Source organism: Narcine bancroftii, chromosome 11 (genome assembly GCF_036971445.1).
Source record: "Narcine bancroftii isolate sNarBan1 chromosome 11, sNarBan1.hap1, whole genome shotgun sequence".
Taxonomy (NCBI): Eukaryota; Metazoa; Chordata; class Chondrichthyes; order Torpediniformes; family Narcinidae; genus Narcine; species Narcine bancroftii.
Window position 1 is genome coordinate 49,547,741 of NC_091479.1, and position 72,089 is coordinate 49,619,829.

General features: G+C 46.6%; 1 long non-coding RNA gene across 1 annotated transcript; it reads left to right on the forward strand.

Moving 5' to 3' along the window:
• The first annotated feature begins 19,506 nt into the window (after positions 1-19,506).
• LOC138745359 (uncharacterized) lies at positions 19,507-46,180 on the forward strand. Its single transcript, XR_011346213.1, has 4 exons — positions 19,507-19,589; positions 36,959-37,099; positions 43,274-43,433; positions 44,969-46,180. It is a non-coding gene; the product is annotated as an uncharacterized lncRNA (long non-coding RNA).
• The last annotated feature ends 25,909 nt before the right edge of the window (positions 46,181-72,089 follow it).

Genomic DNA, 72,089 nt, shown 5'->3' on the forward strand with positions numbered 1-72,089 from the left:
GGAGATTTTATAGACATCAAATATAATATGGGGAAAAGGATTTATATAAATCGAAACAAAGGTGGAAAGAAGATTGAAATATACAAATTCAAGAAGAAATAGGGTCAAGATTGTTTCAAGAGTGTTACAAATATGATTTATGTCAGTTATAAAAGTACAATTGTCTACATCAATTCTGCTATACTCCATATAAATTAAATGGACTTATCTCCAATTATTCCGAGAAATGTTTTCAATGTAATCAGGTGATCGGGATTTTTTTTTTCCTTTCGGTTTGGATCTGTGTAAAAATGGAAGAATTTTGGAAGGATTTCAATATATTATTAGGACAAGTTATGAAGATAAAAAATCAAAAAGATGCAAGAATATTTGTGCTTGGTCAACTTTATGAAGCAGATACAAAACTGAAGTTGGATAAATATCAAACAAACTTTCTGAGTCTAGCAATAGCAGCAGTGAAGAAATGTGCAACACTAACGTGGAGAGCAGAGAGTTTTGTAACGAGGGATGGGACATTGAAATGCAAAACTGTGTCACCATGTAACCACATAACCATTTACAGAGCAGAAACAGGCCATGTCAGCCTTTCAAGTTCGCACCGGTTCACTAGAAAAACTCCACTAGCTCAATCCTCCCACTTTCCGCCAATATCCCACCAACCCCCTCACCTCCATGTACACATCCAACCTTCTCGTAAATAACAGAAGGGACCCTGCTGCAACTATCTCATTCAGAAGAACATTCCATTCTGCCACCACTCTCTGAGTGAAGAAGCATCCTCTAATATTTCTCCTAAAGTTTTGCCCTCTTACCCTTAACTCATGGCCTCTTGTTCCAACCTTCCCTCTCCTCAGGGGAATGAGTCTGTTTATGTCTAGTCTATCCATTCCTTTCATAATTTTAAATACCTCCATCAAGTCCCCTCTCAGTCGTCGACATTCCAATGAATAAAGTCCCAGTCTCTTAATCTCTCCCTGTAATCCAGATGCTGTAAACCAGGCAACATCCTTGTAAATCTTCTCTGCACACTCTCACCTTATCTATATCCTTCCTATAGTTTGGAGACTAGAACTGAGCACAATACTCCAAACCTGGACTCACCAATGCCTTTAACAGCTGCAGCATCACCTCCCAGCTCTTGCACTCTTTCTTTGGCTTGGCTTTGCGGACGAAGATTTATGGAGGGGTAATGTCCACGTCAGCTGCAGGCTCGTTTGTGGCTGACAAGTCCGATGCGGGACAGGCAGACATGGTTGCAGCGGTTGCAAGGGAAAATTGTTTGGTTGGGGTTGGGTGTTGGGTTTTTCCTACTTTGTCTTTTGTCAGTGAGGTGGGCTCTGCGGTCTACTTCAAAGGAGGTTGCTGCCCGCCGAACTGTGAGGCGCCAAGATGCACGGTTTGAGGCGATATCAGCCCACTGGTGGTGATCAATGTGGCAGGCACCAAGAGATTTCTTTAGGCAGTCCTTGTACCTCTTCTTTGGTGCACCTCTGTCTCGGTGGCCAGTGGAGAGCTCGCCATATAACACGATCTTAGGAAGGCGATGGCCCTCCTTTCTGGAGACATGACCTACCCAGTACAGTTGGATCTTCAACAGCGTGGATTCGATGCTGTCGGCCTCTGCCATCTCGAGTACTTTGATGTTGGAGATGAAGTTGCTCCAATGAATGTTGAGGATGGAGCAGGGACAACGCTGGTGGATGCGTTCTAGGAACCATAAGTGATGTCGGTAGAGGACCCATGATTCGGAGCCGAACAGAAGTGTGGGTATGACAACAGCTCTGTATACGCTAATCTTTGTGAGGTTTTTCAGTTGGTTGTTTTTCCAGACTCTTTTGTGTAGTCTTCCAAAGCCGCTATTTGCCTTGGCGAGTCTGTTGTCTATCTCGTTGTCTATCCTTGCATCCGATGAAATGGTGTAGCCGAGATAGGTAAACGAGTTGACCGTTTTGAGTTTTGTGTAGCCGATCGAGATGTGGGGGGGGGCTGGTAGTCATGGTGGGGAGTTGGCTGATGGAGGACATCAGTTTTCTTCAGGCTGACTTCCAGGCCAAACATTTTGGCAGTTTCCGCAAAACAGGACGTCAAGCGCTGAAGAGCTGGCTCTGAATGGGCAACTAAAGCGGCATCGTCTGCAAAGAGTGGTTCACGGACAAGTTGCTCTTGTGTCTTGGTGTGAGCTTACAGTACTCCAAATCTGGCCTTACCAATGCCTTTAACAGCTGAAGCATCACCTCCCAGCTCCTGCACTCTACACTATGATTTATGAAGGCCAGCAGACCATATGTCTTCTTAATCACCATGTCTACCAGGGAATCCACCTTCAGTGAACTTTGTACCATAACTCCAAGATCCCTGTTCCTCTGCATTCCTCGACCCCCTCCCCTTAACTGCATAGGTCCTATTTTGGTTATTTTTTCCGGAATGCAGCACCTCAAACTTGTCAACATTAAATTCCATCTGCCATCTTTCAGTTCACTTTTCAAAACAAACCAAATCCTGTAATCCAAGAAAATCTTCCTCACCATCCACCACCCCCCCTATTTTTGTATCGTCTGCATATTTGCTTTCCCAGTTAACCACACCATCATCCAAATCATGAATATAAATGATAAACAACAGGGGACCCAACACTGATCCCTGAGGCACACCGCTAGTCACAGGCTTCCATCCTGACATATAGTTGTCCACCATGACTCTCTGCTGTCTATCTCCCAGCCAACTCTGAACTCATCTCACTATCTATTAATCCCTAGTGATGAACCTTCCTAACTAACCTTACATGCAGTACGTTATCAAAAGCTTTACTAAAATTTAAATAGATCTCGTCAACCGTCCTACCTTCATCCAGTTTTCTTGTCACCTATTCAAAAAACTCAACAAGATTCATCAAACATGACTTTCCCTTCACTAACCCATGCTGGGTGCCCCTGATCAATCACTGCCTATCCAGATTTTGTACATACTATCTCGAAGAATACGCTCCATAACCATCCCCACCACCTAAGTCAAACTTACTGGCCAATAATGACTTGGCCTCCACCTACTGTCTTTTTTGAACAACAGAACTACATTTGCAACCCACCAATCCCGCGTCACCACACCCTCCTCCCGTGATCTTTGAAAAATCACTGTCAGTTCCCCCGCTATTTGTTCCCTGACCTCCCTTAAAGTCCGGCGAAAAATCCCATCAGGACCAGGAGACTTATCCACCTTAATTGACCCCAGAAGCTCCAAAACTCTCGCTTTACTAATCCCTATCCTTTTCATAACTAAACCATTTGCCTCTCTTATCTTGTATAGCCCAATGTCCGTTTCCCTCGTGAATACAGATGAGAAAATATTGTTCAATATTTCTCCCATCTCATACGGTTCCTGACATAGTTCACTGGTCCCATCATCCAGTCGACCTATTCTATGTTTAACCCTCCTTTTACTGTTCCCATATCTGAACAAACCCTGAGGATTCACCTTTGCCTTATTAGCTATAGACACATCCCTTTTTATCTATCTCCTCAATCCCTTGTTTTTTATATTTGGTGTAGGTCTCCCTCTTGTCCCGTACCAACTTCTTAATTTCACCAGAAAAACATGGCTCCCTTGAACCTTTAGTCTTCCCCTTTGGCCTGACTGGAACATAAAGATCCTGTTCTCTCAAAATCTCACCACTAAATGTACCCCAAATTTTCTCTACATCCTTTCCAGGAAAAAGTTCAGCCCACCCAACTCTCTGCAAATCCCTTCTCATTTCTCCAAATCTGGCCTTCCCCCACTCGAAGACCTTCAACCTCGGACCCGACCTATCCCTTTCCATTATTAAGCTAAAGCTAATGGACCCATGATCACTGGATCCGCAGTTCTCCCTAACGCTCACCTCTGTCACCTGCCTCATTGCATTCCTAAACAACAGATCGAACACTGCTCCCCCTCTAATTGGCGTCTCAACATATTGCTGCAGAAAGCAATCCTGAACTCAATGCTGAGCCATCCTGCCCTTTTACTGACTGCATTTCCCAATTGATGTTTGGAAAATTGAAATCCCCAACCAACACCACCCTATTTCACTTGCATATCTCACCTATTTGCACATTTGCTCTCCTAGCTCCCTTTCCCCATTTGGAGGCCTATAATATACCCCCATAATAGTAACTTCACCCTTCTTAAATTTCAGCTCTACCCACACTGCCTCTCTTGACGAGCCCTCCAGTCTATCTTGCCTCAGCATTGCTGTAATAGCCTCCCTGACATTTAATGCCACACCTCCCCCTCTTAATCCACCAACTCTGTCACATCTCAAGCAGTGAAATCCTGGAACATTCAACTGCCAGTCACAACCTTCTTTCAACCATGTCTCGCTAATGGCCACAACATCATAATGCCACATGTCAATCCACACCTTTAGCTCATCCAGCTTCCTTACTACGCTCCTCACATTAAAATAAATACAACTCAGGGATCTCCTACATCCTACCTTCTGCATATCCTCCTTTCTACTATTCTCACAATTTTCACTGCAACATCTGTTTACGTATCTTTTCCTCCCTCAAATTATTTAAACTTGTCCCTTTCCTTATCCTACTAACCCTCACCCTATAACTCTTGCCCTTTTTCTTTTATCCCTACAGAGGTTGACACCACACTTCTGCCCACCATGGTCTGACTATCCCCCTCCTCATTATTCAAGGTGGAGTACTGATTTCTGAAAATTACAGACTCGGGTGCTTGCATATGAATTTGACCCCTTCCTTTCCTCCTCCTAACGGTAACCCACTGCCCCTCGTCCCGTGAGCCCCTGTGCCACCACCTGCCTGTAGCTCTTGTCTACAATAGCCTCATTCTCCCTAACTAGAGTAATGTCATCGAGCTGCAGCTCATGTTCCTTGACCTGGTCCTTCAGGCCACACTCCTTGTCCATGATGGCCTCACTCTCCCTAACCAGAGGGAGGTCTGGTTGTCTTTCTCTGGATTCTCTGCTCAGAGGATCACCCCGCATTATCCTTCAAGTCCTGGTCTCTCTGTGTCAGCAGGAATTCCGTGCTGACCACTACCTGATGGCTTTGTGGTCAAAAATGTTTGTCTATGAAAACTTTTCCACAAAGGTGATGTGGCAAAGTCCAGCTGAGTGGAACATTGCACCAATCTTTCAGAACACATGAGACAGGTAGATCCTTGGTTCATAGCGGCACTTGGTGCCCTTGTACTTAGTTTCCATGCTCAGTCTGATACAACCTCATACGATGAGGGCCACATTGGTTACGCCCTTAACCCCATTGTCACGGAATATATATTTGGGAGAATCTGGTAAAATTAGAATAGGTTAAATACATACACACATTTTAAAACAGATCTTATTTGAAATACTGAAGAATTCATATTCAGTAACATCACAGAAACTATGGAGAATGCTATGCACATTTCACAAGTAGCTGCTAATTGAAATGAGGTCATGAAATAAATAACCATTGTTTTGGTTTGGAGACAGGCTGGCTGGTTGAATATCTACAAAGTGCTGACAGAAAGGTCACCCCTGGGTTTTGTTTAGCTAAGACAACAGCTTGACAAAGAAGGATAACTTCTGTTGTTTTCTGAAAAAGGTGGGGGGGGGGATGGTTTTCAAGTGAGAGAGTCACATGTAGTCTCAGTTGGAGTGAGAGAGAGAGAATGGGGTGAAACAAGCTCTCTCAGCCAGAGTGTGCATGGCACTGAAAGCAGTTGAACAGTGCAAGCCAGGAGAATATTGTAGGAAACAGAAATCTCAAGAGTGGCGGATGGCTGGAAGTGCTATCTGTCTGATGTTTCTCTCGGAATAAGTGCAACAGGAAGGAACACTGTGGTAGCCTGAAAGAAAGAGGTTATCATTTGGAAAACCCTGATGGGCCAAGTTTTATCAGCGACACATTGAGCTGACTAATGGTGGTAGCTCAGTTGTGGAAATCCTGGAACAACAAATCCCTCTCTGCAAACCCTATGGAACTTTCTTGAGTGGCAAAGCCTGATGAACTTTATACATGTTCAATTCTGTGCACAGTATCAGAATTGCCTACAACCAGTGAACTTGGAAGAATGAGAAGTAAGATTGAACTGTGAACCAAATAATGTTTCTTCAATTTACACACACATCATACACGTGCACTTAGACTTAGAAGGGGATTAAGGTTAGTTAAGTTAATAGAGATAAGTTAAAGTTTGATTCTGTTTTCATGTTTAAAGATAATTAAAAACAACTTATCTTTATATAACTACTTGTCCTGGTGAATGTCTATTGCTGCTGGGTTTTGGGGTCCTTTGGGCTCATAACACCATAGTCTGGCGACGTACATGGACCTCCTTCCCACTCCATCCATTTTGGACCCCCACATGAAGAGGGAAACTGCTCTGGTAATAGCCAGGGCAGAGGTGTGTGGGATGGGCCACGCCTGCATCACACGCAGCAGTACCGAGAGCACCTTGCACCTGATGACCAGGTTCTTCCCCATTACTGAGAGGGAATGTCATTCCCACAGACCCAATTTCTGGTGAACCTTTACAATCGGCTCCGACCAATTCTTGTTGCCTGACTCGGCCCCTCCAAGCCAGTTCCCCGACACCTTCAGGTAGTCAGATCTGACTGTGAAGAGGACAGCGGACTGATTTACCAAAGTGCATTCCTTGCTTTTGTTCCAGTTTACCCTAGAACATAGATTTGTATACTTCCGGGCCCAGCCACTTCTAGACTTGTGTACAACTCAGCCGGTCTCCCAGAACTGAGGGGTCTCTGTGCTGCTCCCTGTCTCCTGGAGCTGGGGGTCTCTGCAATGTTTCCCATCTCACAGAGCTGGGGGGTCTCTCCACTGTCCCTGTCTCCTGATATTGGCGCTTTGTTCTCTACCAGTCCCACAATACAACGCTGATCCCTGGACGGAATGTTGAGGTACAGAGGGATCAGTGAAAATATGGGTAGTTTTGCCAGGGTGGGGTCCATACAGGAGCCTGAAAACAGCAGGGAACCCGTGGAAGGGGATGGAGGGCATTCGATGGTGCACCAGCAGGACACTGCTGAGGGTGCGGATTCCCTCGGGCACTCGAGGGTAGAAGGCGCAGGTTATTCCAATGGTTTAGGTGAGGCCAGGGTCCAAATTAGAGCTGGCGCAGGTCATCAAGGGTCGACATAACAGGTGCCTGGAACTGTCATGAGGATACTAAGGGCTGGTAGAGGTAGGTAAGGAGGGGGTAGTTGTGTTCTGATGAGGGATTGCTGAGTGAGAAGCCACATGGATGGGACTTTGAGACAAGGGGCCTCTGATTGTCCAGGGATGGGACCTGTAAATAGACCCGCAGACATCCAGCACACAGCATCTTTGACCCACTATCATCAGGAAGGAGATATGGAGGAACAAAATCAGGCTGCCAGGCAGGGAAATAACTTCTTCCCACAGGCCGTGAGATTGACAATGTAATGTGAGTTGAATGGGTCCGTGGAATGAAAAGGTTGAGAGGGATATGGACTGTTTGCAAGCAACTTGGCCATCAGAAAAGACGGGCTGAAAGGACTGTTTCGGAGTTGTTTATCTGGACCAGTCTTTTGAATTGAATCTTTAAATAATTCATGGCAGGATGGACTATCATTTTAGATGGAGATTTTAGATTGACACATGCAGCCTCTGAGCCTCAACCACTCAATTACACCAATGACCTACAACCTCCGGTACATTTTAAATGGTGGAAGGACCAGGAGCAACTGGTGGAAATGCACGCAGACACAGGAAGAATGTACAACTCCCCAGAGACAGTGTCAAATTTGAACCCGGCTCGCTGGCCCCTTAACAGCTTTGTTCTAACCGTAACGCTAACCTTGCCACTCTCAATGATTCCCAGGGTTCTACCTCCTACTTTCCATGAGCTGTGATTGCTTCCAATTCCAGTGCCCTTGTTTCCCTGAGGCTCTGACCCCTCCCCAGTGACTCTGTCCCCAATGCCTCTCACTGGCCGGATGATCATTACTCTCTTTCCTGGCTCTCACCCAAACTTTCTCACCCCAATTCCACCACCTACAACTCCCTTGTCATGTACCACCCACTTACCCACAGGACCAAGTGTTACGAGGTGGGGGCAGGTCCAGGCTGTAGTCACATAGCTTGTAGAAGGACAAGTGAGAGCAGGAGTCCTGAGGCAAGAGGTGAAGAGCAGTGTGTACTGTAGCAGCCAGCTGTAGAGGGGCACACTCTCCAGGGTGTGGGGAGAGAGAGAGGACTGGCTCAAATGGGACAGATGTCCCGGTGCAAAGGGTCAGGGATCTCCCCAGCTCAGTGAAGGTCTGGGATGCTCCCACCGGCAAGGAGATTGGACCACTGCCCTCTCCACATCTCCACCGTTCTGGGGTCCCAGGAGCAGTACAGGTTCCAAGGGCTGTCGGAGGGGGAAGGGGGAGGTTCAGGAACTGTGGTGAGGCAGTTCTGATGTTTGATCGAGTTGAGGTGGGCCAAGTGAGAGTATCGGTGCAGTAGGAGGACAGACATGATGGGGAATGGGCTTTTGGGACAGGCCCAGGTGAGGGCTGGGGCTTCAGGACGAGTCTTGTGGGGAGACGGGGGCTTTGGGGACCAGCCAGTGAGGGACAATGGCTTTGGGAATGGACCTGGCGGGGGTCAGGGGCTTTGGGGCGGGACAAGTGGGGAATAGCGTTTGTGGGAGGACCTGTTGGACAAAAGAATTAGTGACAGACCAAGTTGGGAATGGTATTGTGGATGAACTCGGCGGGAGATTGGATTTTGTATAGACCCGGTGGTGATGCAATTGGGAACGGATCCAATGGGGGATGGTATTGGGGACTGATCCGGCGGTGGAGGGTATTGGGGTTGGACCCAGTGGGGGAAGAGATTAGGGATGGATGCAGCGGGGGAATCGATTGGCGACGGACTTGTCGGGTGACGGGATTTTGGATGGACCCAGCGGGGACTGGATTGGGGATGGACCCGGCAGGGAACGGTATTTGGGACAGATCCGGCGGGGGACGGTATTGGGGTTGGACCCAGTGCAGACATGATTGGGGATGGTCCCAGTGATGGATAATATTGGGGATCGACCTGGTGGAGGAGAGTTTTGGAGATGGACCCGGAGGGGGATGGACCCGGCAGGGGACTGTATTGACTCCATCTTCAATGCCTGACACAATCTTTACCAGATGATCACAGCCGGCTGATCACCGCACCCTTTTCCAGGTTTCACCCAAACTTTCTTACCCAATTCCATGACCTACAACCCCCTCGTCATGTCCCACCCACTCACCCACAGGGCCAAGGGTAAGGAGGAGGGGGCAGCTCCTGGCTGTCGTCACACAGCTCATTGAAGGACAAGTGGGAGCAGGAGTCCTGGGACAAGAGGTGAAGGGCAGTGTGTACTGTAGCAGCCAACTGAACTGGGCAACATTCTCCAGGGTGGGGGGAGAGAGAGGCCTGGCTCAGATGGGTCAATTGACCCAGTGCCAAGGGTCAGGGGATTCCCCAATTTGGTGAAGGTATGGAATGCTGCCACCAGGAAGGAGATGGACCACTGCCCTCCCCACATCTCCACTGTCTGGGTGTCCCAGGAGCAGCTCAGATTCCAAGGCCTGTCGGTGGGGAAGGGGGAGGGTCAAGAACTGGGGTGGGGTAGTTGTGATGGGTGATCGATTGGAGAGGGTTCCAGTGAGGGAACCGGTCTGGTGGGAGGACAGACCTGATGGGGGATTGGCCTTCGGTTGCAGACCAATTGGGGTGGGGGTGCGGGGACGGGCTGGGCATGTTGGGTGACAGTGGCTTGTTTAAGGCCCTGGTGGGAGACAGGAGCTCTGGGGACAGTCCATGCAATGGGCAGAGCATTGGGGACAGGCCCAGTGGGGGACAGAGGCTTTGGGGACAGGACCGATTGGGGATAGGGACTTTATTGACAGGACCGCTGGTGAACAGGGTTTGGGGGACGATCTCAGCAGGGGGAGGGGTTTGGGGACAGGCCTGGTGGGAGATGGGGGCTTTGGGGATGGGCCTGGTGGGTGTCAGGGGACAGTGTTGGGGATAGACCCATAGGACAGAGACCACCCCTGGATCTCCGGTTCACCATCGGGTCACTCACCTTGGCCCACGGACCTGCTTTGATCTGCGGGAACCTGAATTCGATGCAGTTGAGGTTCATCTCCCAGATCTACTCCCTGGCTGAGAAACCACCTTCACCTCTGGCTCGGGGTGGGGGCAGCAGGAAAGTGACAAGGGGAGGGGATACAGTGTATGCCTACCAGGTCAGGGACATAGGACGAGCCCAAGAACTGGGGTGGTGGTGAAGGCTGAAACCTTCGGGGCATTCAAGAGTCTCTGAGTCACAAGGATGAAAGAGGAATGGAGGGTTATGAGGGAGGAAGGGGTTAGTTATTTTTATTTTGGTTGGAATACATCGATCGGCACAACATCGAGGGCCGAAGTGCTTGTACTGTGCTCTCGTGTTCTATGTTAAACCTGTCGGTCTTTCAGCAAGCGGAGATGTTGGGGAGGGAATGCTGCCGACTGGCACATTCCAGGCTGCAGGAGTACATGCTGAGGGATGGATGGAGGCTTGGCACAGCCAAAACGAAGGCACTATGGGGATGGATCATAACCCTCTCATTACCGGGCATTGAGAGGCTGAGTCCAAGTGGAACTCCTCCAACAGCAGAGGGGGGCAGTAACCACACGGTATCAAAGTGGTGGCAATGAAGGTAAACAGAGACGTACGCAGCAATGTGCAGTGAAGGGAATATCTGGATACAACAGGAGGAGGAGAAAAGACTTGGAATGGTCTTCCTCTTTGGAAATAATTTGTGAATAAAGTCAATTTCGCTGAGTGGTGGAGGGGGGCGGGTGGTAGTGGGATGAGAAAAGCCCTACTCAGTCAACTTTACTTCATGAGATACTTTCTCCGATCCAGGAAATCTCTTCTGCACCCACTCCAAAGTACAAGGTCAAATTTATTACCCTTGGATAGCACAAGAACGACCTGATGAAACAGCGTTCTTGGGGTAAACACATGTAAACACACAACCAAGCCCTCATACAACAGACAAATTATACATGTGCAGCACGTCCAGAAAAATAACTCACTATAGTTGAATAAATAGCAGAGTGGAGGAGTATTTGTATGAGCAGCTCATCAATCGTTCCACGTTCTCCCTGCCTGGAGGAAGAGGCTGTTCCTGGGCCTGGTGGTACCGGCTCTGAAAGTCCTGGATCTCTTTCCCGATGGGAATAGCTGGATGATGCTGTTGGCCAGGTGAAGGGGTCCTCGATGATTTAGTCAATGATCGTAGTGGATCACATTGATATTTGGGGTGGGTGGGTGGGGGGCAGGAGGGTGACCCCAGTGTTGCTCTAGGCCACTTTAGGTCCCATGGAATGACCTCTGATCATTTAAAAAAAAATATTTATAAATCCACAAAGAATTCACACAATTAATAATAATACAAATCAAATATAAATACATGTTAAAAGAAAGAATAAAGAAATGCCCCCCCCATAAACCACCCCATCCCCCCTCTATCCCCGTGCCAAAAGAAAAAAGAAAAAAAATGAGGACAAGGGACCCCCCAAACAGGAGCGCCGATTACTTTAATGTTCCTTTTCATAAACTGAGGCCTTAAGGAGAAAGGGAATGTCAGAGTTTCATTTAAATATTCACACCCACCCTTTGTAAATATGGGCTCCATATTCTTCCACAATATATGGTTGTTGCGGATCACAAACACGGTGACTGAGCAGATCCCTCGAGAACCAACAACCATCATCCCAGGTGACATCCTGCACGGCGGGAAGCAAAGAGCAATGGCAGGAACACCCACCAATCCGAGGCTGGCTCTGCCGTCTCAAAAGATCTGTCCTCAGCAGTGGGAGAGTATATAAGCAGAGCTGCCAGTTCAACAAACCAGTCTTCGACTTCAACTTCTTGGGTGTGTATCGTTCATTCCACACTTCACGGTAAGTGTGCTGGATATTGTTGCGAAGCAAGAGACTTTAACCATTGACCACCTCAAGCCAGCAAATTGGTCTCCACTCAGCCCCCACGACGCAGATATAGGCGATCAAAAGCAGCGAACAGCGCTCCAATCACTGGTTCTGGGGAGGTGGGGGATCATGCTAACTGGGATCCCCCCTGTACACAAGATGACTGACGAACCTGATGACCACGCAGAGTCAACAGGGACCAACAACTTTCGACCCAGGGGACAACCCGCACAACAGTAATCAACAAGGACAGGAATACTGACTAATTGGAGGTTGGCGCTGATTTGACATAATTCCAGTCGACAGCAGCAGGGAGAGAATAGAAGCAGAGCTGCCAGTGTAATAAAGGAGTCTTTAACTTTGATTTCTTGAGTGTGTGTCCTTCTTTCCACCCTTCACAGTAGCGCGCACACTCCAATTTCACATCGAATGGTCTTGCTCATCTTACATCGGGAGTCATGTGTCCAGTTTCCTTATCTGAAGAATGAGAAGTGCACAAATATTATCAGATTTGTTTCTGGGATGTTTTAACCGAGTGATAGAAGGAAAGTTTGAATATGGATCTCTTTCTCATTGGAAAAAAGGAAGATGGCATTACAACATTATGAGGGGACATAGCAGCACGGATCAAGGGAGGATAATGCAAAGGAGCTGAACACCAAGTGTCACAATTTCCCAATAACCGATCAGCTGCTTGGTCTTTAAGAAATGTCTTAAATGTGATGAGTTTATTGTCATACACATTCATAGAGGGATCAGATGCATCGAACTGGTGTGCAGACATGCAATAAGCCACCATTTTAAGGCAGGGTCCATAAGATGCAGGCTTGTAAAACCCCCAGATTATCGTAAAATCTCAAAATTGGAATGGCAACAATTGGGCGTAGCCCACAGATCTGACAGCTGCTGGGCTTCAAGGTTGTAAATGGTTCTGAAAAAAACTAGGGATTGGCGGCTTTGCAGAGATATTCGTCCCCTGAACAATTCCACCGTGCCTGACTGATACAATATTCCAAATTTACAAGACTTCTCAGCAAACCTCCACGGCAAATATGCATTTGCTAAAATAGATCTAGAACGTGCTTACTATTAGATTCCATTTGAGTCTCCGGATGTCACGAAGACAGCAGTATGCTCCCATTCGGCATGTTTGAGTTTCTGAGAATACCATTCGGTCTATGGAATGCAGCTCAGACATTCCAGTGGTTCATGGACCACGAGCTCACGGGCCTTGGGTTTTTTTTGGTGCTTGTGTTGATCGAGGAGATTCTGGTTGTAAGTGTGGATGAAGTGGAGCACAAGAGCCACCTTATCTCATTGTTTTTAAGGCTTGAGGAATGTGGTACCGTGATCAATCCCTGGAAAGTGTTTCTGGTGTTTCTGATCTTGTATTTTTGGGAGCTAGAGTTATGCAACATGGTATTTTGCCTGATGAATGGAAAGTGCGTGAAATTTGAGAATTTCCTCCCTCTGTTAAGTTTGGCCAGTTGTGATGGTTTTTAGGTACGAGGAATTTTATTGTTGTTCCCTGGTGAGTACCGCAGCATCTCTATTACCTCTTGCTGAATGACTCAAAGGATATGATGTCTGCTTCAAAAAGACATTAACTTTGGGAGATGATGCTGTGTTAGCTTTCCATGATGTGAACACTGTTCTTACAAATGCTACTAAGCTTGTACATCAAATGCCCAAGGCCTTGCTCTCTTACCACAGATGCATCTGTCAGTGCTGTGGGACCAGTGTTCGAACAATGAGTCTGTGGGCAATTCGAACCTCTGTACATAAAAGTGGGAAGAGAGAAAAAGTATAAAAGATAAAAAATACAGATCTAGGTGCAAAGCTCCTGTGATAACTATTCCATCCCAAAATGAAAGGCAGGATATTAATAAAATAGTAGAATTAAATCAACAAGATAAGGTTCAACCATTAAGATTAATGAAAAGTGATGGTGGGGTGGAGAAGTGAAAACATTAGATATCCAAACCCATATCTAAATATGGTTTACATATTTTGAATTATGTAACATACCCATTTTCTAATATTATTAGTCACCTTTGTTAAGGGAATACAATTTTGCATTTCCCCACGATCAATTTTAAGATGGGATTCAGATTTCCATGGAATTGCTATACAACTCCAGGGCATTTCCAATGCAACTTATAAAAATAATTAATGTTTTGTTTTTTAAGAACTTGAATTCGGCTTCCAAATCATATACATTTCCCAAAAGTAAAAGCTCAGGTGTTAATGATAAACATTATTATAATTTGCTCCTAAAATTTGGCCACATCTTTCTAAAATGATGTCACCTTCAGACATCTCCAGGGACAATGTATAAATGTACCAATTTCTGTGCCACATCTAAAACATGAATTTGAAAAATTAGGAATAAATTAATTGATGTTGCATTAAATATAATTGATGAATAAATTTGTAATTAACTAATCTATCGAAAACATTAATTACTGTCCCAACAAATGTCAGACAAGCAAAAAGGGTCAATTTAAGTTCCCAAATCCAATTCCCATCTTTCTTTTGATTTATTCAAGTCTGGGTTTGGAGATTCCTCTTGAAATAGAAGATACAATTTTGAAATAAATTTCTTTGTAATTCTCTCATGAATCCCAAATTCCAATCCGATATTTCATCTTTTTATTGGAAGGTCATTGTTTGACCATTTGTACAGACCACCAGCCTCTTCTGCATACTGCAAGTAGAAGCACACATCTCGACTTGCCCAGAGAGATTCAGCACTTGGACTTCATCCTACAATTTTCATCAGACACACAGCACATCTGAGGAAAAGTGAATGCTGTGGCTGGTGCCCTATCCAGGCACGACATTACATACAACTATTGCCATCGATTTCAGTACCATGGCTCATGCACGGCACACTGATCCCAATTTCATCCGGTGAAACCAGATCAACTCTTGTCTCCATCTTCAAGATGTGATGCTGGATGAATCAGGTGAAAAGTTGGTCTGTGATGTTTTTCCCCCAACAGGAAGGACTCGGCCGTTTGTGTGGTGGCTATGAGGCAGGAGATTTTCTCTTCACAATCTATGTCTTCACAATCTATCTCTTCACAATCTATCTCTTCCTGGTAGAAGAGCATCAATCAAATTGGTTAAGGAACATTTTACCTGGTTTCATGTTAAACATAATGTTGGATTATCGGCAAGGACTCGCTTGCTGGGTCAACACCCTAAAGTCTCCAGGCACATAAAATTCAAGCTGGGGGATTTTGTTGTTTTGGATTCCCATTTCCAGCACATGCACCCTGTGGCTTGCAAGGTCCACTTCCGCCATCTGGGCAATGTACAAATCTGCTCACATGTGAGGACTGGACTGCCAGGTGGCAGGATAAAATTCCTAACATTGGCATCTCTGCAGAGACAAATGCCTGTGCTTCTGTGGATTCCATCTTTTGGTGTTCTGGGCACTATTACCACAGATCAAGGGTCTCAGTTGGAGTCAGTATTGGTCCGAGCTCTCACTGATCCTCTTGGCACGACCTGAATTATCGCTGAGCATTTCAGATGAACAGCTTCTTTGAGCGTTTCCATTGACAATCGAAAGCAGGTGGTGATGCATCTCCATGGAGCGAACGTTTGCCCATGGTTCTCCTTTGCGTGCCTACTGCTGTTAGGGCAGATCATGGATGTTTAGTGGTAGAGCTTGTCTATGGCTGTATGCTGTCCTTGCCAGGTGAGTTTGTGAATCTGAGTCCAGGCACTGTGCTCCATGAACAGGTTAATTATCTTGATTGTCTTCGAGAAAATGATTTGGCAGAGAATGATTCCAACTGAAACGATAACTTCTTGTGAACCAAAGTAGCAACACCTCGAGCTTTCGAATTAAATGAAGATGAAAAACATGTCCGACCCAATCTCTTTTCAATTTCATATGTTCTTTCTCAGACAAACGTGTTTCTTTCAAAAAAGCAAGATCAACCTTCATTTTCTTTAATATTTCCTTCCTTTCAACCGGATTATTAAGTCGTTTAACATTAAAGATCACAAAATTTAAATGAGCCATAACTTAATTTCCTCCTGAGATTGACACTTCACACAGCAATTACAACTATATATATTTAAAAAATCCCAACACCCCCCCCCCCACCTTTGAAACAATAAGAAAACACTATAAAAACATAAGAGTACAAGAGTCAGACCCCCCCCCTCTGTGAACCAGGTGCAGTTAATTCCACAAGTGGCAGATGACTTTAGAAGTAGCAGAGACGACCATCACCCCCCCAACCGAACATTAAAACCCATCAGTCATCCCAGTGATAACACCCACATTGAGTTTGAGCTTCATCTTCAACATCACTCACCGATTCTGATTCCAATTCTTTTCCCCGTTCCCTTCCCAATCTTAACCTCAGGCATTTTCCCCATCGATTCCTTCAAATCTGGGAAGGAATTCACAAAAGTTAATGCACCATAAGGACTCTCAAAACATTGAGACTGATCTGGCCCATAAATCACCTTAAATACCGATGGATACCGAAAGTAAACTTATACCCTTTCTTCCACTGCACTGCTTTGACCAGATTAAACTCTTTCCATCACTTAATAATCTCCTGACTTAAATCAACATAAAATAAAACCCTATTTCCTTGATACATCGTAGGGCTTTGATCAAGGTGAGCTTTCTGAACCACAAGCCGCAAATTCATTTCTCTAACCTGATATCGCAAACATTTTAAAAGGACCGCTCTTGATATTTGACCTGGAAAAGGTTTTCTCCTTAAAGCCCTCTGAGCCCGATCTAAAAAAATTCAACTCCCAATATCTCTGGAATCCATTTCCAAAAATAATTTTACAAGATCTGAACCTTCAATATCTTCCGGCAGACCAACTATCTTAATGTTATTACGACAACTTTGATTTTCCAACGAATCAATGTTTATAACAAATCTCTCTTCTGGACATCCCAGCCTGGAAATAAATCCTCAATATGATCCATTCTCTCCGCATAATGGTCCTCATAGTCAATAAAAACTTCTATTCTCTTAAATTGAACTTGTCCAGTGTCTACTGCTGTTAAGCTCTTATTAATATCAACTTGAATAAATGTAATTTCTTCACACAAACCAGCCATTTATTTCCTCCATAACAACAAATTGATCATTTAAAGTTTTGAAACCTTAGTTCACAGAAGACATCATCTTTTCATTTTGGTGGATCAGTTCTGTAGACATGAGGTTGACTTCCATCTCTGTTACAGAGGCCTTGAAGTCTGGGGAAGGTGTCTGTGGTGAAACAACAGCATTCATTGGAGAGGGAGATTTTCTTAAAGCCTTAGGCCTTCCTTCAGTGAGTCCAACTGCCGCAAGTAGTCATTCTTGCTCTTCTTCTTCTCGAACTTCTGAGTTGTCCTCCTCCACCTCTTCCCTTCCACATCATACCTGGCAGTCGGACTGTGGATCGAATCCAGAATTTCCTGCAAATGAGAGCATCTCCAGATGCGCCGCTGCATACAGGCAGTCCCCTTCCTGGAAACTCGTGCTCGCATTCGGGCACTCACCACCCCCCCCCCCACCACTCTTCTTCGTCAAGCCTGGCTGGTGTCGAATTCCACGCTTGCACTCCTCCTGGCCCGGCCAAAGATTTCAGCGCTATCTTGCATCTCCGGATGTGCAGAGAATGCAGACGTTTATTCCAGCTGGTCCTGACTTACATGTTGAGGCTTCGGATCCATGTCTAACTGATCCCGAGGTTCCTTCTGGGAGGTTGGCCTTGCTTCTTCTACACTTTTCACAGGTTGACAAACTAGGTTTTTTCTAAGTTTCTTGTTTTGATATGGTATTGTATGTACTGAACAGAACAGGCATGGGCTGCTTCCCCCCCCCACCCCACCCCCTGATGTCATCCTCTCCTGGACTCCTCCCCTGTGACCCAGGCCATGAAGGTCGAGCCACATCTTTCTTCCCTTCACTTCCCTCACTTGGACCCAGGTGCCTGCACTGTTGTGTTTAATAAAGCCTATCGTTCCCCTCAGTCTTTGTCTCTGTGATAATTGGGCCACCTGGTCGTGCCCAACACTGTTTTTTTTCCTTTCATCATTTCCAGAATCCTACTGTAGTAAATTACTGTTCAAAACATTGATAAAGTCAAAGAAGTCACTACAGTTCGAGTATTGAACAGTTCAGTCAGGGAAAGATGTCTTCTCATGTCTTCTTCCTACGGCATCTTGCCACAACCACCCTCCCTCCCCCCTCTCAGTTGACTCCTTGAACACCATCCAATCCACGGACACTAGGCAGTCCTGCAGCTGTCTTCCCTCACGTGACCACCTTCTGGTTGTCCTGATCTTGTAAGTGTTGTGAGCAATTTTAGGCCCCATTTCTAAGAGAGGATGTGATGGCCCAGAGGTGGTTTACAAGAATGATCCTGGGGATGAGAGGAATAATGTTTGAGGAACATTTGATGGTTCTGGGCCTGTACTCGCCCAAGTTTAGAATGATGAGGCTGGACCTCATTGACATCTGATGAATAGTGAAAGGACTGGATAGAGAGGATGTTGCCAGTAGTGGAAGAGTTTAGGACCAGTGGGCACAACCTCATAATAAAAGGATGTCTGCTTAAAACGGAGATGGAGAAACCTTTTCATCCAGAGCAGTGATTTTAAAACTCCTCCTCCACACCGCCACCCCCACCCCCGGATCATATTCCACTTAGTCCCTGTGCCAGAAGTGCTCTGTTTGTAAGGGATTACTTGAGGTGGAATCAATTGTACCTCATTGACTTGTTCTGTGCGTGGTTTCATAACTCCAGAGGAAATGGGCCAATGACAATTTTTCTCAGGCAAAACATTTCCTTCACAATTGGGTCAACTGCAGTCTTTCTCAGCCTTTTTTCCCATTCATGTGCCACTTTAAGCGATCTCTTACTCATTTTTAGAGACTCCAATTAATAAAGTCCCAACCTGTTCAACCTTTCCCTGTAGCTCAACTCCTGAAGACCTGGCAGCTTCCTAGTAAATCTTCTCTGCACTTTTTCAATCTTACTAATACCTTTCCTGTAGCTAGGTGACCAGAACTGCACACAATACTCCAAAATGGACATCACCACCATCTTATCCAACCTCACCATAACTTCCCAACTCCTATTTTCTTTTTGTTAATTAATGAAGACCAAGATGACAAAAGCTGTCTTTAGAACCCTGTCGTCCTGTGACACCACTTTCATGGAATTATGTAATTGTGTTTTATCTCTTGCTGCCGATTTCTATAACTTGGCTGTTCAATTTCATAATGTTGGCTTCTGGACTATTTTATTGTGCCCCTTGATCTAGAGAGTTCTGGCAGAACAAAGCAATTTTGTTTTCTTTTGTCAGGTCAAATTTTGTCACATTGATCCAAAAACAAATATTTTCACCATTCCTTCATTTCAGATTCTCTGCAGCTGTCGTATTGAACCTCCCAGTGACGACATCATGTTCGTCTTGTTTATCCTTTCCCCCTCCATGCAGACAGATGTGTTGATCAAAGAGTGGACTCCACTCATCCAGCACCACTGCCATTTCTGCTGCTCGGGCTTTTCATCCCACGTATTCAGTTTGTTATTTCCCCTCTTCTTTTTCTCAGCAAAGCGAATCAGGTTTGTTTGATCATCTTTTTGAATCCCAGTGAAAGGTTATCGACCTGAAGGTTTTAACTCCGATTATTTTTCCAGTAGATGACCTGCTGAGTATTTCCAGCATTGAGTTTTTATTTTATTGCCTTGATTTATTACTGAGTGCTTTGAATGGGAGAAGAAATGTGGGTTGGGTTAAGTTGAGATGTCTCGATCATGGAGTGAATTTAGAAAAATAGACGTAAAAGTGGAGGGTGCATGGAAATTGTTAATTCATCTTTTCAAATTGATTTTTTAGCTATGATTGTTTTCTGATGTACGCGCAGTGTTCAGAATTAAAAAATTATTGTGATGAACATGTCTCAAAATTTGTCATATTGTGGCAACAAAACAGGTGCAAATATTGTTCTAAATTACATTTTAAAAAAAGAAATCCATTTGTGCAAAATGAAGAGTAAGTGAGAGTGACTGTGGTTCCTTGTCCATTTGGAAATCTGATGGCAGAGGGGGAGAAGCTGTGTTTGTACCATTGGGTGTTCGTCTTCAGGCTCCTGGATCTGTTTTCCTGGTGATAGCAGTGTGAAAAAGGCCTGGCCTGGGTGGTGAGGGACCTTGAGGATAGAGGTTGTTTTCTTGAGACTCCGCCTCTTGGAGAATTCCTTGATACATGGGCCAGAAAGCGCGGGATACTCACATGGCTTAATTTAAACCTGCTTGCAGCAAACTCTTAATGATGTCCCACCTTGTCCCGTGGAGCCCGGCACACTATACCCATATGACAGTTTACAGCACGGTAGCAGGCCATATCGGCCCTTCGAGTCTGTGCCAGTTCACATGAACAACTCCACTAGTTTCCCCCTCCCACACTCTGCCCATATCCCTCCAACCCCCTCATATACATGTACACATCCAACCTTCTCTTAAGTGACAGAATGGACACTGCTGCAATTATCTCTTCTGGAAGATCTTTCCATTTTGCCACCACTCTCTTAGTGAAGAAGCATCCTCCAACATTTCTCCTAAAGCTTTACCCCCTTACCCTTAACTCATGCCCTCTTGTTCCAACCTCCCCTGCCCTCAGGGGAAAGACTCTACTCATATCTACTCTTATCTATTCCCTTCAAAATTTTAAATACCTCTTATCATAACCCCCTTCAACCATCTACATTCTAATGAATAAAGTCGCAATCTCCTTAATCTTTCTCTGTGCTCTTGATGTTGTTAGTCAGGCAACATTTTTGTAAATCTTCTCTGCACCCTCACCACCTTATCTATATCCTTCCAATAAATGGAGATCAGAACTGAACACAATTCTCCAAACCTGGTCTCACCAATGCCTTAAACAGCTATACTCTAGTCTATGCTAGGATTTATGAAGGCCAGCATGGCATATGCCTTCTTAACTACCCTGTCTACATGGGAATCCAACCTCAGTGAACCATGTACCATAACTCCAAGATCCCTCTGTTCCTCTCCATTCCTCGACGCCCTCCCCTTAACTGCATATATCATATTTTGATTATTTTTTCCGGAATGCAGCACCTCACACTTGTCAACATTAAATTCCATCTGCCATCTTTCAGTCGACTATTCCAAACAAACCAAGTCCTGTAATCCAAGAAAACCTTCCTCACTATTTTCGTATCTTCTGCATATGTTTTTTTTCTTTGGCTTGGCTTCGCGGACGAAGATTTATGGAGGGGGTAAAAAGTCCACGTCAGCTGCAGACTCGTTTGTGGCTGACAAGTCTGATGCGGGACAGGCAGACACGATTGCAGCGGTTGCAGGGGAAAATTGGTTGGTTGGGAATGGGTGTTGGGTTTTTCCTCCTTTGCCTTTTGTCAGTGAGGTAGGCTCTGCGGTCTTCATCAAAGGAGGTTGCTGCCCGCCAAACTGTGAGGCGCCAAGATGCACGGTTTGAGGCGATATCAGCCCACTGGCGGTGGTCAATGTGGCAGGCACCAAGAGATTTCTTTAGGCAGTCCTTGTACCTTTTCTTTGGTGCACCTCTGTCACGATGGCCAGTGGAGAGCTCGCCATATAACACGATCTTGGGAAGGCGATGGTCCTCCATTCTGGAGACGTGACCCATCCAGCGCAGCTGGATCTTCAGCAGCGTGGACTCGATGCTGTCGACCTCTGCCATCTCGAGTATTTCGACGTTAGGGATGTAAGTGCTCCAATGGATGTTGAGGATGGAGCGGAGACAACGCTGGTGGAAGCGTTCTAGGAGCCGTAGGTGGTGCCGGTAGAGGACCCATGATTCGGAGCCGAACAGGAGTGTGGGTATGACAACGGCTCTGTATACGCTTATCTTTGTGAGGTTTTTCAGTTGGTTGTTTTTCCAGACTCTTTTGTGTAGTCTTCCAAAGGCGCTATTTGCCTTGGCGAGTCTGTTGTCTATCTCATTGTCGATCCTTGCATCTGATGAAATGGTGCAGCCGAGATAGGTAAACTGGTTGACCGTTTTGAGTTTTGTGTGCCCGATGGAGATGTGGGGGGGCTGGTAATCATGGTGGGGAGCTGGCTGATGGAGGACCTCAGTTTTCTTCAGGCTGACTTCCAGGCCAAACATTTTGGCAGTTTCCGCAAAGCAGGACGTCAAGCGCTGAAGAGCTGGCTCTGAATGGGCAACTAAAGCGGCATCATCTGCAAAGAGTAGTTCACGGACAAGTTTCTCTTGTGTCTTGGTGTGAGCTTGCAGGCGCCTCAGATTGAAGAGACTGCCATCCGTGCGGTACCGGATGTAAACAGCGTCTTCATTGTTGGGGTCTTTCATGGCTTGGTTCAGCATCATGCTGAAGAAGATTGAAAAGAGGGTTGGTGCCAGAACACAGCCTTGCTTAACGCCATTGTTAATGGAGAAGGGTTCAGAGAGCTCATTGCTGTATCTGACCCGACCTTGTTGGTTTTCGTGCAGTTGGATAATCATGTTGAGGAACTTTGGGGGACATCCGATGCGCTCTAGTATTTGCCAAAGCCCTTTCCTGCTCACGGTGTCGAAGGCTTTGGTGAGGTCAACAAAGGTGATGTAGAGTCCTTTGTTTTGTTCTCTGCATTTTTCTTGGAGCTGTCTGAGGGCAAAGACCATGTCAGTAGTTCCTCTGTTTGCGCGAAAGCCGCACTGTGATTCTGGGAGAATATTCTCGGCGACACTAGGTATTATTCTATTTAGTAGAATCCTAGCGAAGATTTTGCCTGCAATGGAGAGCAACGTGATTCCCCTGTAGTTTGAGCAGTCTGATTTCTCGCCTTTGTTTTTGTACAGGGTGATGATGGTGGCATCACGAAGATCCTGAGGCAGTTTACCTTGGTCCCAACAAAGCTGGAAAAACTCATGCAGTTTGGCATGCAGAGTTTTGCCGCCAGCCTTCCAGACTTCTGGGGGGATTCCATCCATACCTGCTGCTTTGCCACTTTTCAGTTGTTCGATTGCCTTATATGTCTCATCCAGGGTGGGAACCTCATCCAGCTCTAGCCTTAGGGGCTGTTGAGGGAGCTGGAGCAGGGCGGAATCTTGGACTGAGCGGTTGGCACTGAAAAGAGATTGGAAGTGTTCTGACCATCGGTTGAGGATGGAGATCTTGTCGCTGAGGAGGACTTTGCCGTCTGAGCTGCGCAGCGGGCTTTGGACTTGGGGTGAGGGGCCGTACACAGCCTTTAGAGCCTCGTAGAAACCCCTGAAGTCGCCAATGTCCGCGCTGAGCTGGGTTCGTTTGGCGAGGCTAGTCCACCACTCATTTTGGATCTCCCGGAGTTTGCGCTGAAGATGGCTGCATGCGCGACGGAAGGCTTGTTTCTTCTCTGGACAGGACGGCTTTGTAAGGTGAGCCTGGTGGGCAGCTCGCTTCTTTGCCAGCAGCTCCTGGATTTCCTGGCTGTTTTCGTCAAACCAGTCCTTGTTTTTCCTGGAGGAGAAGCCCAGTACCTCTTCAGTGGATTGCCGTATGGTAGTCTTCAACTGATCCCAGAGGGTTTCAGGGGACGGGTCCGTGAGGCGGGTTGCATCGTCGAGCTTTGCTTTGAGGTTTGCCTGGAAGTTTCCTCTCGCTTCGTCTGACTGCAGGTTTCCAACATTGAACCTCTTTCTGGGGGCTTTATTGTTCCTGGGCTTTGGTTTGAAGTGAAGGTTGAGCTTGCAGCGAACCAGCCGGTGGTCAGTGTGGCATTCCGCGCTAGGCATGACCCTGGTGTGGAGCACATCTTGTTTGTCACTTTCTCGCACCAGGATGTAGTCCAGGAGGTGCCAGTGTTTGGATCGGGGATGCATCCAGGTGGTCTTAAGGCTGTCCCTCTGCTGAAAAAGGGTGTTTGTAATGTCAAGTCGCTGTTCTGCGCAGAGCTCCAACAGGAGGCGCCCATTGTCATTGCACTTGCCGACGCCATGCTTGCCCAGGATTCCTGGCCAGGTTTCTGAGTCTTTGCCGACACGAGCGTTGAAGTCGCCCAGGATGACAACCTTGTCGGCTGTAGGGGTGCGTTGGATGAGGTTGCGCAGGTCGGTGTAGAACTTGTCCTTTTCTGCTGGTTCCGCCTGGAGGGTTGGAGCATAGACACTGATGAGGGTGATGTGACGCTTGTTCTGAAGGGGGAGTCGCATGGACATGATTCGGTCCGAGAGGCCTGTCGGAAGGTTTTCGAGTTTGGAGGCAATGAAGCTCTTGACCATGAAACCTACACCAGATAGGCGTCGTTCATCCGAAGGCTTGCCAGACCAGTAGAGTGTGTAGCCCGCGCCGCGTTCTTGGAGGCTGCCTACATCTGCCAGGCGGACTTCACTGAGAGCGGCTATGTCGATGTCAAGTCTGAGGAGTTCATGTGCAATGAGGGCAGACCGACGTTCAGGTCGGTGGCTGTCAGCCTTGTCTAGCATGGTTCTGATGTTCCAGCATGCTAGCTTGAGTTTGTGAGCATATTTTGAGGGGGAAAGCGTGGAGGGAGAGGACGTGGAGGGGGAGGACGTGGAGGGGGAGGACGTGGAGGACGTGGAGGGGGAGGACGTGGAGGGGGAGGACGTGGACCCATGGTTCGTGTGCCGTGGCCAAGCAAGCTGGGACGTGGCAGCGAGGTCCTTGGGTCGTAGGTTTTATATCGGAGTGGCCTTCTCCTATGCAGGTTTCTTACCCGGGCTGGAGGGGCCTGCCTCCCCTCCTAGGTCGGTCCATACTGCCCGGACCGGGGCCGAGTCCGCCGCAGCTCACCCTGTGCCTGGACTGGGGCCGCCGCCTCCCACTCTCTGCCCGGATCGGGGCCTCCCCCTGCCCCACTCGACCGAGGCCGGGGCCGCCGTCTCCCCCTTGCTCCTGCCCGGATCGAGGCCGCCGCCGTCTACCCTTCGCCCGGACCGGGGCCGGGGCCGCTGCTGCTCTCCCTGTGCCTGGACTGGGGCCGCCGCCTCCCACTCCCTGTCTGGACCGGGGCCTCCGCCTGTCTCACTCGACCGAGGCTGGGGCCGCCGTCTCCCCCTTGCTCCTGCCCGTATCGGGGCCGCCGCCGTCTACCCTTCGCCCGGACCGGGGCCGGGGCCGCTGCTGCTCTCCCTGTGCCCGGACTGGGGCCGCCGTCTCCCCCTTGCTCCTGCCCGTATCGGGGCCGCCGCCGTCTACCCTTCGCCCGGACCGGGGCCGGGGCCGCTGCTGCTCTCCCTGTGCCCGGACTGGGGCCGCCGTCTCCCCCTTGCTCCTGCCCGGATCGGGGCCGCCGCCGTCTACCCTTCGCCCGGACCGGGGCCGGGGCCGCTGCTGCTCTCCCTGTGCCCGGACTGGGGCCGCCGTCTCCCCCTTGCTCCTGCCCGTATCGGGGCCGCCGCCGTCTACCCTTCGCCCGGACCGGGGCCGGGCCGCTGCTGCTCTCCCTGTGCCCGGACTGGGGCCGCCGTCTCCCCAGTTAACCACCCCCTCATCCAAATCATGAATATAAAGGATAAACAACAGGGGACTCAGCACCAATCCCTGAAGCACACCGCTAGACACAGGCTTCCATCCTGACAGATAGTTATCCACCATGACTCTCTGCTCTCTGTTTCACAGCCACCTCTGAACCCATCTCTCTATCTATTAATTCCTAGTGACTGAACATTCCTAACTAACTTTACATGCGGAACATTATCAAAAGCCTTACTAAAATTCAAATAGATCTCGTCACCTGATCTACTTTTCTCATCACCTCTTCAAAAAATTCAACAAGATTCATCGAACATGATTTTCCCTTCACAAACCCATGCTTGGTGCCCCTGATCCATCCCTGCCTATCCAGATATTTGTACATACTATCTCGAAGAATACCCTCCATAACTTTTGCCACCACCAAACTCAAACTTATTTGCTGATAATTATTTGGCCTACACCTTGTGCTCTTTTTAAAAGAGCGGAACTACATTTGCAACTCTCCAATCCCACAACACCACACCCTCTTCCAGTGATCTTTGTAAAATCACCGTCAGAGCCCCGGATATTTGCTCCCTGACCTCCTTTAACGTCCTGAGAAAAGTACCATCAGGACCAGGAGACTTATCCACCTCCATTGACCCTGGAAGATCCAAAACCCTCTCTTTAATAATCCGTATCCTTTCCATAACTAAAGCATTCATCTAATTTATCTCACGTAGTCCAGTGTCCCTTTCCCTCGTGAATACAGAAGAGAAAAAAATTGTTCAATATCTCCCCCATCTCATACAGCTCCTCACATACACATCGTCCACCGTTACCATTTTCCAGTGGACCTACTCTATCCTTCAACCTCCTTTTACTGTTCATGTATCTGTAAAAACCCTCAGAATTCACATTCACCTTATTAGCTATTGACACCTCATACCATCTTTTTGTCTTTCTAATTTCCCTTTTGAGGTTCTTTCTACAATCTAAGTAAGGATCAATCTTTTGCTTCTTGTATTTAGCATGGGCCTCCCTCTTATCCTGAACCATTCCTAATTTTTCTAGAAAACCACGGCTTCCTTAGAGTCTTGCCTTTCGGCCGATCTGGAACATGAAGATCCCTTACTCTCAAAATCTCACTTTTAAATACCCTCCAATTTTCTTCTACATCATTTTCAGCTGAAAGATCAGCCCACACAACTCCCTGCAAATCTCTTCTCATTTCTTTAAATCTGGCCTTCCCCCACTCGAAGATCTTCAACTTTGAACCCGACCTATCCCCTTCCATAATTAAGCTAAATCTAAAGGACCCATGATCACTGGATCTGAAGTTCTCCCTAACGCTCACCTCCGCCACCTGCCCCATTTCATTCCCTTCCCACAGATCGAACACTGACCCCATCTCGTGGGCATCTCCACATACTGCTGCAAAAAGCAGTCCTGAACACGTTATCTAAACTCTAAGCCATCCTGACCTCTCACTGACTCTGTTTCCCAATCGATGTTAGGACTTCACTTGCCTCCTTTCTGGACCCATCAACCTTGCGTATGACTTAATCAGGCTGAAACCTAGTTTTGTGTTGAGGCATAATGGCAGAGGACATGACATTCTGGTACATAGTAGGTGCATTGGACGCTGTTACAGCATCTCAAGTAAGAGAATTTGTTGCCAATCCCCTGGCGGAAAACCAGTACACCAGGTTTAGCCAATTTCTCCTGAACACACTGGAATTGATTAGACATGAGCGCAGCTTGCGTCTTTTAAATATGGAGGGCTCGGGTGAGAGGAATCTATCCGATCTAATGAATGAGATGGTTGCATTAGCAGATGGTCATTCTCATTGTATACTTTTTGAGACTCTATTCCTGTCCAAACTCCCAGGTCGTGTCGCAATACCAATCATTAACATGGATTTCCATGTAGCGCGGGAGGCTGATAGGCTCCATCATACTCCAATGCAAGAGTCTGCTCACGTACAGACTGTTTTTGCAGCAGATCTAAATCCCATTTCCTATGAGCCTCCTGTATCTACAGTTCAGTCAAAGAAGGATGAACACACTGACGGGCGGTGAGAATGCTTTTTTTACCATCGCCAATGGGGAAAAAAGCCCATAAATGTGTCCTGCATGTACCTATTACAGAAAAAAGGTAGGAAATGAAAAGCCCGGCTACCATTAATGGCCTCGGCATCTGGCACAAGTACGGGCCCATTGTGTCTTCAAGATGACACTGGTAAGCACAAGTTTCTTGTAGACACGAGTGCTGAGGTCCGTTTGCTCCCACCCAACCGATTTTGAAATAAAAACCATGTAAATAACAATACCTGGCTCTTCAAACAGCAAATGGGATGAAAATTCCCTGCTTTGGCACACGACGAGTCACGATTTGGATAGATGTGACATTCCATTGGAATTGTGTATTGGCTTCCATTACACGGCCCATTATGGGTGCAGATTTTTTAAGGTCCCGTGACTTTCTAGTGGACGTGAGGTGGAGGAAATTGGTTCATGTTACCACTTTTCAAACATACCCACTGGTCTGCAGCAAAGGGAGTGTTTCCCATCTCGGGGTCCAGACCCTGCACAAAGATGCACATGCTGCTCTCCTCAATGAATTTCCCTGTACTCTCTCACCAAATTCCAATCCCTCCTAAATGGCCCAGGGTGTGTCCCATTACAGAGACACTTCAGGCCTGCCGAGTTACACCAGGACTCGCCCTCTTCCACCTGATAAACTGCGCAGGCTTTTTGAATTTCATCGGATGCCACTTGGGTTGAAGAATGCCGTTCAAACCTGCCAGCAGCTGATAGACACTTTGGGCAGAGATTTAGAGTTCCCTGACATCTACTTGGATAATGTCCTCATAGCCAGTCAGGATATCACCAACTGCATTTACTCCGCCTGTTCCAAGGGCTGGGGGAATTTGGTCTTCCCATCAACCCTAGCAAATGTCAATTTGGCAAATCCACCATCAGCTTCCTGGGACACAAGATCACAGCCAACGGTGTCTTTCCCTTCTCCAGCAAGGTAAAGGCAGTCCCTGCTTTTCCAACACCTACCACGGATCAGGGCCTGCAGAAATTCTTGGGCAGGAGAAACTTCCATCACCGGTTCATTCCAGCAGCTGCTGACATTCTTTATCCACGGTTTCCGATCCTCACCACAAAGCACAGGGACGTTCCCTGGACAACAGAGGTTGGATTTGTGATGCTCAAGATGCTTTAGCCAATGCAGCAACGGTCCCCCAACCTAACCCTGACACTTCCTTGACATTTAGTTCTGATGCCTCGAGTATGGCCCTGGGTGTGTTTGTTGAGCAGTACGTCGATGGCCATTGCCAACCCCTCGCGTTCTTTAGCCGACATCTATAGCCATTGGAGATGAAATACAGTGCATTGTATCAAGCGACACGGCACATCCGATTTGTTTTGGAGGGTCAGTATTTCACTGTGTTCACAGACCACCAGCCACTCGTTTTTGCCTTCATCAAAATAACGGATCCATGGTTGGCAAGACAGCAGGGTCACTGTCATACAATTCAGAATTTACCATGGATGTGCACTATATTTCTGGTAAAAACAATGGCGTCACGAATATGCTGATCAGACTGACTGTATATCATATTCAGGGTGATGTTGATATTCCGGAATTAGCCAGTGTCCAGGCAATGGACCCCAATGTTCAGGAATACAGTACGGCCATGACTAACCTGGACATACAGCAGGTGGCAGCACAACTGGGCTGCCAACCTTACTTTGTGACATGTCTTTGGGCTACACTAGACCAGTGATTCCGCCATCTTGGAGGCAATGCCTTTTTGACCAGATACACAGCTTGTCTCATCCGTCCATCAGAACATCTGTCAAGCTCATGTCAAATAAATATTTATGGCATGGTCTGAAAAAAGGCATTGCGCAATGTGTCTGCACATGTACCTCCTGCCAGACTGTCAAAATTCAGTGCCACACTAAGGCACCTCTTCAACCTTTCCTGGCGGTACACAGGTTGTTGTAACACATGCAAGTGAACCTGCTCGGGCCATTGCCAGTATCTCAAAACATGAGATAGATTCTAACAGTCATAGAAAGTTTCACGCGCTGGCCAGAGGCCATCCCATTGCCATCCAGTGACACTGAGACAAGGGCCAGAACATTCATCATCAATTGGATGTTTAGATTTGGTTTCCTGACCCACAATTACTTCAGTCCGCAGAACACAATTCACCCACAGTCCAACGGCCTTGTGGAACGTTTCCACCGGCAACTGCAGGCCCGATTCACCGGTCTAAATTAGGTCGATGAGTTGCCATGGGTTCTATTGGGAGTGCGCCCGGCTCCAAAGGAAGACATGTCTGGATTGTCCGAAGAGTTGGTTTATGGTACAGTCCTTACAGTTTCTTGGGACATTCATTTCACAACCAACTCTCATCTGAAAGTTCTTCAGCACCTTCGACGTGGTGTTGCGATCACCTTTTCCTACCCACTGGCATGGAACCTCTAAACAGAATGTACCCCCATCACTCCTGGACACTGATTTTGTTTTTGTGTGCAGACAGGACCCACGAATGCCGTTACGACCATATGAGGGCCATTGTCGTGTGGTGAAGAAGGATGGGGTTGTGTATACTATGGACATTGGGGGACATTGTAGCTGTTTCATGTGGACAGACTCAAGCCTGCCCATGTAGATCCCACTTCCCCCATTCAGTGCCCCCTGCACAGATGGCGAGGGCGTCCACCTAAGGTGCATGCAGCAGGTGGTTTAGTTTCTGGTAACGGTTCTTGGGGGGTGGGTAGCAGCTGTGTAATGGGCTGAGTGGGCACGGTTCTTTGGCGGGCGTGCGAAATCATAAGACAAACAGGCGTCCATTTAATTGACCATCCTCACGTGGTGCTGCATGCCGAGGAACGACATGTTGATCTGTGGATTCTCCTGACAGAAGGTGCGGGACACTCAGGGCTTAATATAAACCTGCGGTCCCGTGGATCGGCAGCAAATACATAATGATGTCCCATGGAGCCCGGGACACGCTGTAAATAAAATAAGCCTGTAAAGTCTGAATAAAGCAATCTTGTATTGACTAACCTGGTGTGTGTGTGTGTGTGTGTGTGTGTGTGTGTGTGTGTGTGTTGCTTTAGTAGCTCTATCGAAGTAGCTGTTACATATATAAATATTTTGGATGATTATTGTACTTACAGGATACTTTTCATCCATCTCACAGCCTGTGGGAAGAAACTATTACCCAGCCTGGCGGTCCTGATTTTGATGAAGGACCTGGTTAAAGATGCTGTGCATTGAATGGAAATGGTCTTTTTACAATTCCTTGAGCCCTATTTGAACAGCACTCCCAGTAAATGTCACCTACAGGAGAAGGGGAGACCCCAGTGATACTCACAACTCTTTCCATCATTCCTGTCTGATATTTGCCAGCTACTAGACCATCGAATGATGAAGCCAGACAGGAGACTCAACTGCACTCCTGTAAAATCTCAGGAATCGAGCTGTTGGCCTTGACCTCCTCAGTCTCCTTGGGAAGTGTAGGCACTTCCTGACCAATAAGGAGGTATGCTGTATGGATGGGAATTTTATGTGATTGTATTGTCTATTCTTGCTCTTTAACAATCTTTAGTGGATATAAGTAGACATTGTACTTTAGGATGTACAATCGCGTACAGATTGTCCTTAAATAGACATTTGGCCCAGATGTCTATTCAGTCCAAGAATACTTTCCATCACAGGCAGATTTTGAACAATAACCCCATTCATTTTGCAACAACTGCCACTTAATTTTGCCAGTTGTTCAACGGCAAACTATATGGGGAAAACACCACTGTCAAGTCTTCTGCCTTAAAGGAGTAATTATATTCAAATGGGCAGTAGATCAAGAGATGGAAACAGTGGAATCAGACAGAGGTGAGTGGCTGCTTAAATTAGAAACATTCGTGTTCATGCTATAGAGTTTAAGGCTGCCCAGGAGGAATATAATGTGTTTTCTTTAAGATTGTTTGCCCTCACCCTGGCGAAGGATGGGGCCAACAGACATATTGCTGGAAGGGTTCGAAAATTCATATGGTAGGCCACAGGAAGCTCAAGTTTAGATCCACAGAGCACATGTATTTAGCAAAATGGCCACCCAGTCTGTATTGTTCTTGCTGATAATGAGGTCAACTGAGTCGACCAAATGTAGTAGATTAGGTTGGATGGGGTGCATGTGAAACACTGCCTCACCTGGAAGGTCTGATTGTAGCCTTGGATAGAGGTGCCAGGAGATGTAGGGACAAGTTTGGCAATTTCTGCAGTTCCAATGGGGACTACATGAGGTGGTGATGGGTGGAGAGGGAAGTGCCGTCGAGGGAGTCACAGAAAGACGTGCCCCTGTGAAAAGAGGATATGAGTGGAGCAGGTTCGATGTAACAGATTAGAGGATGGTGCTGAAGTTGGAAGTATTCAAGGATAATGTGTCAGATGTGGCAGCTGATGGGTGGTAAGTGAGAAACCTGAGGGATTCTGTCCTTGTTCTGCCAGAGAGGAAGTGGGGGAAGGGCAGAAAAAGAATTGGAGATAAGGGTGTAGGCTTTATCAAAGACAGTATGGGGGAATCTGCATTTATTGAAGAAATAAGACATTTTAGGTATCCTGGAGTAGAAGACCTCATCCTGGGACTGTTACAGGCCCTGAGGACCCCAAACCTTCGCAGCAATAGTAAATCATCAAGACAAATGGTTATTTAAACAAACGTTGTTTTTAAATTTCTTTAAACAAAAAAATAGATTCAAACTTTAACTTATCACTATTAACTTAACAGCCTTACATTGCCCCCTTCCAATTCTAAGCACAGTTGTATTTAATATGTATAAAGTTCTTTGACACAAGTCCAAGTTCACCGGTGTCTATCAATTCTTATACTGTGCACAGATTCAACATTTATGAATTTTCACCAAGCTCTGGTGCTTAAAAGTAAATGTTTACCCTCCAGGAAGGCGCTTGTTGGTTTCAGAGAGGGATTCCTTGCTCATTGGACACACAAAATCTGATTCCCTCTGATCATTCACTTTGGAGTCTTGCCAAAGAAACTAGCCCCATCAGGGTTTTCCAAATGATAACCTCTTCTGCAGGTCACCATTGAGTTCCTTTTTTTTTTCCCTTATTTCAGGTGAAACACCATTTCTAGCCAGCCATCTCCTCATGTATGGGCCACAAGGTTTTTCAACAGGCTGAACTTAGAACTCACAACCCTTCTTCAAAATGGGGTTTCAACAAGATGTCAGCTTGCCATCTCTCCCTCTCTCTTTTAGAAAAAAAAAAGCCTATTTGGCCTCTACTCTCTGCTTGCAAAACCACATGACCTTCTTAGAACAGCAAACTGGAACCAGCCAGATGACTGCACCTGACCCAAACTTCTGAGTCCATTCATCTCTTGCTTTAAAAACAATAATCCATTTAAACCTAATTTTGAAATTATAGCCAAGCAGTCTCCTTGTTTTGTCTTTGCAAAGGCTCTCGGCGCCTGCATGACTCACTCTCAGCAAAGCTCTTGCAATTTAAATAAGAGCTGTTTTGTGAAGTGTTTGTGTTTGTTTGTGACCTCCATGACTCCTACAATCCATCTCTTTCAAAAACATCTCTATATACAATGTAAAATATATAATCTGTCACAGGACAGATGCAGCAGAGGAGTTGTGATAAAATCAATGGTGTCCTTGCAAAAAAATAAAAGGGAAGAGGTATTATCCAGGTAGCTCTGGTGAGTGGAGTTTGTAATAGTTTGAAAGTTGAACCTCTCTATTTCAGGAGACAATTTACTGTCATGTAATTTAAAAGTGTCATATCACACAAAATTGCTTTTTTTCCTGCTGTAAGACAAACAGACTCACCTCTGGCAGAAATTGCCTGAAATGCCTCTTGCAGTCAGAGAAAGACTGAGTGCTCCCCCCCCCCACCACCCCAAACCCTGGGCCAAGTCACTAAGGGTCTGTGGATTCTCTTTCAATGCTCACAGACCATCAAAGTCATTGGCAATGTGAGCTCCAGTTTTGAACCTCTGACATAATTAGGAACCATTTAGCACTCACTCGTATCCCAGGTCTGATACCTGACACCCTTTTAGCCAGTTTTGACCCAGTCTCTAGCAATCCACTGCCTGGTGTGAGTTCCTTGACTGCTTTATTCAGAAGCCCGCAGCCTGCATCGGTTCCTCTCCTCAAGTCACCAACAGACTGCCACCTATGTGTGTCTTTCAGCTGCAGAACCTCTCACTGGTCTCCTTCCTTGGATACTGACCCATGGATTGAATCCTCTGCTTCTGAGATGTTGGTGGGGTGTGGTCTTTCTGTTTTCTGGTGCCCTGCACTAGTCGTCCACTTCCCCAGAGTTCACGGTGGTGAGGAAATCTAACAAATCTAAATTTAAAAAAAAATGTAACTAAGAGGAGAATCTCACATGTCTAGAGGGATGGAAAGGGAATTATTACAAATTGAAGCCTGATATTTGAATATTCAGGTGCCAAATTTGCAAAAGCATATTTCTCAAGCTATATGTAATTTTTTCCAAAGGAATACAAGTTTGAATTTTTGCATGTCATCTTGGCATCCCTAAAAATATATTTATATCTGATTTCCAAGTAAGTGCAATAGATGTCCTCATTACTGCTAACGTTAATTTAACAAATTTCCATTGATATATTAATAGATTTAATTTGGGCCTTGTTCCTTCAATATTTTGTAATAAAGATAAGGTCAGATTCTGCGGAAAAACATCTCCTGTAACTTGTTCCAAAAAAATTGTAATTCTCCCCAAAAAGATCTCACATTAGGACAAAGCTAAGTTGAATGCAAGAAAGTTGCGACATCTTCACCACACCTAAAACATTGATCTGATAATTCTCATTTTATTCTATTCAAATTCACTGCTGAAATAAATAACTGTAGAAGAAAAACTAGTTGTGAATTCCTTCCTCACTGCTGCAGTATGCAACTCTGGTCAATAGATCCAAAACGCTGCATTGAAGTGAATTTATACAACTCACCTGGATCACGTGATCTCTATTGGAAATCAGCTTCCTGTTAAGCTTTTCAAATCCAACTGCCTGAGTCACCTGACTCCAGGTGCAGCTTTCAGATAAAATCCTTGCTGACATCTGCTGCATGACTGATGTAAAAACAATTATACTGAACTAATTTATGGATCTCCCCATATTTGCCATTCAATTAAATTATTCAGATCCATTTCCCACCTTTGTCTCAACTTATGAAATCCTCATTTAAAATTTCCTACTTGTAATAAAGAGGACATCATCAAATATTTTTTTTTTAACAATTCCTCTTATAAGGAGTTCTATTTCAGTACAACATGGTTGGTCCTAACTTATCCTTCAAATATGCTCTTAGTTGGAAAGAGCAAAAAAGATTGCGATGAGTTATACGACATTTATTTCTCAGTTGCTCAAATGACATTAATTGACCCCTTTCATGACAATCTTCAACATTTATAATCCCCTTACGAAAGTCGCTATCGAGAAATTGATGATCCTTTGAAAAAGATACGAGGATTTTGAATCAAAGCCATTCTGGGTGATGTACATCCACTTACACCAATTTCATCATTTATTGTATTCCATATATTAATCAAATGTTTCAACAATTGTGTATCTTTATCACCAACCATTAATTTTGATTCCCACTTGTATATAAATTCTTCTGCTTTTCCCTCTCCTTTTTATTTGATTCTATTTTAACCCTTTCAAATAAAGAAGCAAGAAATCTCATTTGAGCTGCTCCATAACAATTTTTAAAATGAGGAAGCTGCAGTCCTCTCAATGCAGAATTTGCATTGGGTTACTTGTAACATGGGATTGAATCGGAAATGGGTTCACGTGACATAAAACCACGATGCAGAATGTTTTCTAAGAATGGAATACACGAGGAGGGTTGACGAGGTCTCCAGCTGGAGAAAGATCACAAGATATAGGAGCAGAAGTAGGCCCGTCGAGTCTGTTCCACCATTCTTCCACTCACCCACACTCCCCAGCTTTCTCCCCATCACCCTTGATTCATTGACTAATCAAATACCTGTCAATCTCTGCCTTAAATACACCCAATGACCTCACGGGGGTTTCACGACCCACTGACAAAATCAATTTTTCCACATTTGTTTTAAATTGACACCCTAAAATCCTGTCCTAGAATCCTCTAACATGGGAAACATCTTTGCCATATGTACTCTGCCCAGTCCATCTAGCATTTGAAATGCCTCTGAGGTCCCCCTTATCCTTCTGTACCCCAACTAGTACAGTCGAAGAGTCAACAATTGTTCCTCATGCACTAACCCTTTCATTCCTGATATCATTCCAGTAAATCATCTCTGACCTTCTCCAACACCAGCACATCTTTTCTCAAATATGGCACCCAAAACTCTAATTCTGATTGAATGGAAAGGGAATTCTCCAATGACACAAACACAACAGTTAAATGATATTATGTCTTGTTAATATTCACAAAAATTATAGAAGAGTCAATTAATAACTTTCAAAAGATGCTGGGACTCATTTATGGACCATTGTCATAACCTAAAGCATTAGGGTTGTTACGAGACCAGAGGACCCCAAAATACAGCAGTAATAGATATTCACCAAGACAAATGGTGACTTAAACAAAAGCTGATTTTAATTATCTTTCAAGATGAAAATGGAATTACACTTTAACTTATCACTATTTTATTACTTTAACTGAATTTACCCAACTTTCCCCCCTTCTAATTCTAAGTGCACGTGTGTGTAAGTTCAGAAAAGTTCTTTGGTTCACAGTCCAATCTCACTTCTCAATACTCTAAGTTCACTGGTTGCAGGCCATTCTTCTACTGTGCACAGAATTTAACATATATAAAGTTCACCAGGTTTGGTGCTCGAAAGGTAAATAATTACTGTTCAGGACGATTCTTGTTGGTTTTCAGAGAGAGGTGTGCTGTTCAGGGAAGTATTAGGGTGTTTGTGACTCAACGTATAAGCATCTGAAGTCTGTTATCTCTTCGGAAAAGCTCTGATCGCTTTAGCATTGAGCAGAGCTGAACCAGGACTTTGCAGGTATTTAAGGAAGTGTGTGGGCAGGGTTTGTTCTGGACCAACAATCTCACTAAATGACTCTGCTTGAAATCAAGATTCAAACCATTTTGAGGAATACAACAGGAATTGTTCAACAAGAGCCTGGTGTTCCCTGAGGAGTTATCTTTCAATAGTGGAAATGATTTATTTAAAAACCCCATTAATCTTCCTGATGCAGATCTTTGTATTTAACTTTCAAGTTGCTATCAGTTGTTCACTTGGAGGCCTTTAATGGGGTGACTGGGTGGAATCTTTGCTTTAACCAAGCAGTTTTCTTGCAATTTTCCAGCTGTAGGATGCGGTGCAGTTGCTTGCAAGTTTAGCAAGTGGGATTATGATGTGAAACTGCAAGTCACAGCGTGATTTTTGTTTTTGAAAATGCAGATGTGAAAATGTTAACTTTGGTCTCCTTGGTTTGCTTAAGTTTACAGAGGAGACGTTGGGTCAAGCTGAAAAGACAGAGTTGGATGCCCATTTGGCAAATCGGCTGGGCAAAACAGAAAGCTCAAAACGAGGGTCTGAAAAAATAATGAAGCAGACTGAAGTGCCGTTGAACCAAACCCAGGTAAAGAATTTAATTTTGTGCTGTGTACTTAAGAGATCAAACAATTTGGGCTTTTAGTGGTGACCTATTTAAATGAACAAAATCTGATTAGAATTGAAGTTTATGGAATGTTTGGAAGTTGCCACAAAAAAATGGAGCATATAAATTAGATAAATGAACAATACAATGAGCCTGGTGTCACAGTATCTGCCTCCCTCGACTGAACATCACCGTTAAACCTTCTCCCCAATATAAACCTGATGTCAAAGTATCTGACACTGTTAATCGTACATCAATATTAAACCTTCTCACGAATTTGAATCCTGTCTCAAAGTTTCTGCCTCAGTCTATCATACATCAACGAAAAACTATCTCCCCCCCCCCACCCGTGATCCTGGTGTAGTAGAGTCTGCCTCAGTCTACCGTCCATCACCGTTAAACCTTCTCCCCACTGTGAACCTGGTGTCATGGTAGATATCTCAATGTACAGTATATCACCATTTAACCTTCTCCCCAACATGAATCTGGTGTCACTGTATATATCTCAATATACAGTATATCACCGTTAAACCTTCTCACTACTGTGAACTTGGTGTCACAGTATTGGGCTCAGTCTACCGTACATCACTGATAAACCTCCTCCCCACTGTGCACCCTGTGACACGGTATCCATCTCAATTCACCGTACATCACTGTTAAACGTTCTCCCCAATGTGAACATGGTGTCACAGTATCTGACACAGTTTATAGTAAATAACTGTTAAACCTTCTTACTACTGTGGAATCCATCTCACATTTTCTGCCTCAGTCTACCGTTAATAAACATTAAAACTTTTCTTCCTGTGAACCTGGTGTTAAAGTATCTGCCTCAGTTTAACGCACATCACCATTAAGCCTTCTTACTGCCCTGCACTCAGTGTCACAGTATATGCCAAAGTCTACTGTACTTTACCATTAAAACATCTCCCCACTCTGAACCTGGTGTCGCAGTATCTGACACAGTTTATCGAACATGACTGTTAAACCTTGTTAATGTTGTGAACCCATTGTCTCAATATCTCTTATTAGTCTACCATATATCATCATTAAACCTTTACACATCTGTGAATGGGTGTCACTGTATCTGACACCGTTTATCGTACATTACTGTTAAACCTTCTCCCCATGTGATCCTGGTGTCACAGTATCTGACACAGTTTATCGGACATTACTTTTCAATTTTCTCATTGCTGTGAACCCAGTGTCACAGTAACTGTCTCAGTCAACCGTACATCATCGTTGAACCTTCTCCAACTGTGAACCTGGTGGCACAGTATCTGCCTCAGTCTACCGTATATCACCGTTAAACCTCCTCCCCACTGTGAACCTGGTGTCACTGTATCTGACAGAGTTTATCGGACATTACTTTTCAAAATTCTCACTGCTGTGAACCCAGTGTCACAGTAACTGTCTCAGTCTACCGTACATCATTGTTGAAATTTCTCCAACTGTGAACCTGGTGGCACAGTATCTGCCTCAGTCTACCGTATATCACCATTAAACCTCCTCCCCACTGTGAACCTGGTGTCACTGTTTCTGACACAGTTTATCGGACATTACTTTTCAAAATTCTCACTGCTGTGAACCCAGTGTCACAGTAACTGTCTCAGTCTACCGTACATCATTGTTGAAATTTCTCCAACTGTGAACCTGGTGTCACTGTATCTGCCTCAGTCTACCATACATCACCGTTAAACATTTTCCCCATTGTGCACCTGGTATCACATTATCTACCTCAACATAACGTACATCACCATTACACTTTATTCCCTTGTGAACCTTGTGTCACATTATCTGCCTCAGTCTACAGTACATCACTGTTAAACCTGATCCCCACTTTACTCCTGGTGTAAAATTATCTACCTCAACATACCCTATATCACTGTTAAACCTTCTCCCCCTGTGAACCTGGTGTCACAGTATCTGATGCAGTTCATGGGTATATCACTGTTAAACCTTCTCACAAATGTGAATCCTACTATAAAATAATGCACCCCTTCTAAGTCTCACAGTATTCTAATCCCCACCTATTTTAAAAATTCCAAAAAAAAGACAAAAATCAATCCCAAAACAAACTACTCAAAAGTAGCAGCCCCCTAAAAATCTGAGTGTGATGAAGTCCACAAGTGGCAGGTGACTAAAGGACTCAGTGTCACCCACCCCCAGTCAGACTTTCACAAAGTACTGAAACAAAAACATTCAACCCAGTGATTCCAGTCCCAATGATTGTTCCGGATCTTCAATATCGAGAAGACTTTGCGTCAATTCAACTTTTTTTCCCATTCTTTCCATATTTTCCAATCTTCCCATTTCCATTCCCATTGACCCTTCCCTTCGATGACAATGGTGACGATCGCCCATTTCCTCGTACATCTGGCAATGAATTAGCAAATATTAAAGCATCATGGTCATTCTCAAAAAACTGAGATTGAAAATTCCCATAAAAATCTTTCAATACTGCCGAATAATGAAAAGCAAATTTATATCCCTTTCGCCACAATACTTCTTAGGCTGAATTAAATTCTCGGTCTCTTAGGATAATTTCTTGACTCAGATCTACATTTTAAAAAACCCTATTATTTTGAACCATCAGTGGATCCTGATTTTGCCGTGTTTTCTCCACCACCAATCGGAGGATCATCTCTCTGTCTTGATATTTAAAACAGCGAATCAAAACTGCTCGTGGTAATTGGCTTGGCAACGGTTTCTTCCTTAACGCTCTATTCGCTCGATCTAATTCCAGTCCATCCACAACGAATTACCTGCCCTACACGTCTGGGATCCATTTCTTCAAAACCTTCACCGGATCCGAACCTTCCATATCTTCCAGAAGACATACTATCTTAACATTATTTCTACAACTTTGGTTTTCTAATGAGTCAAACTTCTTCAATAATTCCTTCTTCTGAATCCCCCAATCTACAAAAGGATCTTCCACTTTTTCCATTTTTTCTCTATTACTCTCCACTTGACTCTTGCATTCAAGAAAGCCTCTTCAATCTTTTAAAAATGTTCTTGCACAGTATCCACTGATCATGTCCATCTCGTAACATCACTCTTAACTACATTAATATCTTGCTTCATGAAATTTATTTCTTCAAACACAGTGTTCATTTTAGTTTTCATTTCCGAAAATCCTTGAGTCATCTGATGAGTCATCTGCATTGATATATTTGCCATATCTTCCATGAGCTGAGCAATCCCTTCCAGAATTAGAAACACAGAATCCAGTCCAGGATCCATCACCTGCCTTTGAGACCGACAGCTCTCTTCTTCCTCCAAAGCAGTAAGTCCTCTTCCAGTATGGCTGCAGGTCTGGTGACCCGACAACAGCGTGCCGACCTCATCAGCTCACTGCCGCTCAGGCTCCCCCACAGCCCATATCATCTCCAAAGGTTCGTGGACCCTCAATACACTTTGCATGCCCGGTAGGGCACCGACTGCGCAGGTGCATCTTCTGATGCTACAGTGCGCTCCCCCGGACCACCAGGCAATGCTGCAGGCTCACGGGCCTGTCCACGCTCAGCTGGCTCACACTCACGCCTGTGTTCACGAGCGCACGAGTCAAAACTGCCAAAATCATCGCTGAGCTGGCGCCATCTTGCGATGGCACAAGCCGGGCGGGACTCCTCTGAGGCTTGGGGACTCCAGTCGATGACTCCGTTGCTTCAACTTGAACTCGGCCACAATTCTTCAACACTTTTGTAAGGTAATTTCTTCTGTAACTGAGTTTTCGATTTTTTCACATTTGCAGCCATTTCGATCCTCCACTATTCCAAAGTCTTTTAACAGTATTTTAAATCACTTTTACAACTTTTAAAATCAAGCATTTAATGATCTAACTGGGAAAGGGTGGAACCACGCGTCTACCCTCTACGCCATCTTGTCACAGTATCTGCCACAGTTTATAGTAAATCACTGTTAAACTTTCACATTACTGTGAATGCTGTCTCTCAGTTTCTGCCTCAGTCTACCATTCATCAACGTTAAACCTTCTCCCCCTGTTAACCTGGTGTTAAATTATCAGCCTAAGTTTACCACACATCACCATTAAACTTTATCCCCATTGTGGGACCGGTTTTACTGTATCTGCCACAGTTTAGTGTACATCACCGTTAAAAATTCTCCCCAATGTAAAGCTGGTGTCACTGTATTCGCCAAAGGTTATTGTACAGCTCTGTTAAACATTTTCCCCACTATGAACCCGGTGTCACAGTAACTGTCTCAGTTTCCCATACGTCACCAATAAAGCTTTTTTCCCACTCTGAGCCCAGTATCAACGTATCTACGTAGTCTCCTGTACATCACCATTAACCTCCTCCCCACTGTGAACCAGGTTTCACAGAATCTGCCACAGTTTATTGTTCATCATTTTTAAACCTTCTCACTACTGTAAACCTGGAGTCACAGAATCTGCCTTATTCTACCATACATCACTGTTAAACCTTCTCAGTACTGTGAACACGGTGTCACAGTATCTGCCAAAGTCGACTGTACATCACCATTAAAATTCTCCCCACGTTGACCCATTTATCACTGTTTTTGCCACCATTTATCGTACATCACAGTATATTCCACAGTTTATTGTACATCAGTGATATACCTTCTCCTCATTGTGAATGTAGTGTCACCATATCTGCGTCAGTCTTCCGTACATCACCATAAACTTCTCCCCAATGTGAACCTGGTGTCACTTTATATGCCACAGTTAAGATTACATCACCGTAAAACCTTCTTCTAACTGTGTACCTGGTATCACAGTATCTACCACAGCTTATCGTGCATTACTGTTAAACCTTCTCACTACTGTGAACTCGGTGTCGCAGTATCTGCCAAAGTCTACCGTATATCACCGTTAAATATTCTCCAAACTGTGAACCTTTTGTCACAGTGTCTGATCAGTTTATCGTACATTACTGTTAAACCCGCCGGATAAGCTCCAGAGAGCGAAAGAGGAGTTCTCACATCTGCAGGAACTGGGGATCATTCATCGCTCCGACAGTCCTTGGGCCTCGCCGCTCCACCTGGTCCCAAAAGCCTCCAGTGGCTAGTGCCGCTGTAGAGATTTTCGACGGCTTAATGACATGACAGTACCTGACCGTTATCCCATCCCTCACATTCAGGACTTTACGGCCAATCTGCATTGTATGAGAGTATTCTACAAGGTCGATCTGGTACACGTGTATCATCAAATCCTATTGCACCCTGAGGATATCCCCAAAGCAGCCATCATCAACCCCTTTGGCTTGTTCAAATTTTTATGCATGCCTTTCAGGCTCAAGATCACCACCCAGACCTTCCAGCACCTCATGGATACGGTGCGCAGGGATTTGAATTTCGCGTTCATTTATCTGGATGACATTCTTGTCACCAGCAGAGACTGGGCACAACACAAGTCTCAACTGCACACCCTCTTCTCCCGACTGGCCGAATTCGGCCTAATGGTTAGCCCGGCCAAATACCAGTTTTGTGCAGAAGAAAATTTGGATGGGATGAAACTAATCCAGAATCCATTGCACAAGATTGGAAAAATTGGATTGAGCGTCTTCAAATACTTGGAAGTTTTGAAGTCAACAGACTTTGGAGTGGCCACATTTGCTCAGTTACACCATTTTTCTGATCTAAACGAAGGTGGTTTTGATCCTGTCAGTTACTGAGTCCTGTGAAATAACCAAGTGCGAGAAGATGGTGGATTTGTAATGGGAAAAGCCAGAGTGGCTCCATTAAAGTCAGACACCAGACCTTGAATGGAATTGACTGCTGCTACTACGGCGAGTAAAATGGACGCTATGTTAAAAAGAGAATTACAGATGGAGTTAGCAGATCCTGTGTTTTGGACTGATAGAACATCAGTGCTTAAATATATTAATAATGAAATCATGAGGTTTCATCTCTTTGTGACTAACAGAGAGAATGAAAACCTGGACAACAACAAATGGCAGATTTACCACAGGACAGAGTTTCACCTGATGAATTCCCAACTACATCCGTAGAAGTTGATTATTTTGGTCCTTTGCAAGTAAAGTGAGGACGAAGTGTTGAAAAACGATATGGAATTATTTTCACTTGTTTGACTATGAGAGCAATTCATATTGAAGCAGCGTCATTGCTTGATACAGACTCATTTATTAATGTTCTTTTGCGTTTTATTCCTAGACCTGGTCAAGTAAAAGAATTATGTTCTGATAATGGATCGAACTTTAAAGGAGCTGATCGAGAATTATGAAAAGTTCTTCAAAATTGGAATCAACATCAAATTCATGAGAAAGAAGTTAATTGGATATTTAATCCACCCATAGTTATGGGTGTGGTACGGGTAAGGGTTAGTTGGTTGTGGAGAACGTTTACAAAGGTCTGTACTGGGCAGTACTGGGCAGCAATGCTTAATGTTGTAATGGATACGGAAGCTCTGGGTAGGGGTAAGGGAGGGGCTGGCCAGGAAGTCTGCAGATGCTGAGTCCGAGGGCAATGCACAAACATGCTGGGGAAACTCATGGATAGTTTTGTGAGGAGCAGGTCCTGCATCACAAGTCAAATTGAGTATTTCGAGGAGGTGTCAAAGGAAATAGATGAAGGTCAAGGTCTGTATGTGCTGCACGTGGATTTTAGTAAGGTGCTTGACAAGGTCGTCATGGTGGCCTCATTCAGAAGGTCAGGAGGCATGGGATCCATGGAGTCTTGGCTGTGTGGATTCAGAATTGGCTTGTCTGCAGAAAACAGAGGGTAGTAGTAGATGGAACAATGACTAGTGGCTCTCCAAAGGGATCTGCTCTGGGACCCCTGCTCTTTGTGATTTTTATGAATGATGATGGGAGTGGAAGGGTGGGTACGTCAGGGGATGACACAGAGGTAGAGATGTTGTAGACAGTGTAGAAGGTTGTCATAGGTCATCCAGTTTGCAGAGAAGTGACAGATGGAGTTCAATCCTGTAAATCAGATGTACTTAAACAAGCAACTGGTACAGGTTTATTTCCAGAGTCAGTTTCAAGGGCACAAATAACAGTTATTCCAAAGAAGATTGGAGACCCATTAAAAGTAGCTTCATATAGACCAATTTCTTTATTGAATGCGAATTACAAGAACGTGAGCGCAGAGCACTTGGTTAATGTCAGGATGATGAACAGTGTGCAGGACAGAGATATATTTAGATCCTGCTCCATAAATCGCTCAAGGTTGCTGTGCAATTTGAGAGGGATTTTAAGATGGTGTATTGTGTGCTGGCCTTCAGGAGTCGGGGATTGAGTTCAAGAACTGTGAGGTAACGTTGCAGATGTATAAAATTCTAGTGAAACCACACTTGGAATATTGTGTGCATTCCTGGGGCGAGAATACCAGTGGACGTCTAAATATGATGAGATAGGGAACTTTAGACAAGATGTGAGGGGGATATTTTGTTGACACAGAATGTAGTGGGTGGCTGGAATGCATTGCCATGGGTAGTAGTGGAGGCTGGTCCAAAAAAGGCATGAAAAAGATTTTAATATAGGGACAGGAATAAAAGAAAAGCAGAAGGTACTGGTGAGAGGGAGGGAAGTGTAATATTGTAGTCGGGTATATTCAGATGGGTCAGCTGAAGGGACTTGACTGATCCATCCATGATTTGTCCAGCATCTTGCTGCCATGTCGTGGTGAACCAGGGTGTTGCCTGATGGAGACACAGTACTCTGAGCTCTGCAGATATAGATTGTGGTTTTCTCCATAACACACTTCCTCAGGTAAAGCAGAGGAAGGGAAAGGACCTAGTGTGCAGGGGTAGGGAGGGGGGTGATGGGGGAAGAGTTGGGGCCCTCCAAAGTCATCGTGATCAGGCCTCGGAGACGGCATCTCCATCACTCGTATTTCTCTTCCCAGGAGAAGGAGTGATCTCAGAGACAAGACACGAGTCCAGAAGAACATTCCAGCCCAGCTGAACAGAGGACGGACAACATCATGATGGCCTGAACCCCTCCCCTTCGCCCTCTTCCCTGCCAACTCCATTCCCCACTTCTTCCATATCCCTTCACCCACTTCCCCCACCCATTTCTCCCCTACCTCTCCTCCATTCCAACCCCCTCCCACTCACCTTCCCCTTCACCTACCCTCACACCTATGCCCTAAACTCAGCCCTCCTCCCTTCACCTCCCCTTCCCCTCTCCTTTGCCCCTCCCCTTCGCCTCCTACCCTTCGCCTCCTACCATTCCCCTCCTCCCCTTCCCCTCCTTCCCTTCCCCTCCCCTTCCTACCCCTAACTTAGGGGAAGGAGGGATAGGGGAAGGGGGTAGGAGAAAGGAGGTAGTGAGAGGGTAGGGGTAGGTTATGGGGTAGTGGTAGGGGGTGCAGGTATGGGATAGGATTAGGGGAAGGGGGTAGGTGTAGAGGATAGGGGTAGGGTTTAGGTTAGGGTTGGGGAAGGTGGGTAGAATTAAGATAAGGGTCAGGGACGTGTAGAGGTACAGTTAGGTTTAGGGTTAGGAGATGTGGGCTCAGGTTAGGTCGAGATTTAGGGTTAGGTTTAGAGTTCAGGGAAGTGGGCGTGATAAGTTTAGGGGAAGGAGGTAGGAGTAGGAGGTAGAGGTGGGGTGTGAGTTGGGGTTTGGGGAAGGTGGGTAGGATTAGGGTTTGGTTTAGGGGACACCGTAGGGATAGGGTTAGGGGATAGAGTAGAAATAAGAGTTAGGGTTGGGGACGTGGTGTAGTGTTTAAGGGTATCCGTAGTGTTAACGTTAAGGATAGAGTTTGTTAGGGGTTAGGGTTAGGTTGGGGAGGGGAGCGGGGGAGGCGAGTAGGGCACGGGAAATGGGGAGGTGATGGAGGAGGGGAATGGGCATGGGAATGAGGAGGGGTACGGTGTAGAGGAAATGGGAGGTGAATGGAGGAAGGCATCGCTACCCCCTCCCCTCCCCACCACTACCCCCTCCCCTCCCCACCCCTTCCCCCACATTATCCCTGCCTCCTCTCCTCCTTCCAGAGGAAGCCGGGCCTCATACCGGCCAGAACCTCCCTGTAATTTCAGAGCCTCCGTTTCAGGAAGTGCCTTCGACGCTTGCCGCTGGACAGACATCTTGTCTCTTGATTCATTCTATACCGTTGATATTAAATTTAAAAATGGTTTGGTCTTTTAAAGCTTGAATTCAAAAGGCTGGTCCAGATAGACCACAGAAACAGGCCCTTCGGCCCCACTCTCCTGCTGGCTGTGCTGTTGTAATCAGTCCATATTCCTCTCCACCTTTCCATTCTTAGCTCCCATCCAGCTCATGTTGCCTTGTCAATCTCACGGTCTGTGGGAAGAAACTATTTTCCTCCCTGGCTTCTCTGCTTTTATTCCTCCATATCTCCTTCCTGATGGCAGGGGGACAAAGATGCTCTTTGCTGGATATCTGGGAGTCTATTTGCAGAGCCCATGCCTGCAAAAAATTCAGGGGTCCCTTGCCTTGAGGTTCCACCCATGTTGCCTCTCCCTCAGCACTCTCTCGTCAAAACACAACTGCACCTTCCTTCCCCTCCTCTCCCAGGTCTCAGTATCCCCCTGACAATTCCAGTCAGCTGCCATGTCTACACCCTGCCCGACCTGCTATCGAATGCCCTGCATCCTCCTTCCCCGTTGGTTTCCTCCTGTTATCAGGCATCAGAATGGACCCCACCCTGTTGAAACTACCTGTATTCTCACTGATCTCTCTGCACCACTGCCCTCCATCCAGGGGTCTTGGTTGTCTTGTGGTGATGGTGGAGAACAAAGTACCAACTCAAGGAGATGGGGAGCAGTAAGGAGACCCCCAGTTCCAGGAGACATGGAGAACCACAGAGATGCCCAACTCTGTCAATCCGGTAGAACCTGGTAATCAGGTGCAAGGAGCTCTCGGGTACTGCTGCACGTGAGGCAGGTGTGGCCCATCCCCACACCTCCATCCTGTCAATTCCCAAAACACATTTCCTATTCATGTGGGGGTCCAAAATGGATAGAGTCTGGAGGACCATGTACGTCGTCAATCAATGGGGGCATAACCCTAACCAGCAAGGCTTTTGTGTATGGCTGTGCTAGGAAACAAAGTGCAAGGGCACCAAAAGCCACTATGTGCTGAAGTTCTACCTGGCTCAGGTGTTGCGAAAGATTGGTCTGGCCCTGATGCCACACAATTTCCTCGTCAGCAGGACTTTACCCCATCACCTTCATGGGAATGGTTGCATAGGCAAACACTGTTGACCACAGGGCCATCAGGCAGTGGTCAGCATGGAATTCCTGCTGACACAGAGACTAGGACTTGATGAGATACTTCGGGGTGGTACCCTGAGCAGAGCATCGAGAGACAGACATCCAGAACTGCTGGAAGACCAGAATCTCAGTGAAAGATGCCCTTTGGTCTGCCTGAAACCCAGATAAGAGAAGCAAACACTAGAAGCCCAAAGCAAAGGGAGGAAGGTTTAGGGGCAATATCAGGGGAACTTGTTTTTACACAGAGTTGTGGGTGCCAGGAATGTCTTGCCAGGAGTGGTGATGAAGGCTGAAATATTAGCGGCATTTCAGGGCTTCTTGGACACATGAATGAAGGAAACATAGAAGATAGGAGCAGGAGTAGGTCATTCGACCCTTCGAGCCTGCTCCGCCATTCAACGAGATCATGGCTGATCTTAAAGTTCAGTACCCCATCCCTGCCTTCTCTCCGTAACCTTTAATATCCTTAAACTGAAGAAATAGATCTAATTCCCTCTTAAATATATTTAATGAACCTGCCTCTACTACCCTCTGTGGCAATGAATTCCACAGATTCACCACCCTCTGGGTAAAGAAATTCCTCCTCATCTCGGTCCTAAATGGTTTGCCTATTATTCTCAAACCAGGGCCCCGGGTTCTGGATTTTCCCACCGTTGGAATCATCCCATCTCCATCCATTCTGTCCAGTCCTGCCATAATTTCATATGTCTCTATGAGATCCCCTCTCAATCTTCTAAACTCCAGCGAGTACAATCCCAATTTGCGCAATCTTTCCTCATAAGTAATTCCTGCCATTCCAGGTATCAGCCTGGTGAATCATCTCTGCACTCCCTCCATTGCAAGAATGGAGGGTTATGAAGGAGGAAGGGTCTAGTTTTTATTTTGCTTGGAATTGATAGGTCAGCGCAACATCGAGGTTCGAAGGGCATAACTGTTCGACGTTAACCTGCTGGTCATTTAGCACATGGAGATGTGGGTGAGGGAACGCTGCCCACCGGCCTATTCCAGGTTGCTGAGAGATGCACTGAGGCTTGGCGCAGCCAACATGAGGGCGCTGTGGGGAAGGACTCTCATCCTCTGGGTCTTGAGGGGCGGAGACTAAGGGGAACCCCTTCAACCACAGAGTGCAGGGAGTAACCACAAGGTGTCAAAGTGGTGGAATGATGTTAAACAGAGAACATGAGCAGTGAAGGGAATATAGGCATGCAACACGAGGATGAGAAAAGACATGGAACAGTTGTCCTCTTGGTCAATAATTTTAGAATAAAGTTAATTTTGGGGTGAAAAAGAGAAAAGCCCGAACTCAGTCAACTTTGTTTCATGAGATACATTCTCCAATACAGGAAAGCTCCTCTGTACCTGTTCAAATTTAACCCGAGGAAACTGTGTTCATCGTGGAAACCTCTGAAAATACACAACCGGACCTACGCACAGAGAGACAAATGATACACGTGCAGTCCCTCCCAAAAAAGAAATAAATTCTGTTGAATCAATAGCAGAGTTATGGAGTCTTTGTCTGAGCCGGTCATCCATCATTCTCCATTCTCACTGCTCGCAGGAAGAATCTGTTTCTGGGCCTGGTGCTACTGGCTCCGATATTCCTCGACCCCTTTCCCGACGAGAAGAGCTGCCAAATGCTGTGGGCAGGTGGAAGGGATCCTCGACGATGTTGACAATGAACCCGGTTTATCCCATTGATATTTGGGGTGGGTGGGTTGGGGGGTGAGAGTCCCCATGATCCTATCTGCCACTCGTGGTCCTGCCGATAATTTAAAAAAAATATTTATATACTTAAAACCACAAGAAATTCACACAATTAATAATAATGCTCATCTAATGTGTGGCATCTATAAAAGAAAGAATAAAGAAACCACCTCCCACCTTCATCCCCAATATCCTAACCTCTCCCCTTCTCGCCTCAACAGAAGTGTCTGTTACTTTAAAGTTTCATTAAATAAACGGAGGCCTTCAGGTGAAAGGGAGTGTAAGGGTTTCATGTAAATATCCACACCCACCCTTGGTAAATATGGGCTCCATATTCTTCTGACATATCGAGTTGGAGTGGCCTGTTAACCGAGACACGAGCACTAGAGAGCCGACAAACACGCTGACAGCGCAGACACCATTGGGGCCAATGCCCATCCCAGGGGATAACCCACATGGCTGGAAACAATGAACAACGGGAGGATCGCCTTCCAATCCGAGGCTGGAGCTGCCTGTTCAAGCAACTTATCTTCCACTTCCACTTCTTGGGTGCATGTCATTCTTTCCAGACTTCGCGGGAGCGCGCCTGCTACAGTGGTGACCTCAGCAGGACCCAGCCCTTCAGTTGGACGTGAAGATCACGGTGCAGGCGGCTCTTCAGATGGTTTGGTTGAAGCTGTCAACGTTCTGGATGTCGGAGCCACACGTGGGGTTCAAACTGGCCAAGGACCAGTTCCACCTCCAAGAGATCACCGCTGATGACATCCATTACTCCTCCATGATGTTCTTGCTCATCAGGACATGGCAGCAAGGCTCATCGACTTCCGACATCAGCCTCCCGAGCAAGGCAAATAGGATGCCCTCAAGGACCTCTTAACCCGCACCTTCAGGCCACGCCTTTATCCTCCACCTCATTCTGTTCCTACTCTCACTATCACAGGGCCTAGACAGTCATCCCAACATGACTCCCTTCATGCTATTTCTTTTCAGCTCTCACTAAACGCCCTGGACCCACTTTTCAGGAACTCTTCCCTCTTCCTCCCTATGTCATTGGTATCTCCATGTACCACAACCTCTGACCCACTTTAGGATGTCTTGAACACCAGCAGCAACACCCCAGACACTGGCACCAGGGAGGCACCACCTGGAAAAGGTCCAGGGTCCTAGTCCAACAGTCTTTTTCCTGAGCATCCAGGCAGCAGAGAAATATCAATGGTTGCTCAAAGCAAAATCCACATTGCGGTGCCCACCAACAAGTTGAGGCACAAAGTTTTGTGGGTCTTTTGGGTTACTGGTGCCAACATATTCCCCATCTCACCCTGCCCCTCCATCTACTGTACAATGTTGCCCAGAAAAAAAAACTCTCCACTTCATTGATGACCTGAACAACAAATGGCTTCTTAGATGATAAAACACGCTGTTGAACACCACTGCCACTGACCACAAGCACCTCCCAACCCCTCAAAACTGGAAGACCCTTTGAATGACTTGTCTCTGCAATGAAGACAATGGTCTAGTGGAGCCTCGAGCAAAAGAGGCAAGGTCGCCGAGTCCCACACAGCTTCTGGTTCAATTCCCTCCTGGAAGCTGCCTCCCGCGACTCCCCATCTGAGTGTCAGATGCTCGCCTGCTCACCACAGAGAACCAGATGGCAGCAGAGACAGTCACACTCCAGCCACACCTCCCCAACATGTGATGGGTTCAATCTGCGGATGCCACTCACAGCGGACCGAAGAAGTGGTACATGGCAGACCGCACAGAGGCCGGGCCTGAGCCACTTGCAAGAACAGATCATGTCCTGCCCGAAAGTGACAGCCTCCCACCTGAATGACCCCGAGAAGAGCTTGGCACCATGGCCTGGGGCAAACCGTTCAACACCCTCGATGCTGGACAGCAGGGAAAAAGCTTGGTTTACTGACGGCTCTGGCTGGTGGAGGTGCGAAAAACAGCGGAGTAAGGTGGCAGCGCTCCAGCCCACCACAGATAAAGTACTGACACAAGTGGGTGTGGTGGAGGGGAGAGCCAACTATCCAAGCTGGCAGCTGTGGCACTGATCCAAACAGGGACAACCAGGTAGGCCCAGGAGCCTCTTTTCCGATTAGTGCCACAGGATTTCTGGGCTGTGCCAAATAGCACGTCAGTGTGGATGGGTCGGCGGCAGGAGACAGGGAGGCTGCCTGCTCTGAGGACAACAGCACTGGCAGATCTTCTGAGAGGTGGAACAACAAAAGAAAAATCAGGGTCCACCACGAGGATGGACACACCTCCAGGAAAACCGCTGAATCTGATGCGATGCCACTGTGGACTGAGCTGCTCAAATATGCTCTGCCACTATTTTCCCCAAGCAGAGTGACCCCGGAGCCTTGGCAGCATTGGTGTGTAGAGCTCGTCGAAAGAACCAAAGACTTGTTGATCCAAACCAAGGCTTTTATTAGCAAAAGACCGGAGCTCTTCACAGGTGGCCGACCAGTCCGGAATGATCCGACCTGGCTAGGGACACAACCCTTTAAGGCCCAAACAATAGGTGTGGCTTAGCTCTCAGCCAATCGCTGTAAGCACAGTCTAGATACAGTAACTATATACACTATGTACATTGGTGATAGATCTGTACTATCACATTCACCCCTTCTTGGAGAATTGACCCTGGGAAAAAAAAACAAAAACGAGGGAGAGAATGAAAAGGAAGGGGTAGGTCAAGGACTGTAGCGGTCAGGGGGTCTGACCATCCGGCGTGACCGCCGTGGTGCCGGGATTGGGGTCGCTGGAGTGGTGTCGCCAGCGGGCTCATCGGGTGCGACTGCTCCGTCGCTCAATTCCCCAGTCGTTTTGTCGGCAGGGTGGCCCGAGTCATTGGGGTGCTGTTGGTCCTTCTGTTGCGGCATGGGGCCTGGAGCATAAGGAGTTGGGGGGTTTGCTGGGTCTACCGCGTCCTGAGCTAGGTCCCGCACCGAAACAGTGTCCTCCCGCCCGTCTGGGAACTCCACGTATGCGTAATGTGGGTTCGCGTGGAGTAGAGTCACTCGGTCGACCAAGGGGTCGTTCTTTGAGTGCCGGACGTGGCGTCGCAAAAGGACGGGGCCAGGGACGGTGAGCCATGCCGGTACAGTGGTTCCCGATTCGGATTTCCTCGGGAAAAGGAACATCCTTTCGTGGGGGGTGGCATTTGTTGCAGTACATAGGAGGGAGCGGATGGAGTGTAAGGCAGTAGTGAGAACCTCCTGCCAGTGAGAGGTGGGGAGACCTTTAGACCGGAGAGCCAGTGTAACCGCTCTCCATATGGTGGCATTCTCCCTCTCGACCTGGCCATTACCGCGTGGGTTATAGCTCGTGGTAGAGCTCGTCGAAAGAACCAAAGACTTGTTGATCCAAACCAAGGCTTTTATTAGCAAAAGACCGGAGCTCTTCACAGGTGGCCGACCAGTCCGGAATGATCCGACCTGGCTAGGGACACAACCCTTTAAGGCCCAAACAATAGGTGTGGCTTAGCTCTCAGCCAATCGCTGTAAGCACAGTCTAGATACAGTAACTATATACACTATGTACATTGGTGATAGATCTGTACTATCACATGGTGCATCATAAATGTGGGCATATGGGGGCACTATGATGGACAGAGGATCTGGGGGTCTCATGATGTTGCAAGAACTGTGATGGCCAAATGCCCTATTTGTCAGCAATTAAAACCAAGGGCCACATTCGCCGGGGTTCGGGAGCTGGGCAAGTCTGATAAATTGACCATATCAGGCCTCTCCCCTGCCAAAATAAAAAGTGATATGTTCTCACGACGGTCAGCACATACTCGGATGTCCTGCCAGCGGGCCGACCAAGCACCATTTAAGCGTGCTCCATATGTGGAATACCCTATCGGGTAACGTCCACCAGCAATGGGTGGTGATGCCAAGTATTTGGGGCCACCTGCATATCCCCTACCACCCACAGGCATCCAAGATCAATGAGTGAATGAATGACCTGTTCAAGGCATCGTATGTGACAAGTTGATTGTCAAGTCTTCTATCCACGAGTGGTTGCAAGTGTATCGATTAATCCGGCGAGTTTGTGTCTGTGTGTGTCTTTTACTCCTCATGCGACTTCACTACATGTGTCAATAAAAGACAACTGAGTTCAAATTCGCCACCCTTGGTACCCCTCGAATCAGTTTCACACACATAATAATTGGTGCAGTGAGCAGGGTCTTTCGAGTTCTGACTGAACACAGCTGCAGTGGAGATGCTTTGGAATCAGGGCAGGAAATCTAGTGCAGGCAGGGAGAACAAAATCTGCGGGTGGACTGACGAGAGTGCAGGGTTGGGGAGCTTGGCAAGCATGCTGGCGGACCAGGGCAAACTGTTAGTCTGGTCCAAGCTCCTGGATCCACATCTTGAGAAAATAGGTCACCATGTGTTGTCCCACTTCAAGAAGTCGGAGTTCCCAAAATCGAAGGGGAATCAGAAGGTGCCTTTTGGCTGCCAGTGTTTCTCCTGAGAAAGCAATGTGAGATCATAGAAAGGAAAGATTTGGAGAGGGCCCAGGAAAATAAGGAGATAAAAGTGGTCCAGCAGTGCTGCTGTGCACTGCAGGAGGCTGCACAGACTCCCCCAACCTGAGCCACTGATGTCGAGATGAGAGGGACAGAGGTAGCCAACAGGCATGCCGATCAAGGTCTGACTCCCCCCCACTCCCCCAGTGAGTGAGTTTGTACTGGCCATGGAGTGATTGGCCGAGGCCATTTGCCAGGATTCAGGCATTAAAGGTTTCAGAACAGGCCAGGAAGAGCATGAAATCAATTTATTTGCAGAAGTTGTTCTGATATATCTGACAGACCCGACACACTCATTGCCCAAGTTGTGCTCCACCCTGGAGGACTATGGGGAGATCTCTGGGTATAAGTTCTTTTGGGATATGTGCAAAATCATGTCACTTAGGAAGGGGGATTAGAGCCAATGTCAAGAAAATAGTCAACAAATGTGGAGGCAAAATGGGATCAAATATCTAGGAGTTAGAATAGATAACAACGAGTAATTTAGACCAGCTGAAGTATTCTCCCCTTGCTTGGGGAAATTGAGGAGGATTTAAATGGTTGGATGTCCCTGCCCATTACACTAGTGGGTTACAGAGAGGGGAGGTGTCACAGAGGGGGGAGATGATGACACAGAGGGGGTGATGATGTCACTGCATGGGGCAGCCATAGCTGAGTCATGCCATGGCACAGCAACAAGAGAAAGATGCCTCTCCTGGAAGGGGATTCTGGCCCACGTGTCGGAGTAGGACGCTGTCTCATCCCAGGGACCCTCTGATCAACAGGGTTGTGTTTGGAAGCACCCTGCGCCCATGGGTGAGATAAAGAGCCAGTTACAGGCTCCCCGACTGGGACAGAACCTCCTCTGGCACCATCCTTCACCCAGTGTGGGCGGAGAGAATGGAGGCTGCATTTAATCCCCTCTCCCCATCCTGAGTGCAGGGCACTTTATGAGGCAGCTGGAGGGGACTGGGGAGGGGAGAACAATGGCATGTGAGGGGATACAGGGATGGGATCTGTAGGAGTGGATGGGAGAACAAAGGAACGGGGTAGCACCACAGGCTAATGTCAAGGGAGATTGGATCAGAGATAGGGGACATAGGGTTGAGCTGGGGGGATGGGGTGCGAGGGGACGGAAAGGACTGGGGAAACCATGTTGGGTGGGGGATGAGAGTGTGGTAGAGGAATCGGGGCAGGGGAGAGTGTGAGGTGTCTGAGGGAGAAGAGAAGTTGCGAGGGGGATGGAAGGCAGACCTTTCAACAGAAATGGGACAGACCTCCCCCTCCACCTGGAATGGGATCTGTCCACTGAGAGACAGGACCGCTCCTCCTCCCCGTGGTTACAAGATCCCTTCCACCCTTGCATACACCCCCACACCCCCCCAACCGGGATAGGATTCTTTCCCCCAGTGGACCTGGATCAAGGTGCTAGAAAGTGTTTCTGTTGCGGCGGACCCAACAGAGTTGAGCGGTGAAGCGTGGGGCTCTCTCCGCACCACCTGCTCACTCAGGCGACGAGGTCTCGCTTGCATCATGGAAGATCACGGTGTTGCTGAGCTTCTGGGAATGTGGAGGGCTTCTGCTAAACCCGTGGTAGGGTTCAGAGTGGTTCATCTCCCCGGGACGTGCTGAAGGTCAAGGATGACCCGATCCTCTCATGGAGGGAGGGTTGTAGACATTCTGAGGAGAGTGATCAAAGAGGGACCTGGGGTGGCAATATTTCTACTGAGAGGCTGGAACGAACCACCAGAGGATCAATTCTGACATTTAGGTGACCCTTGGAAGGGAGTTAGAGGGAGGGGTAGAGACTAACTTGGACAGCAAGGCTGGGTTGGGATAAATGACCTGTTGTGTACCCTCTGGGTGTGTAAATGCTGCTGCTTCTGCCCCAGAGGACATGGCAATAAGGTCACAACAGAGGTGGCCACACCGTGTCATGGACCCAACGTCCCCAAGGTGGTGTCCTGCACAGATGATAAAATCATCGACAATGGATCTTTCGGTGTGGTGTACCAGGCAAGGGTGGTGGACTCCGGAGAGCTGATTGCCATCAAGAAGATCTTGCAGGACAAGAGATTCAAGGTGAGTGGGAGGAGCAGTTGTGTGGAAATGGAAAACCCTGATATTTAACTTTAGGGCCTACAGCACGTTCACAGGCCCTTGCGACACATGAGCCCGTTTCACACAATTACACCCAATTGACAAACACCCCAAACACATTTTTGAAGGGTGGGTGGAAAGAGGAGCATCTGACAGAGACCAAAGCAGCCATGGGGTTTGGAAACAGAGAAAGTCACACAAACCCACAACAGCAGCCCCCCTCCCCACACACAACCCCACACCCCACACACACACACACACACACACACACACACACACACACACACACCTGGCAAATATCAAAGATTTTCTGCAAATTCATTGTTTAGTAGAAGCTGGGAAAACAATCATAAAAACGGAAGTGTTACTTCATTGAACCCCCTGACGAGTCCCCGCTCCAGCAACACAAAAAGTCCCCCCCACCGACTCTCGACGAGACCCCCATTTCGGCCTCCCTTGGAGTTCACCACCTCTGACCTCTTGACGAATCTCCTCCCCGCCTCCCCCCTCAACTTGGACAAGTCGCCCCTCAGGGCTCCGAACCATCGCCCAGCCTTGCTGATGTTCCTCTCTCGCCATAGAACCGCAAACTGCAGATCGTGCGAAAGTTGGATCACACCGTCATTGTCCCTCTTCTCAACTTCTACTCCTCTGTAGTCAAGGTAAGATCCACCTGCACCCACCCCACCCCCACTCTGATGCATATCATTTGCTGCTACCTTCCCCATTCCTTCAATCGATCTGTCTCGCTGCAGCCTCTCTGTTGCCTCCATCCTGCCCCTCTGACCAGTGCCGACTCCTTGACGCTGGCTGCCCTGCTCCTCACCCATTAACTCATGACCTCTTGCCATTTCAACTCCAGAGAGCAGCAAGACCACAAGACAAGGTCGCCAAATTCGGCCACTCAGCCCCTCCAGTCTGTTTCCCCAATTCATTTCACGAATGTATTTTCCCCCATAACTCACTTCCCCAGAACCTTTTGGTGCCCTTCCAAATCAACGCCTGCTCTGAATCATCCCAACAACTCAGCCTCCACATGTTCGACCCCAGCCAACACCCGGCTGCAAACATTTCTCATCTCGAAACGTTAATGGTTTTTCTCTCCCGGTGAATCCTTGCCTCACGAGGGAGGGCGGTCAGAGCTGCACATTTTGTGCAGTCTCACCAGAAGCCGAATGATGGGGCAGCGGACGGGTCCACTACGGCCTGTTGACGCTCTGCTCGCTGAGCCCTTGGATTCATGCAATGTTGTGTTGAGCAGTGGGGGCATCAGGCCTACAGAGATCAGGAGGGGCTGGCACTCCAGTTGGGAGAGGCACTGGGTGTTGGAGGGTAAATCCAGCTGACATGTTTGTATTGTGTCCAAGAGAAAGAGGCGGTTTATTTGAATCTGGGTCTGGTCTATGTTCCCGAGACGGTTCACTGCATGGTCCAGCACTTCAACAAGGCCAAGCAGCCCATTCCCATGATCTACATCAAGGTGGTTGTGGGTCTGGGTGGTCAAGTTGTCCACTGGGGCAAGCTTGGATGGTGGGGTTGGAGGATATGAAGGAGTTTACTGGCTGAGTCTCGCTGGGGACTGGATATCGATGAAGGGTTCATGAGGGTCTCAATGGGTATTGGTGAGGAGAGAAAGGGTAGTGAGGGGAGAGGGGCGGAGAGGATGATGAGGATGGATGTTGATTGGCAGGGAGGAGCCCTTCACCCACCTCCCCTTACCCTCAGGATTTAGACCCGGCCAGTGTGGAGGCAGAGTGGGTCATGTTATATCGTTGTGTTGCCAGATGTTCATGTACCAGCTGTAGCAGAGCATGGCCTACTTCCATCCTCAGGGGGTTTTCCATTGAGACATCAAGCCCCAGAAGATGCTGGTAGATCCCGAGATGGCCTTCTTATTGATCCTTTATTTCGGCAGGTAGATCCACCCATGTCTGTCCGTTCACCACCTCAACGGGATCCTGATCCCTCTCCCCAACACGGCCTTGTCCCCTCCCCATCAGCTCTCACCCCTCCCCCACCAGCTCTCTCCCCTCCTCCCTCTCCCAACTTGCCCCTTCCACAGCTTAATAACTTATTCTAAATAAGATTGTGGGGGGCATAGATGGAATGAACAGCCAGAAACCTTTCCTAAAGTGTCAGGTGCAAATCTCAGAGAGCATCCGCTTCAGGTGAGGGGAGATTTTTTTTATACAGAGAGTTGTGAGAGCTTTGAATGCGTCACCGGAGAAAGTGGTAGCGGTTGGTAGAATAGGTACATATAAAAGTCTCTGAGACGAGCATGTGGATGTAAGGGAACAGAATTTTTACATGATAGAGGAATTTGGGGATATGGCGAGAAGGCAGGGTAGGTCGAGTTAGGTCATAAATTAGATCAGCCATGATCGTATTGAATGGCGGAGCAGACTCGATAGGCCATTTTTGTCCTACTCCTATTCCCACTTCCTATGTTCCTATGGGTGTGGTACAGGTAAAGGTTGTGGAGAACACTTACAAAGGTCAGTACAGCCTTTATGGGCCAAAGGGCCTGTACTGGGCAGCAATTCTTGATGTTGTAATGGATGCGGAAGCTCTGGGAAGCGGTAAGGGAGGGACTGGCCAGGAAGTCTGCAGATGCTGGGGCCAAGGGCAATGCCCAAACATGCTGGGCAAACTCATGGATAGTTTTGTGAGGAGCAGGTCCTGCTTCACGAGTCAAATTGAGTTTTTCGAGGAGGTGTGAATGGAAATAGATAAAGGTCAAAGTCTGTATGTGCTGCACGAGGATATTAGTAAGATGCTTGACAAGGTCCCCACGGAGGCCTCATTCAGAATGTCTGGAGGCATGGGATCCATGGACCCTTGGCTGTGTGGATTCAGAATTGGCTTGTCTGCAGAAAACAGAGGGTAGTAGTAGATGGAACAATGACTAGTGGCGCTCCAAAGGGATCTGCTCTGGGACCCCTGCTCTTTGTGATTTTTATGAATGATGATGGGAGTGGAAGGGTGGGTACGTCAGGGGATCACACAGAGGTAGAGATGTTGTAGACAGTGTAGAAGGTTCTCATAGGTCATCCAGTTTGCAGAGAAGTGACAGATGGAGTTCAATCCTGTAAATCAGATGTACTTAAATAAGCAACTGGTCCAGGTTTATTTCCAGAGTAATTTTCAAGGGCACGAATAACAGTTATTCCAAAGAAGGTTGGAGACCCATTAAAAGTAGCTTCATATAGACCAATAACTTCATTGAATGCGGATTACAAGAATGTGTGGGCAGAGCACTTGGTTAATGGCAGGATTATGAACAGTGTGCAGGACAGAGAAATATTTAGATCCTGCTCCATATATCACCCAAGGTTGCTGTGCAAATTGAGAGGGAGTTTAAGATGGTGTATTGTGTGCTGGCCTTCAGGAGTCAGGGGATTGAGTTCAAAAACCAAGAGGTATCGTTGCAGATGTATAAAATTCTCGTCAGACCACACTTGGAATATTGTGTGCATTCCTGGGGCGAGAATACCAGAGGACGTCTAAATAAGGTGAGCTGAGGGAAATTTAGGCAAGACGTGAGGGGTACATTTTATTCACACAGAATGTAGTGGGTGGCTGGAATGCATTGTCGGGGTAGTAGCGGAGGCTGGTCCAAAAAAGGCATGAAAAGGATTTTAATATGGACAGGAATTCAAGAAAAATGGAGAGTACTGGTGTGAGGGAGGGGAGGGTAACATTGTTGTGGGGTAGGTTCAGATGGATCAGCTGAACGGTCTCGACTGATCCATCCATGATTGTCTAGCATCTTGCTGCCATATCGTGGAGAACCAGGGTGTTGCCTGATGGACACACGTTGCTCTGAGCTCTGCAGAGAGAGATCGTGGTTTTCGCCAAAACAGACTTCCTCAGGTAAAGCAGAGGAAGGGGAAAGGCTCCAGTGTTCAGGGGTAGGGGGGATGATGGGGGAAGAGTTGGGACCCACCAAAGTCATTGTGATCAGGCCTCAGAGACAGTATCTCTATCACTCGTATTTCTCTTCCCAGGAGAAGGAGCGATCTCAGAGACAAGACACGAGTCCAGAGAACCTCGCATCCCAGCTGAACAGAGGACGGACAACATCATGATGGCCTGAACCCCTCCCTGTCGTATCCCTCTGGCCCTGCCAACCCCATTCCCTGCCTCTTCCATGTCCCTTCACCCACTTCCCCTCTTCTCCTCTACCCCTCCTCCATCCCAACCCCCTGCCGCTCACCTTCCCCTTCTCCTGCCCTCACACCTATGCCCTTACCCCAGCCCTCCACTCTTCACCTCCCCCTTCCCCTCCGCCCTTCCCTTCCCCTTTCCCCCTCCCCTTCCCCTCCCCCATCCCCTCCCCTAACCCTCCCCCTTCCCCTCCCTTTCTCCTCCTCCCCTTCCCCTCCCTCTTCCCTTTCCCCTTCCTACCCCTAACCTAGGGGAAGGAGGGGAGGGGAAGGGGGTAGGAGAAAGGGGGTAGTGGAAGGGGGTAAGGGTAGGGGTTGTGGTAAGGGGTAGGGTAGGGGGTAGTGGTAGGGGGTGCGGGGATGGGGAAGGGGTAGGAGGTAGGGTTATGGGAAGTGGGTAGGTTGTTAGGGATAGGGTAGGGATAGTGGTAGGGGGTGCGGGAATGGGGAAGGGGTAGGAGGTAGGGTTAGGGGAAGGGGGTAGGTTGTAAGGGATAGGGTAGGGGGTAGTTGTAGGGGTTGTGGGTATGGGGAAGGGGTAGGAGGTATGGTTAGGGAAAGGGGGTAGTTGTAGGGGGTGCGGGTATGTGGAAGGGGTAGGAGTTAGGGTTAGGGGAAGGGGGTAGGTTGTAAGGGATAGGGATAGGGTTTAGTTTAGGGTTGGGGAAGTTGGGTAGAGTTAGGGTTAGTGTTAGGAGACATGGGGTAGGGCTATATCTTGGTTTATGGTTAGGTCTATAGTTCGGGGAATTGGGCTTGTGTTAGGTATAGGGGAAGGGGGTAGGAGCAGGGGGGTAGAGGAGGAGTGAGGTTTGGGGTTAGGGGATGGTGGGTAGCATTAGGGTTGGGGTTAGGGGGCGGCATAGGCGTAGGAATAAAGTTAGGGTTAGTGAAAAGGGTGGGGGTAGAGTTAGGGGACGTGGAGCGGTGGTAGGGGGTATCGGTAGTGTTAAGGTTAGGTTTAGGATTTTGTTAGGGGTTAGGGTTAGGAGTAGGAGGAAGGGAAGGGGGAGGGGAATGGGGGAGGCGAGCGGGGACGGGAACTGGGGACTGGAAGGGGGAGGGGATGTGGGAGGGGAACGGGCAGTGGAAAGGGGAGGGGAACGGGGTAGAGGAAAGGGGAGGTGAACGGTGGACGGCATCCCTAGCCCCTCCCCTCCCCTTCCCTTCCCCCGCATTTTCCCTGCCTCTCCTCTCCTCCTTCCAGAAGAAGCTGGGCCTCTTTCCGTCCAGAACCTCCCTGTGGTTTCAGAGCCTCCGTTTCAGGAAGTGCCTTCGACGCTTGCTGCTGGACAGACATCTTGTCTCTTGATTCATTCTGTACCGTTGATATTAAATTTAAAAATGATTGGGTTTTTTAAAGCTTGAACTCAAAAGCTGGTCCAGATAGACAAAACAGAAACAGGCCCTTCAGCCCCTCTCTCCTGCTAGCTGAGCTGTTGTAATCAGTCCATATTCCTCTCACCCTTTTCATTCTTAGCTCCCATCCAGCTCATGTTGCCTTGTCAATCGCACGGCCTGTGGGAAGAAGCTATTTCCCTCCCTGGCTGCTCTGCTTTTATTCCTCCATATCTCATTCCTGATGGCAGGGCGACAAAGATGCTCTGTGCTGGATATCTATGAGTCTATTTACAGAGCCCATCCCTGCAAACAATCAGGGGACCGTTGCCTTGAGGTGGCACCCATGTTGCCTCTCCCTCAGCACTCTCAGAACACTACTGCACCCTCCTTCCCCTCCTTTCCCAGGTCTCAGTAACCCGCTGACAATTCCAGTCAGCTGGCATGTCTATACCCTGCCCCACCTAAACCGATGGATCGACCAGCGCCTTCTCCCCTCAAGAGTTCGAGGAATCCACTCTCTCGCAATGTCCTGCTATCGAATGCCCTGCATCCTCCTTCCCACTTGGTTCCTCCTGTTATCAGGCGCCTGGATGGACCCCACCCTGTTGAAACTACCCGTGTTCTCACTGATCTCTCTGCGCCTCTGCCCTCCAACCAGGGGTCTTGGATTTCTTGTGGGGGTGGTGGAGAACAAAGCACCAACTTAAGGAGATGGGGAGCAGTACAAAGACCTCTAGGTCCAGGAGACAGGGAGAACCACAGAGATGCCCATCTCTGTCATTCGGGTAAAACCTGATTATCAGGTGCAACGTGCAAGGAACTTTCGGTCCTGCTGCACGTGGGCCAGGTTTGGCCCATCCCCACACCACCACCCTGTCAATTCCCAAAACAAATTTCCTATTCATGTGGGGGTCCAAAATGGATAGAGTCTGGAGAAGGACCGTGTACATCGTCAATCAATGGGGAAAAGGGTGTAACCAGCATGGCCATAATTGTGTGTGGCTGTGCTTGCAACTAAAGTGCAAGGGCACCAAATGCTGCTCTATGCTGAGGTTCTACCTGGCTCAGATGTGGTGAAAGATTGGCCTGGCCCTGGTGCTGCACAATGTTCCAGTCAGCAGGACTTTGCCCCTTTACCTTCCTGGGAATGGTTTCATAGACAAACACATTTGACCACAAAGCCATCAGGCAGTGGTCAGCAGAGAATGTCTGACACAGAGACTGTAGGACTAGATGGGATACTGCCGGGTGGTCCACGGAGCAGAGCATCCAGAGATAGACATCCAGAACTGCTGGAAAACCAGAAACTCAGTGAAAGATGCCCTTCAGTTTGCCGGAAACCCAGATGGGAGTAGCAAACACTAGAAGACATCTGTCTAAAGCAAAGGGAGGAAGATTTAGAGGAGATATCAGGGGTATTTTCTTTTACCCAGAGTTGTGGGTGTCAAGAATGCCTTGCCAGGAGTAGTGATGAAGGCCAAAACATTAGGGGCATTTTAGGGGTTCTTAGTTACATTAAGGGGCTGAGACCAAGGAGGATATTCTCCAACAGCAGAGGGTGGCAGTAACCACAAGATGTCAAAGTGGTGGCAATGAAGCTAAACAGAGACCGTCTAATGTGACTGTGCGCCTGGCTGCGGGAATTTGGACTTACTATATAAACCTTGCTCAGTGCTAGTTCAGGTTGGAAACGTTTGACTTCCTTGGGGGTCAAATCAACAGGCACGGAACAAAATCCTGCTTGAAAAGGTAGAGTTTGTTAAGTGCTTCCTCAAACCCCACATAAAGAAGGGGCTGCAAGAATTCACTGGTACGATTAATTTTTATCACCGATTCATACCGGTAGTTGCCGACATCATTTTTTTGTTTTTAAACTTTATTTAAGATTTTATAACATGAATAACATATAGAATTACATTAAAAAAAATTAAGAACAAAATAATGAAATTACAACACAGTATCAGTAATCTAAATAAACAATACCCTCCCCAATAATTATTACACATTAATAACCCAACTCAAATTAGTCCAACCCCACCTTCCCCCCCAAAATAAAGAGTGAAGAATTAATAAAGTTAATAATATATGTGAGAAAAAAACCCACTTACAAAAAAAACCAAAAACATAACCGATTAAAATACTAACAAAAAGAAAAGTAATTAATACTAAGATATCAGACTTAAAAAACATATTTAAATCAAACTTAAATGCATATATTTAATGGAGTTAAGATGAAACATATATTTAACTCAAACTTAATATAAAAAATTAGTAAAATTAGTAACATTGTCTATCAAAAATTCTTAAACAATAATCAATTCTTTAAAAAAAGTTGTAGCATGAGAAAAAAAAGATGAAAAATAAAACTTTCTCTATAGAGATAAACCTTCACCAAATATCAACTAACTTCACATCTATCATCATATTAGTCACATAAACTGCCATCTTAAAACAAAATTCTAACCTCTTTAAACATTGTACAATTCAAATTTGGTACTCTTCCACCATTTTTCCCTTTTAATCTTGAATAATTATCCAATAAAAGCTCCAATACCACATTTAAATATCCCCAATCATTACGTTAAAATTCAGATATCCAAATAATAAAAACACATCTGTAATGAAGGGTTAAAACCATGTGCTCAGATGCTTCCTTGCTTGTTTGAAACTAACAACACTGGGGCCACATTCAGGTCACCTTACTTTCAGGATTAGCAGATGTAATTAAACTCAGCCATGGGGAGTTATCTGAAGATACACTTTGAAATGGAATTCCACCGTGAGGCCCAGGGAAAGCAGTTGTCAAATACGACACTCTGAAATTGACGTATTGGTCACAACCTGCCTTGCTCAAGAAGTTTTAATGAATCCTTGTATCTACGAGATAAACCAGGAAATCATAGCATCCTGGTTCCATAATAATCAATCTTTTAAATTGTAGAATAGTATGCTCAGCTTTGATTTTGACTGACAAATGTTAGAGGGAGTGGGTGCATGATTAATTGTTCTTCCCTAAATGCAGGATGGCACGGTATTGCTAAAGCCTTAGAAGTTTCAATAAGTCTTTGTATCTACGAGATAAACCAGGATATCATAGCATCCTGCTCCATAATAATTAATCTTTTAAATTGTAGAATAGTATGCTCAGCTTTGATTTTGACTGACAAATGTTAGAGGGAGTGGGTGCATGATTAATTGTTTTTGGGGTATAAAAGTCTGTGGTCCTGCTGCTGAAGTTTAGACTCTCCGAGGGATGGGAACATCCCTTGTCAAGAAGGAAGAACAGCTAGAGTCCGAGCAACGTCCCGGTCGGGGGAGGTGAAGGAGCTGCTACCGGCGCCCCGGCAGCCTACTACAAGTGTGCCGTCATTGCCTCGCTTCGGCAGTTGGGACCAGTCCAGGCGTTGTTAAGTATGATTAGGCAGGCTTGCATATTGTAGTTTGAAACCTGCTTTATATTTGTAATAAACATTTGTGTAGACTGAACTGCTCTCGGTGTGTGTCTCTATTTTCTTTCGGTAGCTCAAACACTGTGACCAATCTAAAACGAACAAAGTGAAAGGTACAAGTTTACCCAAGACAACATCTACAACGAAATCTATATCTTCAACAAATGGAGCATAAACCACAAACAAAATTCAAGCCTCATTAAGAATTGTACAATTCAATTTATAACTTTCACCATTATTCCCTTCGTTCTATAACTAAAATAGCAAAATAATATACACCAGAATTACCACTCCTTTCACCTTAAAGTTAAAGAAAAAATATTAAAAAAAACTTATCCATCCCATTCACATTTAAATTTCAAATATTCCTTATCTACTGAATAAACTTTACAAAAAAAGCCACATGAATTTTTAGTTTTTTAAACAATCACATACTTTCTTATGCTTTTTTTTATAAACACAAAAGAAAACCCTTCACTCTTTAATCCAATAATATAAAAAAAGGAAAAAAAAACAGGTAGGAGGTTAAAAATACCCCCTCCCGTCTAAACCGCGCAATGTGGTAACTCCCAAAAAAAATGGGTGTGAGATAACTCACACGTAGCAGATGACTTTCAGGAAATAGTGCCCATTCAGTTCTCTCCCCCAACTCTCACTTCATCTTAAATTAACATCATCATTATTTAATATTCCTTTTCTTAAAAAAAACATTAAAAAAAAGAACAACTCTTCTTTTAATCAGCTCCAACTGCCGAGTCACCATTACAACCATTCCTTCTTGGAGCACGGCTCTTTTCTTCCATCTCTTGTCTCCTTAGAGATCGCGGCGGATTACGTCTCTGTTGAAACCGAGTAATTGGCAGCTCTTGAGCAAATGCTATAGCTTCCTTTGGAGAATCAAAGAACTTTGGTTGGCAACCATCTTGAAAAACCTTCAAAACAGCTGGATATCTATAGGTTGCCTTATAACCTTTCTTCCACAACAACTCTTTAGCAGAGTTGAATTCCCGTCATTGGAACATAACTTCTTGACTCAAATCCGCATAGAAGAAAACTCGATTATTTTGAATCATCAAGGGTGATTTTCTCTGTTGTGCATTTCTAATAGCCACTCGTAAAATTATTTCTCTGTCGTAATAATTCAAGCAACGAACCAAAACAGGTCTTGACTTTGACCTGAAATAGGTCTTGCACGCAAGGCTCTGTGAGCACGTTCCAGTATTATACCTTCCGGGAAATGTTCTTTACCCAGCACCTGCGGAATCCATTCAGTAAAAAATTTTCTTGGGTCTGGTCCCTCCATTCCTTCCGGCAAACCAATAATCTTTATATTGTTCCGTCTGGATTGGTTTTCCAAATAATCAATCTTTTTCACCAAATTTTTATTTTGAGTTTGTAAGTCTTTGACCATTTTGGTCACATCTGAAACATGATCTCGTATTTCGTCTATATCTTCTTCACACGAATTAAATTTATCTCTCACTTCAAGCATAAAAGCTCCAAACTCAGCCATCTGTTGAGAATGTATTTCCACCACAGAGTATTAAACCTAGTACCAAGTTCAGTCATAATCTTGGATAATCCCTGCATTGTATAAGATAATTTAGATTCAAGATTCACAAGAATCTTTTCAATTGGAAGAGATTCTGGCTCAACAGATTCCTGCTTCTTCTGCATAACCAAAGGGTCTTCTGTTGCTTCCTTCATTCTGGTTGCCTTCCTTGTAGTATAGCTGCATGTGGAAACCCCAGCCACAGCCTCTCCAGCAATGACTGGAGGACGCTGGCCGGGGTTTTCCCCAGTCCATAATGTATTAATTTCTCCCAGTACATCAAGTTGTATAGGTTCTTTTATCTCAAAAGGTGCAGTTTGCAGTGCCACCGCTACAGTTGACAAATGCCTTTCCCCAGCCGGTACTTCAACTGATGTTACTACAAGTGGTTCATTCATAACATTGCCGTCAGATGCTACTGCACATGTACGAACCTGAGTAACTCTTTGTTCTAAAGGCTGTTTGGCGCCCTCTTTAGAGGGCTCTACCGATGTAACATTGATCTCTACATCCGAAAGCTGTACCTTTCTCCTGGGATCCATTTCAGGCTGAGTCTCGATGTCTTTCCTGTAGGTAGGCTCCAAAACTTGAACTTTTGGAAAATGTAGTTTTTTGATAATCTGTTGTCGTTTTTTTTTGCTCTTTTCCACCAATTGTACCATCATAAGTTAAATTAACAGCACTGAAGTTATCTCAACTTTTAAAGAATTTTAACGGGCATTTCTAGACAAAACATTAAGATAGAGTCAGGAGAGAACTGGAAGGCACGTCTGATCCTTACGCCATCTTGCCATGCCCCCCGTGGCCCACATCATGCGGAAAAAGGTAAAGACATTACCTGGGACAATGAGGATTTGGAGGCGATCCAGAAGGCCAAGGACGCACTGGCCAACACAACCCTTGTGGTACACGCCAGGCCAGAGACACCCACCACTCTCACAGTAGATGCTTCCAGCACAGCAGTAGGGGGTGCACTGGAGCAATTCATCGAAGGGGAATGGCAGCCCCTGTCCTTCTTTAGCAGACACCTCTGGCCACCTGAACTCAAATACAGCGTCTTTGACTGAGAGCAATTGGTGCTGTACCTGGCAGTCAGGCACTTAAGGTATTTTTGGAAGGTAGACAATTCAGTGTCTTCATGGACCAGAAGCCATCAACTTTTGCCTTCCATAAAGTGTTGGACCTGTGGTCGGCCAAGCAGCAGTGACTCCTCTCATATGAGTCTGACTTCACTACAGACATTCAACACATCATGGGTGACGCACTGCCCCACCCCCGCAATCAAGACTATCTAGGCCCTGTCCCAGTGAATAGACTACTTAGCCCTCGGCAGGGGACAGCAGGACGACCCTGAGATCCTTGCAAGAAAGACAGCAGTGTCCAGGCTCAGGCTGGAGGATGTTAACATCGACCCTGGTAAGTAGACGCTCCTCTGCGACATTCCAATGGCAAATCCCACCTCATCGTGCCGACAGCATGGAGATGGCAGTTTTATGATGAGGTGCACAACCTGACGCACCCGGCCATCAGTACTGTCAAAATGGTGGTCAATAGGTTGGTCTTGCTGAGCCTCCAGAAACAGGTTGTCAGTGGGCCAAGGCCTGCACACTCTGCCAGATGACCAAAATGCAGACATACGTGAAGGCACCATGCCAGACATTCGAGCCAGCACCACATTGGTTCAGCCACATCTACAATGACATTGTAGGGTCACTACCAGCCTCCCGCGGGACGACTTACCTTCTCACCATGATTGCCTGCTCCATGAGGTTCCCCGAGGCGGTCCAGCTGGCTGACACAACCACTTGTGTCCTCCATTAAATTGGAAGCGGTAATAAATATAAAGGAAAGTTTGATAATAAATAGTCTCCCTTGCAGTTGGGGTACAATGTATTTCTTGAGATCAGAGGAATCCTGGAGCCAAAACAAAGTGATCCTGTTTTTCTCAAGGATTTGATTGAGTTGTTGGGGTAGTTGTAAGTGGAAGGGCCGAAAGGTCTCCTGCTCCTTCCACTGCCTTTGTTTTCTGTCTTGCGATGCTGATTGGGTTCACCTGTGTGTTCGCTCGCTCGCTGATTGGTTGCTTCAGTTGCGCGAGCCAATGGGTTGATCCGGTGAGGCCGCTATTGGATTGGACGCTGAAGTCTGGTTGGATTGATGGGCGGTTTCGCGGGCTGATTGGCTCTTGCTGTGAGGAGGCGGGACATTGGCGGCGGCGCCGGGACCTTCCTCAGCCGCGCGGTCCAGGGAAAGCGGGCGACCCGCAGCCCGCCGGGCCCCACCCGGGAGCGGCCGGTACCGGCGGGGTGTTTGGGTGGATTTGTTTGCAATGCGGTGGCACTGCAAACTGCACCTTTTGAGATAAAAGAACCTATACAACTTGATGTACTGGGAGAAATTAATACATTATGGACTGGGGAAAACCCCGGCCAGCGTCCTCCAGTCATTGCTGGAGAGGCTGTGGCTGGGGTTTCCACATGCAGCTATACTACAAGGAAGGCAACCAGAATGAAGGAAGCAACAGAAGACCCTTTGGTTATGCAGAAGAAGCAGGAATCTGTTGAGCCAGAATCTCTTCCAATTGAAAAGATTCTTGTGAATCTTGAATCTAAATTATCTTATACAATGCAGGGATTATCCAAGATTATGACTGAACTTGGTACTAGGTTTAATACTCTGTGGTGGAAATACATTCTCAACAGATGGCTGAGTTTGGAGCTTTTATGCTTGAAGTGAGAGATAAATTTAATTCGTGTGAAGAAGATATAGACGAAATACGAGATCATGTTTCAGATGTGACCAAAATGGTCAAAGACTTACAAACTCAAAATAAAAATTTGGTGAAAAAGATTGATTATTTGGAAAACCAATCCAGACGGAACAATATAAAGATTATTGGTTTGCCGGAAGGAATGGAGGGACCAGACCCAAGAAAATTTTTTACTGAATGGATTCCGCAGGTGCTGGGTAAAGAACATTTCCCGGAAGGTATAATACTGGAACGTGCTCACAGAGCCTTGCGTGCAAGACCTATTTCAGGTCAAAGTCAAGACCTGTTTTGGTTCGTTGCTTGAATTATTACGACAGAGAAATAATTTTACGAGTGGCTATTAGAAATGCGGGGAAAGTTGAGGAGGGGAGGGGGCGGGGCCAGGCAAGGAGAAGGGGCAGGGTGAAGGGGGAGTTGGAGGGCGAGGGGGAGGCTGGCAAGGAGGGTGAGGGGAGGGAAGGGGAGGGGAAGGGGAGGAAGGGCAGGGGGAGAGGGGCAGGGGGGAGAAGGGCAGGGGGGAGGAGGGCAGGGGGAGGAGGGCAGGGGGGAGGAGGGCAGGGGGGAGGAGGGCAGGGGGAAGGAGGGCAGGGGGAAGGAGGGCAGGGGGGAGACGGGCAGGGGGGAGACGGGCAGGGGGGAGACGGGCAGAGCGGAGATGAGCAGGGGGGAGACGGGCAGGGGGGAGACGGAAAGGGGGAGGGAACCACCTGTTTTCCCCAGGTACCCAAGTCCCCTCTCTGTGTGTGTTGGCTTCCTCCTGCCCTCCACCCCCACAATTTAATGGTCCCATTTCTGACCTTCTCTTCCTCATCTTTCCTTGATGAAGGGACAAACCCACAATGTGTTTGATGTCTCTTTCTCTTTGCTCTATGCCTGTTTGACCTGCTGACTCTCTCTAACCCTGTGGATTTACCCACTCATCTTTCGCTGGTTGAACCCAATGGAGCTGGAAGAGCTCAATTTGTGAAGGGTTGTATCTGGATTTGAGTCGTTTCACACCATGTTGATTTCTTTAAATTGTGGCAAAAGCAACTGAAGGATTTCAAAACCTCGTCATCGGTCCTCTTTCAAACTCGTCTGAATTTCTGGGATGAAAAATCATTGCTCTGAAACTTACTCTGCGAGAGATTATTTTCCTCTCTTGCAGGGAGGTTTCAGAATCTGTTCCACATGATGAATCTGTTCGCTTTTCAAAGAGACAGTGGAGTGGCTATTTTCTTCCACCAAGATTTCATCAACTCAGTCAAGGGCTGAACTAAGTCTCCATTTAAAAATGGTTATGTTGCAAATGCAAGATGACTTTGGCTTTATTCATCAAAAGTGGCCATTTCCACGGTCTCAACGAGGCTGCTCTCTTGATCTCAAAGAGACGGTTAGAAATGGTCTTCCTCCTTCAAAATCCACTTGTTACTCCTGGTCAAAGGAGAAGACGATGTAACTGTACCTTCTCTGACGACTGTATCTTTAATCCTCTCTTCCCCACAGCATGGACAACATCTTCTGCCTCTCATTTGTAATGTTTCTCCAGAATGGCTCATCCCATGACACGTGCCGTCATTTCTGCCTTTGAAGTCCATTCAGCCTCTTCAAAAGTATGAATCATGAGCCAATGGACTCCAGCCTGTCTGTGCAGGTACTTGAATCAAGAACTCGCTTATTCGAACAGCTGCCATCTCTCAGCACTCTATTGACTTAGTTTCAATTTTAAGAACACAGATAATCAACACATGGTCTCTCGATTTGATCAGCAGTCTTTCCTGATGACACAGATTCTTCCGTTTTTAATAAAGCAAACACTCCAGTATCTCAAGGACCATCATGAAGGTTTTCCTCTTTCGGTTTCAGATGCTGAATGAGCAGACGTTTCATCTCCGTACATGGCTTGCCTTCTGGCATCTCAAAGGATTGTGAGCGGACCCTGAATCCAACCCACAAAATAACTTGATAATATATATAAACTATTGTAACTTTAAAGATTAATATTTGCACAAAAAGGTCCATGATAATTCACAGGACAATGGCATCTTCAAACAATAATTTTCATTGGTAAAGATTAATAACAACACTTTTTACTTCACTCTAACTCCACTCTGCACAAATGTGTGTGTGTGTGTGTGTGTGTGTCTCAAAACCAAAACCATTCCAGTTCAGGCAATGTCCATCTTTTTTTCTTCCTACAGTCGACAATCATCTCCTTGGTTTTGGTGGCATTGAGTTGTTGGTCCATGATTGAACCCTGCTTTCAATCTCCCTCCTGAATGCTGACTCGTTGCCCTCCTCATGCAGCTCATGACTGTGCTATCGTCAGTGAATTTGTAGATGGTGTCGTCATACCAAGCCATGCAGCTGTAGATGTAAAGCGAGTCGAGCAGGGGTGAAATATGCATCCCTCTGGTGTTTGGGAGCTAATGGAGATTTTGGAAGAGTTGTTCTTGCCAATCCACACTAATTGGGGCCTGGAGATGAAGAAATTCTGGATCCAATTGCACAGTATGTTATGGAGTCCCAGGACTTTGGAGTTTGCTCATCAGCTTTGATGGGAGGATGGTATGGAATGCCAGACTCGAGTCAATAAAGAGCATTCTGATGGATGCACCTTTGTCTTCTGGGTGTTTCAGGGTTTTGGCAGAGCCAGTGAAGATGACATCTGCCATAGGTCTGGTAAATTGTAATCGATCCATGTTGCCCCTTGGACAGGAGCTGATGTACTTCAACACCAGCCCCTCAATCCACCTCATCACTGGATGTGAGTGTCACTCGTTAATCATCATTTAGGCAGGTTACCCCACTCTTTGGAACTGGTATGTTTGATGCCTATTTGAAACAGGTGGGTGCCACTCCCTGTCGGAGTGAGATGTTGAAGATATCCATGGACAGTTGGTCAACACAGGTTATCAGTCCTCTGCTGGGTTCTCCATCCAGGCTTGATCCTTTCCTTTGATCCACTCTCCTGAAGGCAGCCCATGTTGTCATCTTTGGTTACTGATAGCAGCAGATCATCAAGAGATGTAGTGGGGGAGGGGGGATTTGCGAAGCTTCTTCCCTGTACTAGTGGTCAAATCAGGTGTAGAAGGCATTGAGTTCATGTGGAGTGAGGCTTTGCCGTCTCCCACTGCACCAGATTTGTTTTTGCAGCACTTTATGTCATTTAGGCCCCTGTCACAGCTGATGGGTATCCTTTGTTG